At 42.6% G+C, this 72089-nt stretch overlaps 1 protein-coding gene across 1 annotated transcript; it reads right to left on the reverse strand.

The window, feature by feature from the left end:
• Positions 1–14525: 14525 nt before the first annotated feature.
• HPCAL4 (hippocalcin like 4) lies at positions 14526–35320 on the reverse strand. Its single transcript, XM_072136489.1, has 4 exons — positions 35035–35320; positions 19523–19700; positions 19157–19372; positions 14526–16757 (listed from the first exon to the last, which is right to left on the reverse strand). The coding sequence occupies exons 2-4, from the start codon at positions 19682–19684 to the stop codon at positions 16560–16562; spliced, it is 576 nt and encodes a 191-aa protein (XP_071992590.1). The 5' UTR covers positions 19685–19700; positions 35035–35320; the 3' UTR covers positions 14526–16559.
• Positions 35321–72089: the final 36769 nt, after the last annotated feature.

Below are 72089 nucleotides of genomic sequence, written 5' to 3' on the forward strand. Positions count from 1 at the left end.
CACTGGGAGGAAGATGGTGCATTGGAGTCGGGGATCGCACAGGGACAGATAAGTAAATCTGCCCCATTGTAATGAATGGGATAAAAAGAGACAGCCTCGGGTCTTCACCGGCAGCGATAGTTGGGAAAACTATATTACAGCATGCGTCGGTAAGGGGTTAAGGGTTCCCTAAAGGATCTGCACTATTGTGATCATACTTTTTAATATGGTAAAACAGCCATCAAATGTATGAGCTACCAGGGCGACTGCATTGGACTCTGCTTCTGAGCTTGTACAACAATTATGATATAACTACACGTCAAGATCTGCTCACTATGCACTGACAAATAAATAAATAAAGGTATGTGGAGGGTTAAAGAGGACCTTTCATCTCTAACTCTTTGAATCTTTTAACCCCTTAGTGACCATGTTTTTTCATGTTGTATTTCAAGTCAGTGGGACATTCTGGTTGATATACTTAACATTTATTTATGAGAAAAGGAGAATTTGGTAAACATTTTGAAAAAAATTGCTATTTTCAAAATTCAAGATGTATTTTTTTAAACTCTTATTACCCAAATAGTTACTAACTAACATTTATCATATCTCAGCTTTGTGTTGGCATCATTTTATAAGTGTTCTTTTGTTTTATTGTGACGCTAGAAAGATCACAAATCAGAACAGAATTCTCTCAAATTTTCAAGAACATTTTAGTATCAATTATTTTAACGACCATTTTATTTCTATATGGGTTATTGAAGTTCTGATAATAGAACCCCCTACATATTCCCGTTCGATTAACTTAACCCCTCAAACAAAATGAAGATTTGATTTGGAATTCACTAATATTTATCATTAATACATTCATTTTTCCCTCAAATTTAGCCCCATAAACTGCATAAAAGTAGAAAATACCCCTACGTAAATGGTATATTGTGTAGATTATAACAAGTAATAGGACACCCCACATGTGGAAGTAACCCAAATTCTGGGCACATGGCGGGCACAGAAGGGAACGAGCATCATTGTGAAGATTGTGATAGAATAGTTGTCAGGTGCCATGATTGCATGCTTGCAGAGCCCAAGGCCACGTTCCCAAGAGACATTTTGGTTGCGTTTTGTAACGCAATTAGAGATGAGCGAGCAGTAAAATGCTCGGGTACTCGTTATTCGAGACGAACTTTTCCCGATGCTCGAGTGCTCGTCTCGAATAACGAGCCCCATTGAAGTCAATGGGAGACTCGAGCATTTTTCAAGGGGACCAAGGCTCTGCACAGGGAAGCTTGGCCAAACACCTGGGAACCTCAGAAAAGGATGGAAACACCACGGAAATGGACAGGAAACAGCAGGGGCAGCATGCATGGATGCCTCTGAGGCTGCTTAATCGCACCATTATGCCAAAATTATGGGCAACAGCATGGCCATGACAGAGTGACAGAATGAAGCTAGATAGCATCTAAAACATCCAATAATTGACACTATAGGGGACGGCATGCAGAGGCAGCAGCAGCAGCGGCAGGCCAGAGAGTGGCATGGCGACATACCCTAAATGGACTCAGGCTTCAAACCAATGGGTGGCAGAGAGGAACCAAAGGAGGTGAGCAAGAAGCGCTCAAATAATATCGGTACATGATAAAAGTTTGCCAGTATATTTTGTGGATTACACAGCAGGGTGGCGACAAAGTTAACATGGAAGCCATGAAAACAACCCAAAATTCTGCCTGACACAGCTCGTTTGATAAGGGGACCATGTATGGAGGCAGTGAACTAGTAGTAGATTAAAGGTACTGCAGTTAAAACTATGTTAGTTGGATCTTGGCATGGAGCTGGCGCTCCGCTGCCAGGCGAGCTTTCGCCAATCCAAGCCCCTGTCTCTAGGCTACTCCCCAAACAGCACTTCTAAGAACCTTTTGTATAAGATCAAGTGTAATAGCGTTCTTATAAGTTTAGGATATGGCGGGTGAGGGGAATGTAAACAGATGCGCAAGAAGCGCTGAAATAATATTGGTAAATGATAAAAGTTTGCCAGTATATTTTGTGGATTACACAGCAGGGTGGCGACAAAGTTAACAAGTTTGTTGTGGAAGCCATGAAAACAACCCAAAATTCTGCCTGACACAGCTCGTTTGATAAGGGGACCATGTATGCCTACAGTTCATGCCAGTCGCTGCACTGGCTGCCAGTCTCCTTTCGAATACAGTTTGAAATAATAACCCTCATCCATAAAGCTCTGTATAATGCTGCACCCCCCTACCTCTTCTCTCTTATCTCAGTCTATCGCCCAACCCGTGCTCTTAGATCCGCCAGTGATCTTAGATTAACCTCTACCCTAGTGCGGACCTCCCACTCGCGTCTCCAAGACTTCTCTAGAGCTGCACCAATTCTATGGAATGCTCTGCCCCGGACTATCAGACTAATACCTAACCTCCAAAGTTTCAAACGTGCTCTTAAAACCCATTTCTTTAGGCAAGCCTATAACACTCATTAACTGCATGAAGTTTTAACTCTTCTACTAACCCGTCCTGTGTCGTCCTCCCATCTGTTATCCAGCAACCAACAGGCACCAGACTTCTCTGCAGTCCCATTCACCCTGGACCTGGTATATAAGATGACGGCTGAGTGGTTCAAGCGACAGCAATTCCATTTATTATATTTTGTTCTATTCCCTAAGAAGAATGGCTTGACCATTAAATATTCTTTTACCTCGTGTTACCCCATCATCTTCATAAACCGTAAGCTCTGGCGAGCAGGGACCTCACTCCTGTTGTTCCATACAAATGTTGTGCTCTGTTACATTACATTTGCATTTGTTTCCTATGATTTGTAAAGCGCTACGGAATATGATGGCGCTATATAAATAAAGATTATTATTATTATTATTATGGAGGCAGTGAACTAGTAGTAGATTAAAGGTGCTGCAGTTAAAACTATGTTAGTTGGATCTTGGGATGGAGCTGGCGCTCCGCTTCCAGGCGAGCTTTCGCCAATCCAAGCCCCTGTCTCTAGGCTACTCCCCAAACAGCACTTCTAAGAACCTTTTGTATAAGATCAAGTGTAGTAGCGTTCTTATAAGTTTGGGATATGGCGGGTGAGGGGAATGTAAACAGATGCGCAAGAAGCGCTGAAATAATATCGGTAAATGATAAAAGTTTGCCAGTATATTTTGTGGATTACACAGCAGGGTGGCGACAAAGTTAACAAGTTTGATGTGGAATGCCCTGTAATAGCTCTTGGGCGATGTGCCTTTTATCGCCTAGGCTCAGCAGTTTGAGCACCGCCTGCTGTCGCTTAGCGACGGCACTGCTGCTGTGCCTAGAGCTACCGACTGATGGCGCCATGGCCACGGATGGTAATTCGGAGGAGGAGGAGGTGGAGGAGGGGTAGGAGGAGGAGGAGGTATAGTAGGCCTTTGAGACCTGGACCGAGGTAGGCCCCGCAATCCTCTGCGTCGGCAGTATATGACCAGCCCCAGGGTCAGACGCGGTCCCAGCCTGCACCAAGTTAAGTGTAGTAGCGTTCTTATAAGTTTGGGATATGGCGGGTGAGGGGAATGTAAACAGATGCGCAAGAAGCGCTGAAATAATATCCGTAAATGGTAAAAGTTTGCCAGTATATTTTGTGGATAACACAGCAGGGTGGCGACAAAGTTAACAACTTTGATGTGGAATCCATGAAAACAACCCAAATTTCTGCCTGACACACCTCGTTTGATAAGGGGACGATGTATGGAGGCAGCTATATGGACGACTTTTGGAGGTAGCAATGGAGACAACGTGTGGAGGCTGCTATGGAGACAATTTAATTTGGATAGTGCCTGTATGTGGCAGTCCAAAAAAGTTTTCAAACCAGAGGAGCAGGTAGGTGGCCCTCCAGAAAAATGAAATAGATTGAGTGCCTGTATGTGGCAGTCCAAAAAAGTCTTCAAACCAGAGGAGCAGGTAGGTGGCCCTCCAGAAAAATTGAATAGATTGAGTGCCTGTATGTGGCACTCCCAAAAATTGTTTAAAACAGAGGACCGGGTAGGTGGCCCTCCAGAAAAATTAAATGCATAAAGTACTATAGCTAGAGCCAGTGGGCCCTGTCAAAAAATAGCCAGTTTCCTCTGCTTTAGTGTACAAAGAGGAGGAGAAGGAGGAAAATGAGGAGGAGGAGGAGTGCATAAATTATTCAGGTTGAGCTTCCTTCACCTGGTGGAGATTGGAAATTATGAGAAATCCTGGCTTTATTCATCTTAATAAGTGTCAGCCTGTCAGCACTGTCAGTCGACAGGCGTGTACGCTTATCGGTGATGATGCCACCAGCTGCACTGAAAACCCGCTCAGACAACACGCTAGCGGCAGGGCAGACAAGAACCTCCAAGGCGTACAGCGCCAGTTCGTGCCACATGTCCAGCTTTGAAACCCAGTAGTTGTAGGGATCTGTGTGATCATTTAGGACGATGGTATGGTCAGCTACGTACTCCCTCACCATCTTTCTGTAAAGATTAGCCCTACTCTGCCGAGACTGGGGACAGGTGACAGTGTCTTGCTGGGGTGTCATAGAGCTGGTAAAAGCCTTGTAAAGCGTACCCTTGCCAGTGCTGGACAAGCTGCCTGCTCGCCTACTCTCCCTTACTACTTGTCCTGCAGAACTACGCACTCTGCCGCTAGCGCTGTCAGAAGGGAAATAGTGTTTCAGCTTGTGCACCAGGGCCTGCTGGTATTCATGCATTCTCACACTCCTTTCCTCTCCAGGGATGAGAGTGGAAAGATTTTGCTTGTACCGTGGGTCCAGGAGAGTGAATACCCAGTAATCGGTGCTGGAATAAATTCTTTGAACGCGAGGGTCACGGGATAGGCAGCCTAGCATGAAATCTGCCATATGCGCCAGAGTACCAACGCGTAAGAATTCACTCCCCTCACTGGCCTGACTGTCCATTTCCTCCTCCTCCAACTCCTCCAACTCCTCTTCTTCTGCCCATACACGCTGAACAGTGAAGGACTGAACAATGGTCCCCTCTTGTGTCTCGCCAACATTCTCCTCCTCTTCCTCTTCATCCTCCTCCACCTCCACCTCCTCCGATATGCGCTGAGAAACAGACCTAAGGGTGCTTTGGCTATCAACAAGGGAATCTTCTTCCCCCGTCTCTTGTGACGAGCGCAAAGCTTCCGACTTCATGCTGATCAGAGAGTTTTTCAACAGGCCAAGCAGCGGGATGGTGAGGCTGATGATGGCGGCATCGCCACTGACCATCTGTGTTGACTCCTCGAAGTTACTCAGCACCTGACAGATATCAGACATCCACGTCCACTCCTCATTGTAGACTTGAGGAAGCTGACTGACCTGACTACCAGTTCTGGTGGAAGTTGACATCTGGCAGTCTACAATCGCTCGGCGCTGCTGGTAAACTCTGGATAACATGGTTAATGTTGAATTCCACCTCGTGGGCACGTCGCACAACAGTCGGTGAGCGGGCAGTTGGAGGCGGCGCTGCAATGCCCTGAGAGTGGCAGCATCTGTGCTGGACTTCCTGAAATGCGCACAGATGCGGCGCACCTTGGTGAGCAAATCAGACAGATTGGGGTATGTCTTAAGGAAACGCTGAACTATCAGATGTAACACATGGGCCAGGCATGGCACATGTGTCAGTCTGCCGAGTTGCAGAGCCGCCACCAGGTTACGGCCGTTGTCACACACAACCATGCCTGGCTTCAGGTTCAGCGGTGCCAGCCACAGATCAGTCTGTGCCGTGATGCCCTGTAATAGTTCTTGGGCGGTGTGCCTTTTATCGCCTAGGCTCAGCAGTTTGAGCACCGCCTGCTGTAGCTTAGCGACGGCACTGCTGCTGTGCCTAGAGCTAGCGACTGATGGCGCCATGCCCACGGATGGTAGTTTGGAGGAGGAGGTGGAGGAGGGGTGGGAGGAGGAGGAGGCATAGTAGGCCTGAAACACCTGGACCGAGGTAGGCCCCGCAATCCTCGGCGTCGGCAGTATATGACCAGCCGCAGGGTCAGACTCGGTCCCAGCCTCCACCAAGTTAACCCAATGTGCCGTCAGCGATATATAGTGGCCCTGCCCGGCAGCACTCGTCCACGTGTCCGTGGTCAGGTGGACCTTGTCAGAAACGGCGTTGGTCAGGGCACGGATGATGTTGTCTGACACGTGCTGGTGCAGGGCTGGGACGGCACATCAGGAAAAGTAGTGGCGGCTGGGGACCGAATACCGAGTGGCGGCCGCCGCCATGAGGTTGTGAAAGGCCTCGGTCTCTACTAGCCTATAGGGCAGCATCTCCAGGCTAAGCAATCTGGAGATGTGGACATTAAGGGCTTGGGCGTGCGGGTGGGTTGCACTATATATCCGTTTCCGCTCCAGCGTCTGGGGTATGGAGAGCTAAACGCTGGTGGATGCTGTGGAGGATCATGGAGGCGACGATGGGGTTTTTGTGCCAGGGTCCTGGGCAGGGGGCTGACTATCAGCTGACACAGGGGAAGGAGCAGTGGTGTGCACGGCCGGAACGGGCTTGGTGCCACTGAGTGGGGTGTTTAGCATTCATATGCCTGCGCATACTGGTGGTAGTTAAGCTAGTAGTGGTGGAACCCCTGCTGATCCTGGTTTGGCAAAGGTTGCACACCACAGTCCGTCGGTCATCCGGTGTTTCCTTAAAGAACCTCCAGACTTCTGAAAATCTAGCCCTCGCTGCGGGAGCCCTCGCCACGGGAGCTTCACTACGTGACACATTTGGCGCTGATGCACCTGCTCTGGCCCTGCCTCTCCGTCTGGCCCCACCACTGCCTCTTCCAACCTGTTCTGGTCGAGGACTCTCCTCCGTCTCAGAAGCACTGTGTTCACCCGGCCTCTCAACCCAGCTTGGGTCTGTCACCTCATCATCCTCCGATCCCTCAGTCTGCTCCCCCCTCGGACTTCCTGCCCTGACAACAACTTCACCACTGTCTGACAACCGTGTCTCCTCATCGTCGGACACCTCTTTACACACTTTTTCCACTACGTCAAGAAGGTCATCATCACCCACAGACTGCGACTGGTGGAAAACCTGGGCATCGGAAAATTGCTCAGCAGCAACCGGACAAGTGGTTTGTGACTGTGGGAAGGGTCCAAAAAACAGTTCCTCAGAGTATGCCGGTTCAAATGCCAAATTTTCCTGGGAGGGGGCAGACTGGGGGGGAGGAGGCTGAGGTGCAGGAGCTGGAGGAGTGCCGATTTCGGTGACATGGGTGGACTGCGTGGAAGACTGACTGGTGGACAAATTGCTCGAAGCATTGTCGGCAATCCACGACATCACCTGTTCGCACTGTTCTGGCCTCAACAGTGCTCTACCACGAGTCCCAGTAACTTCAGACATGAACCTAGGGAGTGTAGCTCTGCGGCGTTCCCCTGCTCCCTCATCAGCAGGTGGTGTCTCACCCCGCCCAGGACCACGGCCTCTGACCCCTGCAGTAGTTGGACGCCCACGTCCCCGCCCTCATCCTCTACCCCTAGCCCTCGGGTTAAACATTTTGAAAATGAAAGTTATAACTTTAATTTTTTTATAACTTTTTTTTGTGTTTTTTTTTTTTTTGTGTTTTTTAGTTTTTAAAACCAAACGATGCTATCCTATTGCTATGGCTATTTTCTAGCCAAGTATGAAAGCACACTGCTATGCCAGATGAGATGACGCTGAGTTATGAAAAAATAAACGTAAAATAAAAAGTAAATGGCAGACTGTGCCTAATTGAAATCCAACCCCTAATAAATTTTCCCACTTCGGTCTTTGCGATGGATATGTGCGTCACTAAGCGCTAAACACAAAGGTCGCAAGTCTCACTACAAATTCCACAATTTGGTAGTAGATGCACTGCAGCAAGGACAGCCACCAGCAGATCTACCAGAAATAAAATATATATAAGGCTATTGTAGGCGTAAGTAAGCCGTTTGGATTCTCCTATGGCTATTTTCTAGCCAAGTATGAAAGCACACTGCTATGCCAGATGAGATGACGCTGAGTTATGAAAAAAATAAACGTAAAATAAAAAGAAACTGGCAGACTGTGCCTAATTGAAATCAAACCCCTAATAAATTTTCCCACTTCGGTCTTTGCGATGGATATGTGCGTCACTAAGCGCTAAACACAAAGGTCGCAAGTCTCACTACAAATTCCACAATTTGGTAGTAGATGCACTGCAGCAAGGACAGCCACCAGCAGATCAACCAGAAATAAAATATATATAACGCTATTGTAGGCGTAAGTAAGCCGTTTGGATTCTCCTATGGCTATTTTCTAGCCAAGTATGAAAGCACACTGCTATGCCAGATGAGATGACGCTGAGTTATGAAAAAATAAACGTAAAATAAAAAGTAAATGGCAGACTGTGCCTAATTGAAATCAAACCCCTAATAAATTTTGTGTGTCACTAAGAGCTAAACACAACGGTAGCAAGTCCCCCTGCAAATTCCTCACAATATGGTACTAGCTGCAAATAATAAAAAAAAAAAGTATAACGTTATTGTAGCCCTAAGAAGGGCTGTTGGGTTCTTGTAGAATCACTCCTGCCTAACACTATTCTAATTGAACAGCCTAACGCTTTCCCTGACCAGCAGCAGCTCTCTCCCTAGCGGCATCCAGACAGAGAATGATCCGAGCAGCGCGGGCAGCGGCTAGTCTATCCCAGGGTCACCTGATCTGGCCAGCCAACCACTGCTATCTACGTGTAAGGGTACCACGTCATGCTGGGTGGAGTGCAGAGTCTCCTGGCTTGTGATTGGCTCTGTTTCTGGCCGCCAAAAAGCAAAACGGCGGGAGCTGCCATTTTCTCGAGCGGGCGAAGTATTCGTCCGAGCAACGAGCAGTTTCGAGTACGCTAATGCTCGAACGAGCATCAAGCTCGGACGAGTATGTTCGCTCATCTCTAAACGCAATCCAAAGGCTCCACCTGCGATTGCATGTTGAGATAAGATTGCATTTCCTTTGCATTTCCAAAGCACTGACCATGGGATCCAATGGGTTACAGCAGGGTCGCAACTGTCATAATTGAAATTGTTTATCTAGTCCCCACCATTCTCATGCAATCAATGGCCCACATTTATTACAGTGTCTGCGCCAGTTTTGTGTCGCGGCTGCACGGTCCAACAAGACAGATAAAATGTGCACCAAAAAGGGTGTGTTAGTGCTTAGTTGAGTTTGCGCTACAATTCTACAACATGAACAAAGTGCACCAGAAGAAAATGGTGTACACTTTCAGAGCAGTGCAGGGTGCCCCAGATTAATGAAGACCGTGCGCCAGTTTTGATCTGGCTTTGCACTACTTTTGAAAATGTGAGCCAATGCCTTTAATACTCTCAGATGGGCAGTCCTCTGTCTGCTCCAGCCAAAGTCCACCCATCAGTTGCAAATTTAATTAGGTTATCTTGTGACAATGGATTTAAAGGAAATGTACATCTTTGTAAATAGTTTACTGTTCTGGTCCTACCACTTCTTTGTACACCTATGTGTCACCATGCTTAATATTAGTGTAGTGTATATAACCATTGAAACACATAGAGAGCTATATGCACAAAGCCAAAGACGGCTGTTTCAAAATGTTTAGATAATATACTAAATGTAATGAACTTTCCATTTGGAAATTCCATTTATAGGTCTGGTATGAGCCCTAGTTTCCATTATCTTGTATTGTTTACCATTTTATAAAAGTGAAAAAGTGAATAAAGATTGCCCCTCCTTATTTTTAGATTGAAACACTTAGAAGACTGTATTATTACAATAGACTATGAGCACCTTCCCTATAAGTATTTTTCTTTTTTCCTGTTTTAAATATTACAAATCTCCTGAAAAGTCAAACATTTGTAGAATATTTACAGTTTCATGGACTTTACATATGAGTAGACTGTTAAAATGTCTATTTTTTATCCCCAGACTTCCTCATTTTCTCATAGGTCTCATGCTGTTAACTAATGAAGAAGAAATCCTGAGAAATAATAAAGACTATAGAGAGTGTACAACTTTACATGCTCCCTCCTTTTTGAACTAGGGATTAACTATATGTTTAATGTACAAACAAACACAGCTCTGTGCAAACAGACTGTGTAGACTGTAGTTATAGCTTTCCCACAAGCTTTTCCTTCTATAATTTAAGGTCAAAGAACCTTGCCTAATATTCGAGAAAACTTACCATTGGTTAAATATGTCAGACATACTTAAAGGGAAATTGTCACTATGATCAATTTACCCGTATTAACTGCTATATTATGTAAAACTATCTTCACATATTCCACCCATTTTTCTTTTACACTGTTCAGTTGCTCCTTTTGTGCCTAAACTTTACTTTAGAAATGCGCAAATGATGCTGACATTCTCCTTGGTTCTGCTTCCAATGCCCCCAGCTAGACTGCCTCTCTGCCCAGCAACATCTTTCTTCTTTCTTTGCTCAACTTTTCTCTTTCTGCTACTAAACTCTCCAAACCCCCTCTAATCTTTCTAACCAACCTAGCCCTGATCTCTCCATTTCTGTCTGTGATCTCATTATAACCCTGAGGCAGCAAGCCCACTGTCTTAGGGTCGTGCTAGACTCTGACCTCTCCTTTCAATCTCTTGCTCTCTCTTGACGGATGCACCTTAAAAATATTTCTAGAATCCCACCATTTCTTACAATTGAAACCTCTAAAACACTAATTGTCTCTCTGATTCACTCTCGTCTAGACTACTGTAACTCCCTACTAATTGGTCTTCCACTTACTAAACTCTCTCCTCTACAATCTAGTCTTCATGCAGCAGCCAGACTTGTTTTTCAGACCACACCCTACACGGATGCCTCAAGTCTGTGCTAGTCAAATCACTGGTAACCCATCTCCTTCCGGATACAGTTTAACCCCTTAACGCTCTGCGCCGTAGCTCTACGGCGCAGAGGTGTAGGGAATGTATGAAGAGGGCTCACGGGCTGAGTCCTCTTCATACAAGGGTGGGGGTTGTTGCATATTTCAGCAAACCCCCACCGCTAATAACCGGGGTCGGTGCTTGCATCGATCGCGGCTATTAACCCTTTCATTGCCGCCGCCAAAGTCGCCGGCGGCATTCAAAAGACGGTGACGCGCGGGCGACGCCATCTTTATTCCGATCGCCTTCGTTTGACCCGAGGCTATCTAGCTTCTGCAGATTTGTTACAATGAGCCAGTGATAAAACATAAAACATAAATAAACATTAAAAATCACAGACACATTAGGTATCGCCGCGTCCCAAAATGCCTGATCTATCAAAATATAAAAACGGTTACCGCCGGCGGTGACGGGAAATGGCGCTCAAATGTCCAAAATGCGACTTTTACACCTTTTTACATCACATAAAAAATGGAATAAAAAATGATCAAAATGTCGCACAGACCTAAAAATGGTAGCAATGCAAACGTCGGCTCATTTAGCAAAAAATGACACCTCACACAGCTCCGTGCGCCAAAGTATGAAAAAGTTATTAGCTTCAGAAGATGGCAAAAAAAATTTTTTCTTTTTTTGTACACATTTGTTTCATTTTTGAAAATGTATTATCACCCCGATCGCACCGACCCAAAGAATAAAGCTGAGGTGTTATTTGGAGCGCACAGTCAAAGTCGTAAAAACTAAGCCCACAAGACCGTGACGCATGTGCAGGTTTTTTTTCCCCATTTTTCCACATTTGGAATTTTTTTTCAGCTTCGCAGTACACGGCATGTTAACATAAATAACATTACGGGAAAGTAAAATTTGTTACGCACAAAATAAGCCCACACACAGGTCTGTACACGTAAAAATGAAAAAGTTATGGATTTTTGAAGGTGGAGAGCGAGAAATGAGCGAAAAAACCCTGCGTCCTTAAGGGGTTAAATTAATAACCCACATCCACAAAGCTCTTTATAATGCTGCACCTCCCTAGCTCTCCTCTCAGTTAAACCCATGCTCTTTGATCTGCCAGTGATGTTAGATTATTCTCTTCCTTAATTTGAATTTCCCCCGCACGTCTCCAGGACTTCAACGAGCTGCACCAATTCTCTGGAATGCCCTACCCCGGTCTATCAGACTAGTACTCAACCTCCAAAGCTTCAAATGTTCTCCTAAAGCCGATTTATTTAGGCAGACCTTTCACACTTGCGTTGCAGATTACGTAAGATTCTAATCAGAGAGCAATCAGGGTTTGGTCAGTGAAAAACTGACTTTTTTCATCAGAGTTTAATAAGTTTTCAGTCAGAGTTTGGCCAGTGTCTCAGTTTCTCACGCATGTTTTTTTCAATGCATTTTTATTACCTTTTTCATGGACAGATAACGCGTGTGAAAAGGACTCAGAACTGAGCACTCAGCACTAGTATTGTGCGTTTTTCACATGCGTGACTTGCAAAAGTAGAGCATATCGAGATTTAAATGCGCTTTAAAAAAACACATGTGTGCGTGCAAAATAAAACAAGTCTGAAAAAACCCATTGATTACAATGGGTCAGAGTGCAATGCAAGTTCTGTGCATCAAAAGCACACGCAGAACACGCACATGAAAAACCTGAGTGTGAAAGGGGCCTAAGGACTCTTTCACACTTGCGTTGCAGATCACCTCAGAGTCTGATCTGGGTGCGATCAGGGTTTGGACAGTGAAAAACTGACGTATTTCATCAGAGTTCAATCAGTTTTCAGTCAGAGTCTGTTCAGTGTCTCAGTTTTTCACGCACGGTTTTTGGTGTTTCCAATGCATTTTCAATGCGTTTTTCACGGGCAGATAATGCGGGGAAAAATACATGTGTGTCTGCGTGAAAAGAAATGCAAGTCTGAAAAACCCCATTGATAACAATGAGTCAGAGTGCAATGCAAGTTCTGCACGTCAAACGCACGCGCAGAATACACGCATGAAAAAAAAGTGTGAAAGGGGCCTAACTCTTTATTAACCAATTCTGGGTAGTCCCCATGTCTGTTATCTGGAAAATGCTTCTCTGCAGTCCCAAGCAGCAGCATTTTGTATTTATTTCTATTCCATTCCCTTATAAAAATGGCTGGACCATTATACAAGTTCTTACCTCTTTTGTCACCTCTCATCCTCATAGATGAGAGCAGGGCCCTCACTCCTATTGTTTCATATGACTTTGAATTTGATGCCACTATATAAATAAAGATTATTATTATTAAATATATTTTCTATAGGCTCCTCTGAATGAATTATATTCGCCCCCTACCTTTTTACAGAAGAGTGAATTTTAATATATAAAGTTCAGGCCTTCTGTAATGAATTGTATTAAATGTAGTCCACAAGTGAATAAACTCATATATTTCAGGCAAACACAGTATAGTCACAAAGTTACCTACTGATGATCATGAATAAGGCTACATTCACATGACAGTTGGGGGACGTATACATGGCCACCGTATATACGTTTCCAATAGGCCGTCAATGGGTGCACGGAGCAGTATGGTGCAGCACATGTGCGGCACCGTACCCTTTCGTACCTGGGGAAAAGATAGGGCATGTTCTATCTTTCCTCATAATACGGCACCGTGCGCTGTGTATTTATACTCCTCTCCTGCCCTTTTAATCCATTCTATCCACATCTTACAGATGCAGATAGTTTAGCCCAATAGTGCAGTGTACCTGTTTTGGCCTCATTGAATACTATGCAGGTCAGTGGTGAGGGTTGCTTTTGGTTCGCTTTGCTTAAGAGCAAAAGTCAGGGACGTGAGTAGGTTAAAAAATGCACTGATCCATTTCAAAGCTCTTTGGACCAGATGTCCTTCACTCTATATTTTGCCATTGTGTCATTTTGTGACATTCACATGTCGCACACAAAATTGCTGGGAATTTGTGTTTATCCATTTTCTGTTTGTCTAGATGGGGACCAGGAAGTGGAAAGCAGTGGGACCCCAGCAGCATTGTGTGTGTAAATGTATAGTGCATAAATGGAATTCCCTTTGTTCTTGTGTGTTGTTCTTTCCGCATGACTTTCAGTTAACTATAGGTTTTAGGCAAAATGCAATTTATAATTTTAATATATTTTTATTTTCAAATAGAAAAATATACCAAGTCAACCTGTACTTTCAGACTGTTCACTAACACATAGAGCAGGCAAGGGTTTAGGAATCTTCTGCTGGGACAGTCATGGGGACGGTTGGGGCCAACAGGGCCTAGAGGGCGGACAGAGAATCCTTGGGCATGATTGCATCATGTTATCCTGGGCAACACAATCAGGGCAAAATTCTGTTTGCTTATCCTTTTATTTAGCACATAATGGATTTTATTTTTATTTATTATTTATTTTTTGCCAGTGATGTCTTGTTACAAAGTTCTGAGCCTTTCTCCCAAAATTTCTAGCAACTTGATAATGATATTGCAAATATGTGTCTGCCATGCACTTGGATTACGAAATTGTTGTTTTCTATAGACGTCAAAACCACCACTTATGTGGTATCTGCCACAAATTCACTTTTAACACTCAGACACTTCAAGTATGCACTGTACACATAAAACATAATGATGAGAAATAGCATGTTGGTATTCTACATGGGTAACATGCAAATAATCATATGGAAGCAAAACAAAAGCACATTCCATGCAGTAGGCATCTAAAGCAGACCCATTGTGTATATGGCATGAATAACAATAACATTTATGGAAGGGCATATTTGCAAAGCTTGAGATTTTCAGTAGTATGCCCCTCTTATGTATAATTGTAACTTATTTAAATAGGTTTACTGAGTTCATAAAATTTGACCGAATGAGGAATGGCATAAATTTTTACAAACAAAAAATATTATCCCGGATGTTCTAGTACCTCCACGCCTGTGGTCTAAGCTTGTCTTTGTTTACATGGCTACAACTATGATGTGCTTGTTTTCCCACCGGACCACAGAAGCCTATCACTAGCCTCAGAAAATTCTTTGTAGTGGTTACATAAGTATGGGAATGTTATCGTAGTAGCCAAGTAAACAAAACAGCAGAGACCACTGGTGCAGAAGGGGATGTCATAGATGAAGATTTTTTTTTTATTCCATGCTATTCCCATCATTTGGTTCATCCGTGTTAATTGTCTAATACATAGTTTACCTCCTGTTTGGAAGTACGCAATTAAGTGTGAAATACTTGGTGCCCATTAGTATGCCATTCTCCCTCCTCTGACTCCTGTTCCATAGAAGTGTGGTGGGGGACATGATGCTAGGGCACGTATGGAACTCTGGTGACGCCCCCACCCCCTCCCAAAGCACTTCTGCCACATTAACAAAATTTAATTGTAATTTTTTTTAACAGATTGAAAGGTGTAATCTCCATAATAAAGGTGTGTCTGCAGTAATAGATAGATGATAGTGATAGATTTACTTTAAGAGCTACAGCTCCTATGCAGACTGCCCCTATGTCTGCAGACTACAAATAATCCCTGTGTGTAGTCTGCTCCTATAGGTCATGTGGTTGTCCACTTCTTCAGCTCTGTTTTTGCACTAATTACAGAAATTAAGAATAAAGATGTTCGTATCTGGGCACATTCAGGAGCCATCTGGAGATTTTACTTATATCAGTGCATACATTTATCTGTGGGCATCAATTACTTGTGCACACCCCTATCGTCTTTTGTCTCACATTATAAATATATAAATACTATATTTGATTTTACCTGCTGTGCTCTATTCCCTTACTGTGTGCCGGTGGCTTTCTCCGCGGATATGTTTTCATTGTTAGATGGTGGAAACAGGGTAGGTGTTCTGACTATTTCTACACTTGTATTTTAAATTTTTTATGTGAATATATGGTATGTAATAAAGGTTTGGTTGTAGATATATATTTGGATCTTATTACACTTGCCTGTTTCTTTTGTTTCATCAGTGACTGTGATGTTTGTTACTTTAATATATATATGCCCCTTTTTGTTATAATATAGTTTGAATCTATGTGGAAATTGTGCGTCTGAAGTCTGTAACCATAGAGCCGCACAAATCTGAATAGGAACTGTAGACACAAAATTAGGCACAGTAGAATAAGTTTAAAATGATAATGTATTTATATTAAATAAAAATGTGTTGCAAAAGTGCAGATATCTCGTAAGGAATTCTCTTATATAGTCATATAGATTCACCAAATATAAGCCAATAAGGTAGGCTAGTAGTGAAGCATAATACAACTTTTGACAGAAAAATGAATTTTCCTATTCCAATGTTTAACTTCATGCTGCTGACAAATGTATAATGGGAACAGCTTTCATATCAAGCACCACACAAAATAGAATAATTCATCCATGACATATGAAATTAATAAACTTAATTAATAATCTTTTTCACTATAAGGAACCAGTTATTTAGGCAATGGCAGAGACAGGCAGGTTCATATATATATATGTATAATTTTCTTAATATCTATACTTTAAATCCAGCAAGTTTATGAAAGAGCTGGAATCCTGTACACAATGAAATTGTGTAACTTTTTGTGTAACTTCCTGTACATATGTGTCAGTCTCATATTATAATTTCTTGAGAAGTTATCCACCACCTCCATCTTTCATAAGACAGGACTGTGTATGATGTTCTGTTACTGAATAGGAAGAAAGTCCCAGGAGACTGTGGGATGGGAAAGGTAGTGAGGTGCATGCAGGTTGCTCAACAGAGCAGTGACAATGGATAAAAGGCTATTTTTGCATGTCACATTGCAAGAGAAGCACTATGGATGGGTCACTCTTTGCTGCCTCTTTAAACTCTTCGAGGGTGATTTGATCATCTCTGTCCTTATCCATCTTTGTGAAGATTTTATCAACTCTCTGTTGTGGAGTTAGGCCATCCTGATTCATGCGCATCATTATTACAGTGCCAACCATCTTATAAATGGCCTAGGGGTTATATGGGGAGAGAAAAAAAGATAACAATTAAAAGCAAGTCAATTATGTTCTAAAATGTACAGAGATCTAATAACTTCAATTCTGTAGCATGGCTTTTGAATATAGTTGGAAGAAAACCCCCATTCAAAACTGTCCCTTTGGGAATACCCACAACAGAAAAATAATTTATCTTTTCTCAGCTATTTTCTCATCACTCTTTGTTTTACGTTATCAGTCATGTGAAATTGTGCTTTTAGGGGAGACAGAAAATAACTACCGTGTAAATAGGTAAAAACTAGTTGAGATTTACAAATTTCATTTTATACATACACAACACAAAAGCTGCAGGGAAGGGCTTGCCCAATTGCAGATGCGTTTCCACTGAAATGCTTGCTATAGGGAACATATACAGGCAGTCCCCTACTTAAGGACACCAAACTTACAGGTGACCCCTAGTTACAGACGGACCCTTCTGCCTACTGTGACCTCTGGTGAAGCTCTCTGGATGCTCTCTTTTAGTCCCAGACTGCAATAATCATTATTGATTATACCTGGTCCCATTACAGCAAAACTTTTTGAAAATCCAATTGTCACAGGGACAAAAACATTTTTGTCTGGAGCTACAATTATAAAATATACAGTTCTAACTTACATACAAATTTAAGTACAAACCCAAACCCAATCTTGTACGTAACCCAGGGATTGCCTATATTAGCAATGCAAAATGCAAAACACATAGTGAGGCATTTATTATTGACTTTCAGATGGAAAACTGGTATTTTTTTTTTTCCTTGCTGTGCCTGTTGCACCATATTTATTAAGTGCCAGTGCCACCAGGGCCGGGACGAGGCATTTTGGTGCCCTAAGCAGACAAAGAAAATTGTGGCTCCCCCCCAAAGTGGCCGAATTAGGGACGATCCTAACGGGAAAAATGAAATGCCCCCACATTAAAAATAACAAGAACTGGTATGGAAACATCTACAATAAGGCCTCCCAACTGTGAATATAGTGTAAAATAGAAAAATATGGCCCTTCAGTGAAAATACCTGTGATGCTGTACCAAGAAGAATGTAGCAAACACATGACACACATTTCACAAACAAGTGACTGTGACCTGACAAGTGACTGTGGCCTCTGAAGAACATCTCCACACTCCATCCCTACTCATCAATATACTATAATATATACTGGCGTATACTTCCCCCTAGCCCCAGCACACTTCCCTAGTATATAGGTAGCTCATGCCCTCAGTATATAGCCAGCCAATATATATCCAGCTAGGCCAATAGTATATAGCCAGCCAGTCCCCTGTTCCCTCAGTATATAGCCAGCATGCCCCCTGTAGAATATAACCAGCCTGTCCCCATGTAGTATACAGCCAGCCTGTCCCCTGTAGTATATAGCCAGTCTTCCCCCTTTAGTATATAGCCAGTCTGTCCCCCCTCTAGTATATAGCCAGTCTGTCCCCCCTGTAGTATATAGCTATGCCCCAAAAGATAATAGAGATACTACTTACCTACCTGCACTCTCTGGAACCGCATGGTCCATCCTGCGTCGCCAGCGTCCCCTCACTCTATGACCCAGACAGCACCTCGGCAGGTGTGCATCTCGGTCCTAGAGGGTGCCAGCTGCACACAGCAACCAGAGATATGTATATCTTAAAGATACACATATCACTGGTTGCTACGGGGGACTGGGATGGCGCCCCATGATGGGAGTAGAGGGTAGTGCTCTAGGCGATCACCTACCCTTGCCTACTCCTCAAAAATCACAAATTGTTCTTTTTTTTGGGTGCATAATTTGAGTCTGCTTGAGAATCCCAAACTTTCCTGTGCATCTAGTTTCTGGCACATTTTTTGGCACAAACTTAGCGCTGCAAAAAGCTGGTCTACGGAGTTCTGTTTCACCTTTTCGGTCCTGCATCACTTCTTTAACACCTTGCACCACAAACAAACATCCCAGTGAAAATTATAGCATAAATTGTTTGCCTAAAGCAAGGACCTTGCGCCAAAATTGATAAATGTCCCAAATAGTGCTTATTACTGATCGCATTTCAGTAGAAACCCATCTGGGGATCTTTGGATAAAGAATATATAAGATACTATCCCTGACACCCCACTGACACTGATCTGCAGTTAGCTACCAAATGTGCTGGTATTCTATGTGTACCAACAAAGTAGCCAAAATTCTAGCTATCTGTCTTGATACTTGAAAAGCTCTTCTCATTTCTGGTTATGAATCAAATGTAATGGTCTATTAAAGTCTCTATGATTTCCTAAAGAAATATCTTTCTTGGATGTATACAATAGATAATTTGGAAAACTAATTTCAGTTCCATTCATGCATTTTTGCTCAAATCTTCCCCAGCTGTATAATTATGCCATATGCATTCCTTATTTGATGTTTCGTACCTCAATAATCTCCAGCATTTCCAGTCTTGTTATCTTCCCATCCCCATCTAAATCATACATCTCAAATGCCCAGTTAAGCTTCTGCTCAAAACTGCCGCGTGATGTGACACTCAAAGCGCAGATGAATTCTCGGAAATCAATAGTACCATCTCCATTCTTGTCAAATGTACGAAAGGCATGCTGAGCAAATTTGGATGCATCACCATATGGGAAAAACTGTAAAACAATATCAGAAAATACAGGGTAAAATGTATTATATTTAGATTAATTTTACTGTTTTTAATCAGTAGTTTCAAAAAGAAACTGGTGGAGTGATCAATTCTGGGGTAATGAATATAAAATATACAGAGTGGGTGATGCTCATACCTTAATATACAGCTGCTGGAATTCTTGTAGGTTAAGGATACCAGATGGACAGTCCTTCAGAAATCCTTTATACCAATGCTTCAGTTCTTGCTCTGTGAATTCTGTGCTCTGCACTAAGTCCTGTAGCATCTCTGGGGCCAGCTTGCTGTTTGGTTTTCCCATTTTGGCAGTTAAAAGGCTTAAAAACAAAATTCTATGTAAGAATAATCAACGCAAGTCTTTATTTTTATCTCCATGGTTTTTACTTGCTCTATAATGTGCAATGTAGACATCAATCATCCATGTAACCTCACAGCCAATCACTGACCTAAGCAGTCACGTTTCACTCATGCCAACATTGCCACAAAAAAAGGTGCTTGGCTGAGTCATGAGAACCATGATTCAATTTGACAGGGATTGGAAGTTTCCAGGAACCAGATCAACTGCACTAAAATTGAGGGAACATTAAAGCTTTTTCTTTCTTTTGAACTCATATAAGCTCAAATGCAATTTTGTTAAAGTGTTCAAAAAAGGAAGCCTAAAGGACTACCCAACTCTCTTAACTTATAATGATAATAATAATAATAATTCTTTATTTATATAGCGCACACAGATTACGCAGCGCTGCACAGAGTTTGCCAAATCAGTGAGTAAATTATTTTATTCCCAATTAAACAAGGATTAGCATCTTTTCTCATTGGTTTTTGTTTAGCATTTTTTCTATTCTTTCACTACTATGGAGGAGATTTATCAACCTGTCTATGCCAAAAATGCTGTGCACCACATGAAGAAAAGGTTTTTCAAATTGTCTGAAAGGGGTGTGGCATCATTATAAAGATGGATGGTGCCAGGAAATTTCTGTGTACCAGAAAATGTATTTCTGAGTAGCAGAATGTTCTGATGTAAACTAGAACAACTAATAGCCTAAAGTATGACTCCGTAGTAGTAAACTACCCCAGCATTATTTGTTTGTCACAGAATAAAACATTGGGGCACATTTACTAAGCGTCCGCGGACCACATTTCTGGCGGGTTTCCCGACAATTTCCGTTTTGCGCCGCATTTAACTGGCGTTTTTGGTGCATGCAATCAGATTTTGCCGCAATTGAGACAACTTTTAATTAAATTTTTTATTAAATTTTAAATTCAAATTGTGTCGCAAGACAATGCACTCATATACCCCGCGAAGCAACACATGCAGGATATCGGGTGCACGGTCTTGTTGAATCGCGTCGGACATCACACCTCGGGGATCGCGCAGGGACCGGGTAAGTAAATGTGCCCTTGTGTCATCAAACTCTCTTCACCAACACTTATTTAAACCCTGCGCACACCAGAACATAATATTATGTCCTGGTGCTGCAGGGGTTTATGAAAAGAGCTCACAGGCTGACAGGCTGTATAATACAGCTGACACCCGCCTGTTACTGCAGATTATTTCTTGCTGTGAACACAGTAACATAGCGCCCAAATGCCTGAATTGCTATTTTTTCGCCATTTTTCCATCTATGAATATTTGAATAAAAAATGAATAAAACAGCAGTATGCTCTTCAAAAAATGATACCTTATATAGGCCTGTACATCAAAGTGTGAAAAAGTTATTGGCTTCAGAAATTGACAAAATGGTAAATATTTTTTTGCACAAAAGATTAAAAAAATTTTAAATCTACTAAACCTAATAAAAGCTATATAAATTTTGTATCCCTGTGATCATATTTACCCAAAGAATAGAGGAAGTGTCATTTGGAGCGCGGAATGAAAGCCGTAAAAACAGAGCCTATAAGAAAATGCTGCAAATGTGAGTTTTTTTGGTCGATTTAACTGCACTTGGAATTATTTTCCAGCTTTTCAGTAGATTGCATGCAATATTAAATGGCGCCACTAAAAAGAACAATTTGTCCCCCAGATAACAAGCCCTCATACATTACTGTAAATGTAAAAATAAAATAGTTATCACTTCTGGAATGAGGAGAGTAAAAAACCTGTAAGGGTTAAAGGACATCTACCATCAGATTCACTGATGGTAGATGATTGGTACTCCCTTCCCAGTCTCTGTCTCCTGTGCTTTAATCTTTGCTTGTGATGTTTTGGAACGGCCAGCCACGTTTGGAAGAAAAACACTGATGTCACCAGCTCTCTACAAGCTCTGTAGGCGATGCCAGGAAGGATAACTCAGGACTGAGGGCGTTGATAAAATAAATCCATGCGGAGCCAAGAGAGAGCACCTCAGCCTAATATAAATAATTTTTTTAAAAGTGATTTTTGTTACAAATGTGGCCATTCCAAGACATTGTTGAGAGAAGCCCCAGACACTCAGATGTCAATTTATCCATAAATGCCTGTGCAAAATTGTTAAATAACAGAGAAATGGCACAATAGAGAAAAAGCCACAAGTGAGTGTTTGACCTTTGGGCCCTTTCTGGGTGAGAATGTAAAACTGTGTAAGTTGCAAAAACAACTCTGCATCGACTTGTGATATAAATCGTGCGATATAATATATAAATCGTGAGATATAAATCAGACCTTTTCCATTTTACAGTTTCTTGCTCCCCACCAGCTAAAATCCATTCATTTCTTATTTTTCTACAAAGCTATACAGAACTTTATGAGGACTTTTTTGTGTGTTGAGAATTGTAATTTAAAGTGACACTAGCAAGCCCACGTGTAAATATTTTTTAAAAAAATTACCCATATATACTCAGTATAAGCCAACCCGAGCATTATCCGAGACCCCTAATTTTGACACAAAAAAACTGGAAAATCCTATTGACTCGAGTATAAGCCGAGGGTGGGAAATGCATTGATCACAGTCCCCCCAGTATATAGCCTGCCAGCCCCCTGGAGAATATGGGCTGCCTGTCTGCCCCCTCAAGTATATAGCCTGCCTGCCCTCTTGAGTATATAGCCTGCCTGCCCCCTCAAGTATATAGCCTGCCTGCCCCCTCTAGTATATAGACTGCCTGCCCCCTCAAATATATAGCCTGCCTGCCCCCTCGAATATATAGCCTGCCTGCCCCCTCAAATATATAGCCTGCCTGCCTGCCCCCTCGGGTATATACCCTGCCTGCCTGCCCCCTCAAGTATATAGCCTGCCTGCCCCCTCGAGTATATAGCCTGCCTGCCCCCTCGAATATATAGCCTGCCTGCCCCCTTGAATACATAGCCTGCCTGCCCCTCAAATATATAGCCTGCCTGCCTCCTCGAATGTATAGCCCGCCTGCCTGCCCCCTCGAGTATATACCCTGCCTGCCCCCTTGAGTGTATAGCCTGCCTGCCGGCCCCCTCGAGTACATAGCTTGCCTGCCTGGCCCCTCGAGTATATAGCCTGCCAGCCCCTCCCGGCCCGTCGCAGGCACCATGACATCAGTTGCAAGCTGGCATCATAGTGTGTGCCAATGCAGCTGGCGTCATGAAGACTGTGACAGACCAGGACCCGATGTCGGAGTTGCGATGGATGCCGGGGAGCATCAGAAGGTGAGTTCACTTTTTGTTTTTTTCCTTTGACTCGAGTATAAGCCGAGTTAAGGGTTTTCATCTCATCTTTTGTGCTGAAAAACTAGGCTTATACATAGTATATATGGTATATATGGTATTCTCTATGTTAGTATGATTAAAAAGATACAATACGTGCCAAGTATTTTTAACTCTGGTCCCAGGATGCAATGATCTTCTGTAAGGTGAATGTAATCAAGTTTTATTTATTAAGCTTAATCACAGCAGTTAAGGGGTTAATCACGGTAGTTAAGGGTCTAAAGAGATCTCCATGCAGGGCAGATGCAGCAGGGATCAGTTTGTGTATAATAGTTTGTCTTCTACTGCTGATCGGACTTACACTCTCACAGTGCCAACCGCATCACTAGGACGAGTATGTTTGTCCTAACGAGAGAAGGTTGTGCTAATCGTCTAGTTTGGTTTACTTATAGGGAAAGAGAGGTGATTTCCAATTTTTCATAGGGGCTGGTCACTTATACAATATACTGCCTTTAGCAGACTGTTATAGTGGTGCTTGATTGACAGCTATTGGAACCTCAGCTGTCAGGACAACTGATTGGCAGGTGATTAATTGGGCCAAGATGGCAGCACCTATGCTGGGTTCAACGATGGTTGAATCCAACACTACAATGGTTGACATATGTGATCGGTGTCAGCACCAATCATGGATGATATATATATATATATATATATATATATATATATATATATATATAGTTAAAATAAAATTAGATCTCACTGCCATCATGATAACATCATTAATAATATTTTACAGTACATAGAGATGACTCATCTTAATGTACCATCAGCGCTTACTTCCTGATGGTCAGTGATTCATTCTTTCACGGGTAGACTTTATTCCCAAAGATTTCCTTCAGAGATTCAAAAATAGCATGTTCAAAATGTTCAAAAACATTTCAATTGAGACATCACTAGTTTCTTCAAGCCTCAGATAGGGGACGCTCAATGTACAGTAGCTTACATGTAGATCTGTTTTTGGGGCACTGATATGGAGTCACTGAGGCTAGTCACAATATTCTGTCTGGAGAAAAGCGGAACCCGCCTTTGTAACCTTTCCACTGGATCCACATATGTCTTAAAATAACCAGCTGATGTCCTATATGATGTGATGTAAAATATATGATAAATCTCTCCCCATGTGTGTCCTGAGTAGACATTGAAGAAGTTCCTGTCCTCTATATAAAAATTGATTTACAGCTTTCAGCTGCTCTTTCTGAATTTTATATTTAAGGATTTTCTTCTTTTTCTGGTTGAGGGCTCATTCAGCTCATTTTTTTAATTTTTTTGTGGAGAGCATACTGACCCATTGATTTCGATGGGTCTGTTCAGATGTCCATTTTTTTAACTAATGTGCCGACTGTGAGGGAAAAAAACAGACGGCATACGGATTGTATTCATCCATCCCGCAAAATATAGGGCTAAAGGTAGTTTTATGGTCGAGAGAAATGCATCCTATACTGATAGTACCATAGACTTAGGACTTAGGATCAGGACACTGAAAACCTTTCAAGGAAGTATACCATAAAAATCAAGAAAGAATAAACCAGGGACACTTACTCATAGATCCAGGCATTGTGATTGTGGTAATCTTCTTATATTTGTTATTCATGGCCTTCTTTCTTCTAAAATAAACTTTTAAAATTATGTTAATGAGCCTGAGAGGCTATGGTGGGTGTTTCCAGAGCCCCTCAGTACTGCAGATTCTCAGGCTGTTACAATGAGCAGAACACTCAACCACCGGCCTGTGTTATCTGGCAGCAGCAATAAGTGCAGGTGGAATGTAGACCTGCTCTGCTCATTTTAACAGCCTGTGACAAGAATCACAGAGGGGCTCTGGAGAAAAAAAAGAAAAGTTTATGTTAGAAGAGAGGAGGCCATGGATAATACATATAAGAAGATTACCACAGTCCATTGTCTGGATCTATGAGTAAGTGTCTACGGTTTATCATGATGGATCTTGATGGTAGATTTTCTTTAAAGATTAGGCTCATGAAATTAGGTCTTGGTTTAGTGAAGGGTGATATATTGACTTGCTTTTTAGATAGCATACCCAGTAGCGTAACAACAGCAGCTGCTACGGGGCCCAAGGCACAGGGAGGCCCGCAATGGACAGGCAAAGTATAATTTATTAACTTGCTTCCTGCTTCTGGCAGGAATCCAGAGCTCAGATTAAGGCTACATTCACACTACTGTATGGAGGACGTATATACAGCCGACGTATATATGGCCGATATATGTCCTCCATAGACAGCAATGGGCGCACGGCACCCTACGGGAGCGGTACGGTGCAGCACACTGCCGTTGCCCGCTACGGTACGGTACGGGCGGGCAACGGCAGTGTGAATGTAGCCTAAAGGATAGGAGAGGGCAGGCTCAGCCAGGCTGGTCAGTAGCAGTCAAGAGAGGTAAAGGGATGGCCCAGGAAGGACAGCCGAATTATAATTTGTTAATGATGTGCCCCCAGGTCCGTCCCACTACCTCTACCTCTACACCCACCTCATATGCGGCCTCATATGTTTCAGGATTCGGAGGTAGTGGATCCTCTGTATCACCGCGGGTGATGACCTAAGCCGACACCTGGGACCGGAGTCTAAGTGGTACCCGGTTTTCACAAGAGCCCGCCGCCAGGTGGTTCCACAGGCGCCACTTTGTCTGCGGTGGGGACCAAAGCGAATTACAGGATCGTAAGGCAAACTCGTGGTCGGGGACAGGCAGGAGGTTGAGACAAGCAGCACAGGTTCGGAGTCGGGGACGTAGCTGAAGGTCAGGACAGGCAGCACGGGATCAGAGTCAATAATGGAACCGGGGTCACAACAGAGATTTAAAAACACAGCAAATCGCATAGAATAGCTTTCTCAAAGGCTCTAGGCACAAAGATCCTGCGGGGAATACTAGGAGAGGCCGGCTTTTATCCAATTTTCTGGGAACTAATTAGCGGTGCACTGGTCCTTTAAATCTTCGAGCGCTGGCACGCGTGCATCAAAGGATGTGGGGACACACATGCTGGGCTGCTGGATACGGAGCAGGAGCGTGGATAGGTAAGAAAGCAAGGAGGGGAGCTGGGCATCGGAGCAGGGACACCCTTGACAGACTGCAGTGACATCTAGTGATGAAGGTGGGTAAGTATAATTAATATATATGTAAATGAATGTGTTTGTGTGTGTATACTGTATAAACTGTATATAATGGATGCATGTCTATAAATGTTGTATATGTGTTTGTATGTTGTATATACTGGATGTGTATATATATATATGCTATATATCTGTGTGTATGTTGTATATACTGGATGTGTGTGTATGTATGCTGTATGTGTGTGTATGTTGTATATACTGGATGTGTGTGTATATCTGTGTGTAATCTGTATATACTGGATGCTTGTGTATATATGCTGTATGCTGTGGTGGTTGAACCAAAGATCTCAAATTTGGACTAGTCAGACCAAAGCACAGATTTCCACTGATCTAATGTCCATTCCTTGTGTTCCTTAGCCCAAACAAGTCTCTTGTGCTTTATGCCTGTCCTTAGCAGTGGTTTCCTAGCAGCTATTTTACCATGAAGGCTGCTGCACACAGTCTCCTCTCACCAGTTGTTGTAGAGAGCTGCTAGAACTCTGTGTGGCATTGACCCGGTCTCTAATGTGAGCTGCTGTTAACCTGAGATTTTCCTATGCTGGAGATTCAGATGAATTTATTCTCGCAGCAGAGGTGACTCTTGGGGGCTCATTTACTAAGGGTCCGCAGAGCGCATTTTTGTCGGGTTTCCGGACGATTTCCATTTTGGGCTGCATTGTGCAGGGGATTGTGTCGCATGCGATCAGATTTGGAGCATCGGCATCGGCTTGCACACGGCACAAATCGGGGGGCGGGCCGTCAGACAACCCGGACGATTCAGACTACGTGCAGGATTTAACATTTAGGATTGTGTCACAAGACACGCACTTGCAAGCACCGGGAAGAAGGTGAACTCCGGTGGACCTCGGCGGGGAAGCGACGGATGCAGGAACTCGGGCGCACGAGCTTCGTGAATCGTCGGACCTTCTGAATCGGGGATCGCGACAGGCCCAGGTAAGTAAATTTCCACCTTGGTCTTCCTTTACTGGGGCGGTCCTTCATTTCTTAAAGTAATGATGGCCACTTGTTTTTCTTTACTTAGCTACTTTTTTCTAGCCATAATACAAATTCTAACAATCTATTCAGTAGTACTATCAGCTGTGTATCCACCTGACTTCTGCACAATACAACTGATGGTTGGGGCAGCACGCTGGGATCCTGGATTCAATTCCCACGCAGGTCAACATCTGCAAAGAGTTTGTATGTTCTCTCTGTGTTTGCGTGAGTTTCCTCCGGGTCCTCCAGTTTCCTCCCACATTCCAAAACATACTGGTAGGTTGTTTAGATTGTGTGCCACATTGGGACAGGGACCAATTGGGCAAGCGCTGTAGGCACTATATAAAGAATTATTATTATTGTTTATGGTCCCAGCCCCATTTGCAAGGCAAGAAATCACACTTTTTATACCTGTGATGTGAAAACCTTTTCTGGTGCAAACTCTTGAAGCACATCAAGAGAATGCCAAGAGTGTGCAAAGCAGTAATCAAAGAAAAAGGTGCCTACTTTGCAGAACCTAGAATATAAGACATATTTTCAGTTGTTTCACACTTCAGTATATACTTCAGTATATATATGGTATATGAGTATGTTGCTGTGTGTATATGTCTGTGCATCATAAATATGCATTTGCCAATGTAATGCACAGGCTGGGGGGCATCAGCAAGAGTTTGACTTCCCCCAATGGTGTCTTGTTAGGGGGTAGCTAGTTTAGTAGGGTTAAAGTTTGAGCACAAGATAACCAATAAATTATAAGGTACAAATAACAAAGCAAAAAATGCAGTGGTATATGCTCACCCCTGAGTTTGTAGTAAGCTTGTGTATGCCGTGCACAGATGGTTTGGTTGCTGGTCCGATTCCAAGCAGATGAAATGAGAATGAATGAAAAAGTGATGTCCATCGGCAGCAGGCGAAAAAAGTCAGGGGCTAGTAAAAAAAAGGCTTTATTGAAAAAACAATGGTTAAAACAAGGATACCATGGTAGCAGGTTACGCATTTCAGACCCTAGAGAGCGGGTCCTTAGTCATACCATCAGGTAAGACTAAGGACCCGACGGTATGACTAAGGACCCGCTAAGGTTTGAAACGCGTAACCTGCTACCATGGTATCCTTGTTTTAACCATTGTTTTTTCAATAAAGCCTTTTTTTTACCAGCCACTGACTTTTTTGGCTGGTGATGGACATCACTTTTTCATTCAACCAATAAATTAGTTGTTCCCAAAGGTTAAAGGGAACCTGTCAGCAGTTTGGACCATCTGCTGACTGTTAGGAAGCAGCTTTGGGGATCTTTGTAAGAAATAAAATACATTTATATTACTTGATTATAGCAGGACATGGTGCACTCGTGCATTAAATCTCTTCCCTGAACACAGCACAGTCCCTACACTTTGCTATGAGTCACAGCTGTACCAGGCTTCTGTTTGAAGCACTACACCAGAGACTCAGTGGGAGGGAGATATGCTGTGTTCAGTGATCTCATACAGTAGTGCTCAGAGCATTCCAAATCCAGCTATAACCCTGGATTCTAAAGATATCTGTCTCAGTCCTGTTGCTGCTAACAACACACACAGGGAATGTTACATAGCTCTCCATGGCTTCTACCTAACACTGTCTACAGCAGTGATTTTCAACCTTTTTTGAGCCGCGGCACACTTTTTATACTTAGAAAATCCTGGGGCACACCACCAACCAAAATAGCACAAAATGACACTAAAACAGTCATATTATACATATAGTTAATAATATAGATTCTAAATTTATTTTACTAACTCAGTGTGAAACCTGGGCCTGTTTCGATAAACACAAAAGGGATATCCTGGCAGGAATGGTGGAAAGACACACACGAAGCTCTTCCTCAACAGTTCTCAGTTTCTCCCTGTTTTTAGTATATGGTGCTGATTATTATGTGGCTTGTATACTGCAAAATAAAGGGGTACAATGAGAAGTACTATGGCCATGAGGCCAGAGTACAAGTGCCAGCTCATATACTCAGCATATGAGCTGGTACATGTAGTACTCATGTAGTTCTCATTTTACATTTCTCATTGTTATATGCAGTATACTGCTGGAGTACTAAAAGTACCAGCTCATATGCTGAGTATTCTGCCAACAGTTCATATACTCAGGCAAAAGCTCATATAGTCAGCTTTATTGGTGGGCATTACCGTGGCGGTGGGCAAATGCGAGAGTCTCTCTGCTCTCAGGATGATGCACCGGCCTCGGTGACATAATTTTGTCGCGCAAGGTTCAAAGCTTGTGCATGTGTTATTGTACACGTCTCCTACATTGTAAGAAGCCCTGACTGTGCATCGCTGCGCATTGCCGGGAAATAAAAGACAGGGGGCAGCATAGTTTGGGGAACTTTCCCCGCGGCACACCCGACCATGTTGACACTGGTTGAAAAGCACTGGTCTACAGTTATACACGATCGAATCTGGTGACATATTCCCTTTAAGTGATAACCAGGGGTATTAAATTAATTAATGCACAAACACAGTATTTACCGTATATTCCGGCGTATAAGACGACTTTTGAAGACAGAAAAATCTTCTGTCTTCTCTGGGGTCGTCTTATACTCGCGGGCTGAGCCCTCTCCACAGCCGGTAAGTCTTTGCTGAATATTGCAGCAAAGGCTTACCGGTAACACCCGCAATCGGTGCTAGCACCGATCGCGGGTGTTCTCACAGCGTGGGCTGCCGGCAAAGCTGCCGGCAGCCTCAAAGAGATAGCGGCGCATGGGCGCCACCATCTTACCTGGGATCGCCGCTCCCCGTGACGTCATCGGGGGCGGCGATCCGTCTCCATGGTAGCCTCGGGTCTTCCAAAGACCCAAGGCAATTTCGTTTTAACCCCTTCATTACAATGTGCTGATAGCACATTGTAATGAATGAGGAAAATCCCCATATACTGCCATACTACAGTATATATATGGTATATGGTAGGATCGATCAGACAACCTAGGGTTAAAGTACCCTAGGGAGTCTGAAAAATAGTATAAATAAAAATTAAAAAAGTAAAAAAAAATAATAATAATAAAAAAACCTAAAATTTCAAATCACCCCCCTTTCCCTAGAACTGACATAAATATAAATAAACAGTAAAAATCATAAACACATTAGGTATCGACGTGTCCGAAAATGCCTGATCTATCAAAATATGATAACTGTTTTTCAATGTGTTTAACCCCGTAACGGAAAATAGCACCCAAAGTCGAAAATGGCACTTTTTTGCCATTTTGAAAAATATAAAAAAAATCTATAAAAAGTGATCAAAAGGTCGTACAGTCCTAAAAATGATATCATTGAAAATATTATCAAATTTCGCAAAAAATGACACCACCCACAGCTCCGTACACCAAAGTATAAAAAAGTTATTAGCGCCAGAAGTTGGCAAAATCAAAAAAATAATTTTTGTACAGGAGGTTTTCATTTTTGTAAATGTATGAAAACATTATAAAACCTTTATAAATTTGGTATCCACGTAATCGTACCAACCCAAAGAATAAAGTAGACATGTAATTTGGGGCGCTCAGTGAAAGACGTAATATCCAAGCCCACAAGAAAATGGCGCAAATGCGTTTTTTCAACAATTTCATTGCATTTGGAATTTTTTTCCCGCTTCTGAGTTCATGGCATGGAATATTTAATAAAACAAAAATTTAAGGTACAGTATGGTAACATTTACAGTAAAATGGACGATGGTAATGTTGTTGTTGTATGCCTTATGTTTATGAGCGACAGTTTTCCTGCTATATACCTGCATGTCATAAGAATTTAAATTAAAAAAAGGACCATGTTAAATTCAAATCTGTTTTTTTTTTTTTTTTTTACTGGTGTTTTGTATGTGTTGGAAAAGGGGTAGTCTTATACGGCGAATATATCTTAAACTCTATATTTTAAACAGGAAAGTAGGGGGGTCGTCTTATACACCAGGTCGTCTTATACGCCGGAATATACGGTAAATGTCTTTTCTAAATTTTATGGTAGCCACAATAGAACAAAATAATGTTTAAAGGTGTAATCTAATATATATATATATACACACAAATTTCTTAAATTGCATGTTATTGAAAAACCTGTGTGGTAATAATTTCCCATAAATGTTGCCATGTTGCCCTTAGAAACTAAATAGCCATCTTTGGATATGACCATCCCTGCACCCTAGCAGCAGTAGCCACAAATGAGCTATTGATGCCCACCAGACCACCAAAATTCATTACCACGCGACAACTGTGAGACAATAACTCCAGACTATTTAATATGCATGAAAAATGTGTTTCTTTGTGCAGTCACTCCTGCAGAGGTGGTCATATCCAAGGACAAATATATTGCTTCCAAGAGAGTATATGAATATATAGGAAATCGTTATCACGTGTACATAATTATTAATAACATCCGACTGAATAAATATATACAGTGGGTACAGAAAGTATATGAATACCTTTAAATTTGTCACTCTTAGTTTAATTGCACCCAATCGGAAAAATTCAAAAAGTTCTGTTGTTTTTGTCACTGTGCTCTTAGAAGCCTTGAGTGCTGCAAAAATACTTTCATAAACTTGGACAGATCTGTGTCTTTCCACAATTCTGTCTCTGAGCTCCTTGGGCAGTTCCTGAGACCTCATGATTCTCATTCGCTCTAACGTTCAATGTGAGCTGTGATGTCTTAGATATACAGGTGTGTGTCCAATCAGTTTATTTAAACAAAGCTGGAATCCAATCAAGGAGGATCAGAAGGAAATGGACAGCATGTGAGTTAAATAAGTGTCACAGCAAAGGGTCTGAATACTTACAGTTTTTTTGTTTATTAATTTCCACAAATATATACATTTCTGTTTTTTTCTGTCAAGATGGGGTCCAGAGTGTACATTAAAGAGCAAAAAAACTTAACTTTTTTGATCTTACCAATTGGCTGCAAGGAAACAAAGAGTGAGATATTTAAAGGAGTCTGAATACTTCATCTACCCACTGTATATGGCATATGATTTAAATTAAATACCAATGCCCGGATGCAAATACCCATTTAACTATTTATTTTCCAGTTTTCTACAAGTGGTATATAACTCATTGTTACATATGGCTATAAGGTTATTTCTCCAAAGATAAGAGGTGGTTTGTTACACTGTGTTGCTCAAGGTAAAATGTTTCACACCCAAAGCTGTGAAAAATACTAGCACTGAAGTGGATGTCAGAAAGCAGAATCCATTTTGAAAATGCCAAACATTGGACATGATTTCCAAAAAATTGAGGCTCTCACCCCATCCATGACACATATGCTCAGTTTATTTTTATTATGTCTGTTACCTGAGATCTTTTCTGGACCATTGCTTTTATGGCCTGCACCTGTGGTTACTGGCTCCCAGTCTGTGTTTTCTTCCACCTCCCTTTATTCTTCTTTCTTTAAAGCCTATTTGTGAGTTGTCTTATCACTATGTTTACCTTGTGCATAAACTTTATAGTTACGTATTTGTTTCCCATGCATCTTCTATTTTCAGGGCCAGCACAAGCTCTGGGCATACCAGGGCAAGTGCTAGTGTCAAGAGCTGCTCCGGGGCCAACATAAGGCTGTACATAAGGAATCTATGGAGGTGAGGGGGCTGTAACTAATCAATCCATAGGGGGCAAGTTTGGTATTAGGGGACGGTTTGGTAGGATAAACTAGGCAATATTTTAGGTTTTAGTTTCTGAATTTTTAATGCTGCCACGTGATTTCACCGCAAAGGGGCTCCAGTGGCCTACTGAAACCTGGAGCCTGATGCCTTTTATTGTTAATTGTCTTTTTGTTTTATTAAATTTGAAAAATGTGTTTAAAAATATATGTATTTTTATGTGAAATATTAGGTACCATCTAAATCCATCATGATGAACAAGGGACACTTAACCATAGACCCAGGCAGTGTAACAGTTTGTAATACCAGATCACAGAGCGGCTAGGCTAAATGTTAAAAGTTGATTTTAGAAAGATGGAGGCCATGGATAACAAATATTGGAAGATTACCACCGTCACAGTATCAGGATCTATGCATAAGTGGCCCTGGTTTATCATGATGGATTTTGATGGTAGATTTTCTTTAAAGACTTCATGTTTCATATAAAAGCTGCCCATCTATTTTAAGGGTTTTCCAGCTCTTAGATATTGATGCCCTTTGCTTAGTATATGGTCATCAATATAATATTGTAGGGGATTCATTTTCAGAATCGCCCAATTATGCCTGATGGATGGGCTCATGGCGATCTGGGAAGCGCAGTCGCCTCTTCAGTTTATTGCAGGTCATTCCTATTAACTTAAATGGGAATGAGTTGTAGAAGACCCTGTGAGCATCACGTCATAGTCACAAAAAAAACATATTACTCATATTAGTGCTGATCAGCAGAGGTACTAAAAACAAGAACACTCCCAATTTGACATTGATGGTCTTTCCTAAGGATAAGTTATTTGTGTTGAAAGCTGCAGATAAAGCCTTAAAGGGGTTGTCCATAAGATATTAAAAAAACTAGCGATGTGGCCGGCCAGGGGCTGCATACAAAAACAAACATGTACTTACCTCCTTGGTCCCTCCCGGTGTCCTGTGCTGCGGTATCTCCATGGCATTCCCCTGTTTGTTTACAGGGGCACAGAAGCTGTGCTCAGACTGCTTCATACCCTCCTGTCCCCTGTTCCAGGGCTGAATCAGGCGCTGGGGCACGGAAGCTGTCTGAGCGGTCAGCTTGTAAGCAAACAGAGGCACTGAACCCCGGGAAGGACTGAGGAGGTAAGTACATGTTTACTTTTTTATGCAGCTCCCACCTGGCCATGTGACCATTTTTTTTTTAATATTTCTCGCACAACCCCTTTAAGGGTGGATTCTGACGTTAAGGTTTTCAGATGCAGTTTTTGAAGCCAAAAGCAGGTACAGATCCTGTTTTGGCTTTAAAAACCAGAACATGTGGATTCACCCTTAAGAACATTTTCTGATGTTTGTGGACAATGCTATTAATATCTTTGTTTCTATATATACAACTAAATATTGGAAGGTTTAAGGTAAGCTTATAACATACTTGCTCTCATGGTATAACTATAAGCTATGGGTTATGGGCCATATTTCCCATCTAGGCACATTATTGGAATTGTCCCTCTTCCCCTTAGTCTCTCCCACTCCCTCAGAAATGCATCTTCAGCCCCATCTTGTGTCCTGTGTAAATTAGAGCTGGTGCTGAGGCGGTTTCCATGGTAACTAGTGCCTGGTACACACAGAGCTCCCAGAGTGCATTCTGAGGGTGTTTATATGCCTCACTTTCCCTGCAAAGCGGTGTCACCTCCACCCCCCCTGTGATATTCACACTGAAAGCCCACACGGTTCTGTAAAGGGAGGGTCGTGTTTCATGTTTGTTTATATATATGTAGGAAACATTATATAGAAACATCACTATTTGTTTTTACGTTTCTCGAGATGCCTATGTTTATAGGCTGACAAAAATGTAGCTTATTATGTATTTTGTAGCACTGATGTGAAATAAGTCGGTGCCATCCTTCCAAGAATGTTGCTATATTATACACCTGTTGCATACGTGTGCACTCTATTGTCCTTAAAAAAAAACAACAACTGCGTCCTCTCATCATGGAAATACATTCTCTTTCCCCTGGCAGTCTGTGAATATTAACATGATCTGTCCATTGTAAAGGAAACTGATCACCAGTCACACATCCAAAAGCAAGCTGCATTCATATATATATATATATGTATATATATATATATATATATATATATATATATATACATATATATATATATATGAAAGCCACGAAAATCATTGCCTAGAGTTTTGGTGTAAAATGATTTGTGCCAAGCATCTAAGTAGCAGCCATATGGCACAGTGCACACCCTCTTTTCCACAACACTTACATGTATAACATTAACTATGAATGGACTCACCTTACAAATAGGTAGCCTGCTACTTGAATTTCTCCCACAGGCTTGATCTTGATCTTGGTTCTTGTGTCTAAGATGTCTTTAATGGTCACGATGAGCTGTTTTTGGGGGACAATAAACAGAACCTGGATCACGATGTTTCCCAGTCACTCATTTGCATAGTCCCACCTCCTGAACAGATTAGCTTCTGTCATTGGTGGACCCTTCAATCATTCAGGTGTGATGCCTTTATGGCTCAGTATTACACTGTTATAGGGGCAGGTTTGGCTATTGGTAGCTTAGGGGTTTGCAAATGACTGTTTAGTTCAGTGAGGGTATTAAGAGGCTGCACACATTGACTTGTTTCCATGGAAACAGAATCTGTAAGAAAAATGTGCAGCGCTCCGATGGAATGATGCAATTGATATTCACATGTGTACACATATAGAGACACATGCATTTAGAAAATCCATCAAGATATAGCAGTGGAACAGATCCCTGTGTGAGCTACAAGGATGTTTAAAATGAAAGCTTTCTTTTTACATTTAGCTTCAACACGATGCTATAAGGAAATTCAGGAATACAGAATACCACTGTGTATTTAAATGCTAATTATATGGGTCTCAAATATATTTCTTGCATGTAAGGCTCTATTCGCACTGGTATCATGGATTTTTTTTACAGGAACCATCTGTGGCAGGACCACATAGGGCCTGTTGACTTAAAATTGTTACTTTTTACACCATAGCACTGTATAATACATCATATGTGTCAGTGCACATGGACTTATCTGCACCCAATCTGTAAGTAAATCTGACCATAAATCTACAGTGTATCCATTAGTAATATGATATTTATACTTAAAGGATTTCTTTTTCCCCTAGAAAGCAGAGAGATTTTGTGCTAATTCGTAGCAGATTATTGAGGCGCTAGGGATTTAACCCCTTAAGGACGCAGCCATTTTACAGCTTAAGGCTCAGCCCGATTTTTTGGATTCTGACTTGCTTCGCTTTATATGGTTATAACTTTTGAACACTGTTACTTATCAAAACGATTCTGAGATTGTTTTTTCCCCACATGTTGTACTTCATTTTAGTGGTAAATTTTGGCAGATAAGTTTTGCGTTTATTTACAAAAAAAAGAAAATGTGATGAATTTTTTGAAAAATTTGCCATTTTCGAAATTCTAAATCATCACGTTTTCAGGCAGATAGATTTACCAGCTAAATAAGTTGCTGAATAACATTTCCCATTTGTCTACTTTACATTTTCATAATTTCTGAAATATCTGGATAATTTATTTTGACGTCACGCGGCTTGCAAATAGAATATCGCTTTTCCGGATTTTCAGAATTGACTATTTTGGGGATAAATACAGTTTTGAATGAAATTTTACATATTTAGCATCAAAACCCCCTATATAACCAACCCATTTTCAAATCTGCACCCCTCAAGCTATCAGAAACAGCTTTTACGAAGATTGTTAACCCCTTGAGATCTTCATAGTAATTGAATCAAAATGGAGGTGAAATTTAGAATGGTCATATTGTTCCCTTATACGTTCATTTAGCACCAAAATTTACACATTTCCAAAATATAAAAAGAGAAAACCCACCATACAATTTGTTCTGCAATTTCTCCTGAGTACAAAGACCCCCCACATGTGGCCGTTACTTGTTTTATGGGGGCACAGCGAGGCGCAGAAGGGAAGGAGGGCGCTGCAGCTGCCAGGAATTTAGTTTCCTCATTGGCCCCTTTTGAAGGCTATAAAATTTTCGCTTTTTCGTTATTGGGGCCATGTGACGGCATTTTTTTTGCGGGATGAGATGCTTTTTCCACTGTTACCATTTTGGGGTTGGTATCACCTATTGTTGAAAATTTAGGAACTTTTTTTGAGGGCAGGAGTAGAAAAGCATCAATTCTGTACTGGATTTTTGACTTTTTTTTTTTTGGTGTTCACCGTATAGACTAATAGTCATGTTATCTTTATTCTATGGGTTGATACGATTACGGGGATACCAGACATGAATATATTTTCTTACGTTTTACTAAATTTATCAAACAAAACCCTAATGTGGGGAAAAATCTATAATTTTTGTATTGCCATCTTCCAAGTGGCATAACTTTGTTACGTTTTTGGCTACGGAGCTGGTTGATGGCTTGTTTTTTGCGGGACATGTTGTACTTTGCACCAGTATCATGTCTGAGTACATATGGTTTTTTGGTCGCATTTTATATCATTTTTTGTGGGATTGAAAAGGTAAAAATCATAATTTTTGGAGGGTTTATAACAGTTTTTTTTTACGGCGTTTATCGTGGGGGTTCAATAATGATTTACTTTTATTCTACGGGTTGTTACGGACGCGGTGATACTATATATGTGGGGTTTGTGTTATGATTTAGACTTTTTTTTTGAGTTATATGTCTCTTTATATGTTTTGGAGGTTTGGGGCATTTTTAGTGATTTATGACTTTATTTTTTTATTGAATAACTTTTTTTTTTACTTTTTCACTTTTATACCATGGGACATGAAGAAGCAATCATCTGATTGCTTCTTCATGATAATATTCTGCAATACTCATGTATTGCAGAGTATTATCAGTGTCAGCCTATGCACTTGCATAGGCTGGCACTTTGCCAGTAAGATGACGTCACAGACGCCATCTTACTGGCAATTCTTGCTAGTAACTCTGGGGTCCAGATCGGACCCCAGAGTTACTATAGCAACGATCGGCGCCCCCCGAAAACGGTTCGGGGGGGCCGATCGTGGGGGAAAGACCCCCCAGATACTTGTTAGATGCCGCGGTCGCGCTGACCGCGGCATCTAACGGGTTAAGCACCCGCGATCGGAGACAACTCCGATCGCGGGTGTTACACTGGGGTGCCGGCTATTAGTTACAGCCGGCACCCCGTGTTTCCCGATGCCGGTTCGGCTCTGATCCAGAGCCGAGCCGGCATAGGAGCCGTGGCGGATATATCCGCCACTGAGCGCTAAGTCACTGCGCTCCGTGGCGGATATATCCGCCGCGGAGCGCGAAGGGGTTAAAATCTGCAGATCATATCAATTTACATTTTCGTAATGCGTACTAGCGTACAAATCATCTCGATTTCAAAGCTTCTGTAATCCACAGCAAATTTTCTGCTTCCAATTCTGTACAAAAGATCTCCTGCAGATCTTGGCCATATGAATCTACCCTTATATCATCAATGTGATGGGGAAGAATAATGTAAACATTGTTGTCCCCATAGGGAATTTTACCTATTTTAGTCACATTAAACTGAATGGTTTCTAAAAGTTGATACTTGAGATTAAATAAAATAGCTCACACAGGGCTTCAAGATTTTGGGATACAAAAATCCAGCATGGACAATGGGAATTTTAAACTAAAAAATACAAACAACAGATGTTAAATATCATATTCTATGTTGCTTTCGGTATTTCAGTCTGGTGGTGCTCTCCCCTGGATGAGTTGTGCTGCATGCATTACTACGTGTTGTGCCTTAGACTATCCCGGGGCTTGAATCTACAGCTGATGGCTCACAACTCTGTTTGGATGCCAACATGGGATGAGTGTCCATCTATTTCATCTGAAAAAGAGTTTGAGGGTCCAATGTGCCATTCTCAAGGTTGCCACTTAAATATTCTTTTATCTATACGGACAATGAGTTGTGAGGATGAATGATCTCTACTTCAAGTCATATATCTTAAGTCATATGGGACCGTGGCATACTGTGACAGTATACTGCCAGTATTCCAGGTTTGGTGACCCTTTTTTCTCATCACTTGGTACAATGATACAGACTACTGGTTGGAACTTAAATGGTTTGTCCACTTTTTGTCAGCAAAAATTTTATGTGGTTTGTATAAGGAAAAGTTATACAATTTTCCAATGTACTTTCTGTATCAATTCCTCACAGTTTTCTAGATCTCTGCTTGCTGTTCTTCTATATAAGCTTCTATGTTTATTTCCGCTGGATAGAAATTTGTCCATAGTCATTTGATGAATATGAAGATGCACAAGCTGTTCGTATCATAGAGTAATCAGAGCTGTGTGATGACGGCTCGTGTACCTGCGTGTCAATCACATGGCCATGTGCAAATTTCAATCCACTGTGAGTAAACATAGAATCTACAACCAGGGCTAAGCAGACATCCACCTTCGGAAGTCTGGATCATCCTGCTGCTAAAATAGGCAACTATCCATCTCCAGACTAAAGCTACCCATACCAGGCTGTGAGCAATTCCTGTGGAACACCATCCAATCAGCCATCTCCATCCAGTTGATTGTTACTGCTATTTTGGCCGTTCCTGGATTCCTAAATAAACAAACTGTTGAATAATTGACATCCTCTGTCTCTGAGTGATCCCTGGGTAAGGCTGACAACACCAAGGGCACCCCCTCACCACCACAAGGGATCCCTACACCGACATAGGGGTTGCCCCAAGGAGAAGCATCCGATTCCTTCAGCCTCTCCCTCCTATTCTTGTGCTTCCACCTGTTGGAGACCTGCCAGGTTTTGGATGAAGCCTTTGCCACTGGTACCCAGCACCATGACTGCAGAGGAGCACTAGGCAGCACTCTGCCAGCCCCTCAGGTACCTAGGGATCCGGCTGCCCCCAAGCCAGAAAAAGGCTAGGCCCCAGTGGTGGATGTTACATATACCTTACCTCTATTCTTAGTATTTTTGTGAATTTATCTACATTGTCAACACAATCTTGAAAACCCCATGTAAAAACTTAATCATGTTCCATGCATTTATCATGTACATGACATAATACATATATCATATTTTTTAATAAACATTCTATTGTTACACTTATATATGAAGTAGGTTTATAGCTCTTCTGGAAACCTACTTGACCTGCTCTGAGGAACAGAATAAAAATCTACTTGACCTGCTCTGGCATCCTGTTCCCATACCATGTCCTACATTGATTGCTGTGTCTGACTGGCCCAAAAGAGTACCAGAGGATCCTCTGGTGGACCCAAAATCTAACCTAATAATGAGGCCCAGACATCCAGAAGAAGAAGGCCAAATTTCATGGTTGATGAAGAGTGGGTCTTACAGAATAATTTTATTTGGTGGGCCATGTAAAACCAGTCCTGACTGGGCTGGAACTGTTATGAGACTGGAACTTTTATTATTTACTTCCAAGGTCCAATGTTCTGTTCATGTGATTATAGCAGCAACTAGTGCATGGCTGACATCACAGGTGCATGGCTGACATCACAGGTACATGGCTCACTGGTTACGGGTTCCCCTGGAACATGACAGTCAAGTGCTAAGAAGCAAGCAACTAGAGAGAAAGTTGTGTCAGCATTGTTTTATGTGTTTGCAAAAGGATTTTGGGTAATATTTGCATATGGCTGTACAGTTTTGGCCCCCAAGAACATATTTACCTTAAGTAACCTAAGCATCCCAGTCCAAGTCTTCAAAACTTATGACCATGCCATGTGGACACATTTATTCTGCAGATCCAATGACAAATAGAACTTTGAATTCAATAAACCCTGGCTACACTAGAATATGTCTTGAAATAACGCTTGCTAGACTCTAGCAGTATTTGCTTACTGTATCTTACTGGGCTTTTACCAGCTACAGATTAAATAAAGCCAGAGCTCCTCTTTTACGGACTGTGGAATGCTGACCATCTTTTTTCTCATTTTGCATTATTAGCATTGAGCTGAAAGACTCCCTTGATGTCGTGCCCCCAATAGGTGAGGTGATCACACTTACCTGTGCAGCAAAATACAATCTAAAAAATACTTTTATATGAAAACCTGGGATTAGAGTGAGTGATGCACAATGGTGCCGTCTTCCTCCAGAGTAAATAGTAAAGAGACATTACACGATGTAACTTGGTATAACAAAAAGATTTTTGTCCAGTGGGACTCTCACCTGATCGATGATCAGTATTCAGCATATAGAATTAAAGTTACGGGTATCCGGCAGCTCAACGTGTGTGGTTATCCCGTCCTCCGTGTTCCAGGGTCACCCGGGGAAGGTTTTTCAACGTACCGATCCTACTGATGCTCTACATACACGCAACTATGATCGCCCAAGGATGCCCCAGACTCCCGACATGTACAACAAATATCGGACTCGCCTTAGAAAAACGCAACAACGCTGCCTCCTCCGTACAGTTACTCCTCACTCCGAGGGCGCAGCAATTCTAGGACGTAGAATTATTGCGCCCTCGGAGTGCTGAGTAACTGTACGGAGGAGGCAGCGTTGTTGCGTTTTTCTAAGGCGAGTCCGATATTTGTTGTACATGTCGGGAGTCTGGGGCATCCTTGAGCGCTCATAGTTGCGTGTATGTAGAGCATCAGTAGGATCGGTACGTTAAAAAATACTTTTGTAAAGAGCCAATCCTAATCTGATATACAAATCATGGAGGAATGCATTGCCACTACAACGGTAGAAAATAAAAATGACCTAGTGCCCAGTATTCCTATTGTATATTTTCTGGAACCCTATTACTTTCTTCACCAGGTTTTTCCAGGGTATAACTTCAATAGAAAGCCCATTCATCCAGTTTATTGTAAGTATTACTTTTGCTATTTAGGCCAATCTACAAAACATAGTCTGATATTTCTAAAAATAAAAAATTTAAATAAAGTTAAAAAATTTATAAAATGTAAAAGTTAAAATCACTCCCCTTTCCCTAGAACTGGTATAAAATAAACAATAACAATCATAAACAATCACCGCATTGCAAAAGTCCAGTTCTATCAATATATAAAAAAGGTTAGGTGAGCCCCGTAACGGAAAATAGCACTCAAATATCCGAAATGTCCATACCGTCCCCAAAATGGTAGCAATGAAATCATATCCTGCAAAAAATAACACCTTACACAGCCTTGCAGCTACTTGCAGTGGGGGGTGCGCATGAAATAAAAAACTGGGAAGCCGAGAGGCGCTTGGGCGCTGTCTGCCTGAGCGCCTCTGGATGTTTTACAAAGTTATTATTTCATTAATAAAGATGCCAGAAAACATGTTAAAAAATGGTTCCCCCATCCCCTAGTCCAGTGATGGTGAACTTTTAGGGACTGAGTGCCGAAACTACATGCAAAAGCCACATATTTTTCACAAAGTGCCAATTTAAAGTAACTCACAGGTTTCAAACATATTGCGCCCTGAGGACACCAATACAGGAGAAAGACTGAGAAATTTGGATTGTTATTATACACTCACCGGCCAATTTAAAGTAACTCACAGGTTTCAAACATATTGGCGCCCTGAGGACACCAATACAGGAGAAAGACTGAGAAATTTGGATTGTTATTATACACTCACCGGCCACTTTATTAGGTACACCTGTCCAACTGCTCGTTAACACTTAATTTCTAATCAGCCAATCACATGGCGGCAACTCAGTGCATTTAGGCATGTAGACATGGTCAAGACAATCCCCTGCAGTTCAAACCGAGCATCAGTATGGGGAAGAAAGGTGATTTGAGTGCCTTTGAACGTGGCATGGTTGTTGGTGCCAGAAGGGCTGGTCTGAGTATTTCAGAAACTGCTGATCTACTCGGATTTTCACGCACAACCATCTCTAGGGTTTACAGAGAATGGTCCGAAAAAGAAAAAACATCCAGTGAGCGGCAGTTCTGTGGGCGGAAATGCCTTGTTGATGCCAGAGGTCAGAGGAGAATGGGCAGACTGGTTTGAGCTGATAGAAAGGCAACAGTGACTCAAATCGCCACCCGTTACAACCAAGGTAGGCAGAAGAGCATCTCTGAACGCACAGTACGTCGAACTTTGAGGCAGATGAGCTACAGCAGCAGAAGACCACACCGGGTGCCACTCCTTTCAGCTAAGAACAGGAAACTGAGGCTACAATTTGCACAAGCTCATCGAAATTGGACAGTAGAAGATTGGAAAAACGTTGCCTGGTCTGATGAGTCTCGATTTCTGCTGCGACATTCGGATGGTAGGGTCAGAATTTGGCGTCAACAACATGAAAGCATGGATCCATCCTGCCTTGTATCAACGGTTCAGGCTGGTGGTGGTGGTGTCATGGTGTGGGGAATATTTTCTTGGCACTCTTTGGGCCCCTTGGTACCAATTGAGCATCGTTGCAACGCCACAGCCTACCTGAGTATTGTTGCTGACCATGTCCATCCCTTTATGACCACAATGTACCCAACATCTGATGGCTACTTTCAGCAGGATAATGCGCCATGTCATAAAGCTGGAATCATCTCAGACTGGTTTCTTGAACATGACAATGAGTTCACTGTACTCAAATGGTCTCCACAGTCACCAGATCTCAATCCAATAGAGCATCTTTGGGATGTGGTGGAACGGGAGATTCGCATCATGGATGTGCAGCCGACAAATCTGCGGCAACTGTGTGATGCCATCATGTCAATATGGACCAAAATCTCTGAGGAATGCTTCCAGCACCTTGTTGAATCTATGCCACGAAGAATTGAGGCAGTTCTGAAGGCAAAAGGGGGTCCAACCCTTTACTAGCATGGTGTACCTAATAAAGTGGCCGGTGAGTGTAGTTTCCCTCTAAAGGAAACTAACATCCTCTAACAGGATGAATCACGGGTCCAGAGAATGGGGCTACAATGATAATCAAGCTCTGTCCACACCTCCTTGAATTAGGTCTTGAGTCCTGAATGGTGACCTTTGTGCCGGGTGATGGCCTGGGTGCCCAAACAGAGGGCTCCGAGTGCCACATCTGGCACCCGTGCCATAGGTTCGCCACCACTGCCCTAGTCTAATCTATCAGCCTAATTAGGACACTCTACCACCAGTAATCTGGTAGTCCTTTAAACAGTTAAAGGAGATATACAGCAGTGAAGAAGTGAGTTTAAACCAACTGCTTAAAAGATATACATTAAAATCAGAACCCAAAACCCCAACAAAAATGGACAAATATACTGTCTTACCAATCTGCTGTGTTCATAGGAGGTTTATTTGTATTTCCACAGAGAAGGCAGGTCAGAGGTGTCCAGTATGTCCTACAAATAGTCACCCCCAAAATACCCACCTTCTATTGTCAGATTCTTCAGAGGGTTGTAATAGGGTGTAGAAATATGTGTCAGAGGTGCTCCACTCCACCCATGTAAGTTCACCTCTCCATTGGGGTGTTAAGTTAGCACTCTGGAGTGCCATTATCTCATAGAGACCTCTGTAGTCTGGAGAACCTTTGCTATGGGTCCTTCAATGGCAAGAAAGCCAGGTATTCAAAAGAAAGGCTGAGTACGGATAAGCAAGTTAAGATTTGGGGTAACTATGGCATCAATCACCCTGGAGCTGTAGCAAGGTAAGTACACTGTACAGTTTTTTTGCTTACCCCTGTACCAACAACAATTTCTTATGTCAGGAAAACCCATTTATTAGAAATGACCGGTTTCCTTGTTATGGTGTAGTAATGAAAACTAGCAGCAGATGGCAGGCAATAACAATGTTTTTTTCCACTGAGAGTATGATTCAGGAATAATTTATGATGGTAAATCAGGCCACCAGTAATGAATTTCACAACTGTCTTTAATAAGTAGGACAGCATGTATATATGAATGAATAGAGCTGAAGTTGTTAAAATGTAATGACTTTGGGTCCCAGACTACATTTATATGCTTATGTTGGTAATGTCAATGAAACAGCTGCCATACACATATATGTGGTAGTCTGTGAGCATTGTGCATTAAGGTCCCTTGCTCATAATATTTTTGGCCCCGTTGACTTTCATGGGAAATAAATTCATTTGTTTGAATGGCCGTATTTCTCATTGCAGAGTTTGTGGGCCGGTGTAACAGGCCAGAGTTTACCCCCAGTCCAGACTATATCCGATTTATAAATATAGCCTTGGCTAGATTATACCCCAATGTATGCATTTGGCTGTCCCATTTTTGCTGTGTTTTTTCTGCTGAAAAAACATGCATAAACGACCCCTCTCCACAAAAAAAAAACACCTGGACTTGCCCAAATTTAGTCACCTGGCTGGCCCAGACTCCATTTTCTTTTAACAGTGAGCTGGCTTTGATTCCACTGCTATATCTGGCTGTGGAATAATGTAATTGATGTCTCCACATCTCTTATTTTTCACAAAAACTGCTCAAACCTCATACAGGTCAGGCCCTGGTCATGTCCTAATCTCTTGGGCACCGTATGCGGCCCATTTTTGCGGTTCCATAGTCATACCTCCCAACCTCTGGACCAAAGAAAGAGGGACAGAAATTGTGGCACATGTAGCGCACCACAAATTTTCTTTTTGCATAATAAACCACGCCACTTGCCCCACTCCCAAGTATTCCCACACAGTATAATACCTAGATTAATGGCTCTACTGTATATTCTTAACCTGTACAATGCTCCATTCCCTGTCCCTCTTATTGTGGTCTCTTTCTCTGCTCCCTTTCTTTTTATGAATCTTCTCTCTCCTCCCTCTCCCTTTCATTGGCCCCCCCTTATCTGCTCCCCCTATTATTGTGCCCCCCTTTCACTGCCCCCTCCACTTCTTATTATGGCCCCAACTTCTGCTTTCCCATCTTATTGTGCCCCCTTCTCTACCCCCCATTGTGCATCTTTATCTGTGCCACCCGCCTTTATAGTGCACCATTCTCTGCCCCCGCTCCTATTGTGCATCTTTATCTGTGTCCCCCGCCTTTATTGTGCCCCCTTCTCTGCCCCTTCTATTGTGAATCTTTACCTGTGCCCCTTCCCCTTTATTGTGCCCTCTTCTATGCCCCCCTTTTATTGTGCAGCTTTAGCTTTGCCCCCACCTTTATTGTGGCCCCTTCTTTGCTCCACGTCTTTTGTTGCATAAAAATAAGCAAACTATACTCACCTTTCCTTATTCCCACGCACGTCTTTCCTCCTCCTCCACTGCGTCTCTACTACAGCAGCGCACAGCAGGTGCATTGTGATGATGTCAATTTGCCTGCCATCTGCTGTGTACAGACACTGCAGAACCCGGTGGTGATGCAGAGAGCTGATTGCTCTCTGTAACACCATAGCAATTCATCCAACTCCAGATGCGTGAATAGATAGTGCCACAAAATTGTAAAAAAAAAGGACATGTTCTATTTTTCATGTTGTGGTCTTACAGCCAGTTCACAGTGTGGTGAGAAATACAGCTGTTATATGAATAACCATGTTTGTCATTAAAGTCTATGGGGCTCTGTTTCTGATGTTTAAATAAAACAGTCTTGGGCATGAGGCTTTGCATTCCCATGTTGAGGTTTTCTGATGCAGATTTATAAGCAGTTATGAATCCTAATGGGCGATAATTTAATGGAGATGCTACTCCTTCTATTAATTTTACTCCACTCCTGGTTTGGACATCAAAAACTGCATTGGAACCTGAACATGTGAACACAGCCTCAAAAGAATGCACCAGTGGATTGATCGTAAACAGGGGCGGACTGGGAAAAAAAGTAGCCCTGGAAAAATTAATAAACGTGGCCCTATATTGTAGGAGGGGTAAGCCCAGATGGGCATGGCCAACACAGGTGGGAGGGGTCAAAAAGTCATTGGTAGCAGATTAGCACCAATATGTAAAGTACCTCTTAGTTATGGTTTACACTGGATGACGACACAATACAACATAACATAGCATGGCATTTCAAAAAAAGGACTATTGTCGCAAAAAAAGCCCCATTAAAAGTCTCAACATAGACCAGGGTAGGGACTGGCATAAATTTGGGACTTAACGGAATTATGAATTTAGTCGTATGGTGAAAACTAGTTTAATAAAATAATGAAAAATAATGAATAATGAAATTGGGACAAACAGGGTCTATTTTAAAAGTGATTTTGCACTGTCCTTTGTTCATTTTGCGCAATGTAAAGTCGCAAAACAGCAGTTATACCTCAACTGCGCGAAAACAATGCCAATCAATTCTATCCATAAAGTGCCCCACTTCCAATGACTGCTTGTTCATATCCCAAGGTGGAAATGAGTAAAAAAAAATGTTATTCAATAAAATCTAAAGTGATAAGTCAATAAAAAATGCCCAAATCCCCATAACATATAAAGAAAAAAAAAGTCTAAATCATAACACAAACCCCCCATATATAGTTTCACCGCGTCAGTAACAACCCGTAGAATAAAAGTAAATAATTATTGCACCCGCACGATGAACGCCGTTAAAAAAAAACTGTTAAAAACTCCCCAAAAATTATGATTTTTACCTATTTAATCCCGCAAAAACTGCAATAAAAAGTGATAAAAAACATATGTACTCCAGAGTGATACTGGTGTAAAGTACAACACGTCCCGCGCAAAAACAGGGCATCAGCCAGCTCCATAGCCAAAAAAGTAAAGATGTTATGCCACTTCGAAGACGGCAATGAACAAATGATAGATTTTTCCTCACATTAGGATTTTATTTGGCAAATTTAGTAAAACGTAAGAAAAAATATTCAAGTATGGTATCCCCATAATCGTATTGACCCATAAAATAAAGATAATATGATTATTAGGCTATACAATGAACACCCCCCAAAAAAGTAAAAAAAATCCAGTACAGAATTGATGCTTTCCTACTCCTGCCCTCAGAAAAAAGTTCCTAAATTTTCAACAATAGGAGATACCAACCCCAACCCCAAAATGGTAACACTGGAAAAGCATCTTATCCAATGAGGGCCAACGAGGAAACTAAAATCCTAGCAGCTGCAAGGCACTCCTTCCCCCCTGCGCCTCGCTATGCGCCCATAAAACAAATAACGGCCACATGTGGGGGGTCTCTGTACTCGGGAAAAATTGCATAACAAATTTTAAGATGGGTTTTCTCTTATCTTTTGGAAATGTGTACATTTTAGGGCTAAATGAACGTATCACCAAAATTTGACCATTCTAAATTTCACCTCCATTTTGATTTAATTACTATGAAGATCTCAAGGGGTTAACAATCTTCCTAACGGTTGTTTCTGATAGTTTGAGGGGTGCAGATTTGAAAATGGATTGATTATATAGGGGGGGGGGGATTATCCCCAAATAGTCAATTCTGAAAATACTGGAAAACTGATATTCGATTTGTAAGCCGCGTGAGATCAAAATAAATTATCCAGACATTTCAAAAATGATGAAAATGTAAAGTAGACATAAGGGAAATGTTATTCAGCAACTTAATTAGGTGGTAAATCTATCTGCCTGAAAACGCGATGGGGGCCCGATTCGCGTTTTCCCTACGTGTTACCCGAATATTTCCGATTTGCGGCGATTTCCCCTGAATTGCCCCGGGATTTTGGCGCACGCGATCGGATTGTGGCGCATCGGCGCTGGCATGCTCGCGACGGAAATTGGGGGCGTAGCCAAACGAAAATCCGACGGATTCGGAAAAACCGCCGCATTTAAAACAAAAAATGTGTCGCGGAGCTTGCACTTACCTTCACTAGGAATAGGCCGGTGAACTTGAGCGCGTTCCGATGGTTTTCAGCGCAGCAGCGCCACCTGGTGGACGTCGGAGGAACTGCCTTAATAAACCCGGCCGGACCCGAATCCAGCGCAGAGAACGCGCCGCTGGATCACAAATGGACCGGGTAAGTAAATCTGCCCCAATGATTTCCAATTTCAAGAATGGCACATTTTTTTAAAAAATTCATCATTTTTTGTAAATAAACGCAAACTTAGCCAACATTTAGCACTAAAATGCAGTACAGCATGTGAGAAAAAAAATCTCAGAATCGTTTTGATAAGTAACAGTGTTCAAAAGTTATAACCATATAAAGCGACACATGTCAGAATACAAAAAATGGGTCTGCAAGTGCACTCCATGCAACCACGACTGTAACGCCACTGCCACTCCTCACCACCTATTATAGAGACTATAGTACAAACAAGATAGATACCAGAAAGTATGTAAAACATAACATTTACTTATTGTCAATTAAAAAGAGCCCTCATCAGGCTTTGTTCCATAAAAACTTAACAATATTATCACAACACTTATATTAAATATGCAGGAACGGTGGGTTTAGGTATGTATAATCAATAATGTATATCAATATAACACTGTACACTATGTACAAAAATTGGAAGGATTTCACCCATTCAGGACAATATCAGATGTGGTTTAAGGATCAGGAACTCAAGGATTCAGTCCCTAAATTTTGTAGCCCTAGTTTGACAGTCCCAGAAAATACTTTCCCTACTACCTACTACCATGACCCTAGTCTTCTATAATGTCCTCTTCCTGCAGTACAAAAGAAAAAGTGTTTTTGTGATGCACACTATCCCCTATAGGAGCTGCCAAACAGTCACAGATGGATCCCACATCTAGCAATTAGTAAAAATAAAACAGTCTGACCGGAGCTCCTTGTGTGTCCTTTTATATATCCTTTGATAAATCGACGATTTCACTCTTTTCCCAACTATGTTCCAAATTCTTCAGTACACTTCCACACAAACGGTATTTGGATGGGAATAGATCGCTATTCAGACAGTTTTAAGCTGCGTTTTCTTGCATCCTGTAGTCAAATAGTGTACAGCTACTATAGAAGAGATTAACCTCTTCCCGCTCAGCGTCCGATATATCGGACGCTGAGCTCAGTGACTTAGCGCTCAGCGTCCGATATATCGGACGCTGAGCTGATGCCGGTTTGGCTCAAGATCTGAGCCGAACCGGCATCGGGAAAGACGGGGTGCCGGCTGTGACTGATAGCCGGCACCCCAGTGTAACACCCGCGATCGGAGTTGTCTCCGATCGCGGGTGCTTAACCCGTTAAATGCCGCGGTCAGCGCGACCGCGGCATCTAACATGTATCTGGGGGGTCTTTCCCCCACGATCGGCCCCCCCGAACCGTTTTCGGGGTGCGCCGATCGTTGCTATAGTTGCTATAGACCCCAGAGTTACCTGCAAGAATTGCCAGTAAGATGGCGTCTGTGACGTCATCTTACTGGCACAGTGCCAGCCTATGCAAGTGTATAGGCTGACACTGATAATACTCTGCAATACATCAGTATTGCAGAATATTATCATGAAGAAGCAATCAGAAGATTGCTTCTTCATGTCCCATGGTATAAAAGTGAAAAAGTAAAAAAAAATGTTATTCAATAAAAAAATAAAGTAATAAATCACTAAAAATGCCCAAAACCCCCAAAACATATAAAGAGACATATAACTAAAAAAAAAGTCTAAATCATAACACAAACCCCACATATATAGTATCACCGCGTCCGTAACAACCCGTAGAATAAAAGTAAATCATTATTGAACCCCCACGATAAACGCCGTAAAAAAAAACTGCTATAAACCTTCCAAAAATTATGATTTTTAGCTATTCAATCCCACAAAAAATGCTATAAAATGCGATCAAAAAACCATGTGTACTCCGACATGATACTGGTGCAAAGTACAACATGTCCCGCAAAAAACAAGCCATCAACCAGCTCCGTAGCCAAAAATGTAACAATGTTATGCCACTTGGAAGACGGCAATACATAAATGATAGATTTTTCCCCACATTAGGGTTTTGTTTGACAAATTTAGTAAAACGTAAGAAAATATATTCAAGTCTGGTGTCCCCGTAATCGTATCGACCCATAGAATAAAGATAACATGATTATTAGTCTATACGGTGAACACCAAAAAACAAAAGAGTAAAAAATCCAGTACAGAATTGATGCTTTTCTACTCCTGCCCTCAAAAAAAGTTCCTAAATTTTCAACAATAGGTGATACCAACCCCAAAATGGTAACAATGGAAAAAGCATCTCATCCCGCAAAAAAAATGGCATCACATGGCCCCAATAACGCAAAAGCGAAAATTTTATAGCCTTCAAAAGGGGCCAATGAGGAAACTAAAATCCTGGCAGCTGCAGGGCGCTCCTTCCCTTCTGCGTCTCGCTGTGCGCCCATAAAACAAGTAACGGCCACATGTGGGGGGTCTTTGTACTCAGGAGAAATTGCAGAACAAATTGTATGGTGGGTTTTCTCTTTTTATATTTTGGAAATGTGTAAATTTTAGTGCTAAATGAACGTATAAGGGAACAATTTGACCATTCTAAATTTCACCTCCATTTTGATTCAATTACTATGAAGATCTCAAGGGGTTAACAATCTTCGTAAAAGCGGTTTCTGATAGCTTGAGGGGTGCAGATTTGAAAATGGGTAGATTATATAGGGGGGTTTGATGCTAAATATGTAAAATTTCATTCCAAACTGTATTATCCCCAAAATAGTCAATTCTGAAAATCCGGAAAAGCGATATTCTTTTTGTAAGCTGTGTAACATCAAAATAAATTATCCAGACATATCAAAAATTATGAAAATGTAAAGTAGACAAATGGGAAATGTTATTCAGCAACTTATTTAGGTGGTAAATCTATCTGCCTGGAAACGCAATGATTTTGAATTTTCTTTTTTTTTGGAAATAAACGCAAAACTTATCAGCCAAAATTTACCACTAAAATGAAGTACAACATGTGGGGAAAAAACAATCTCAGAATCGTTTTGATAAGTAACAGTTTTCAAAAGTTATAACCATATAAAGCGACGCAAGTCAGAATCCAAAAAATCGGGTTGAGCCTTATCCTGCAAAATGGCTGCGTCCTTAAGGGGTTAAGCAGCAGATCGGGTAGTATGTTCAAATATATGGAATTTATTTTCTTAAAACATTCTCACAAAATAGAATAAAATCATGCGCATATAAAATCCACCATGTGGACGCCAGACTCGCTAGTTCGCCCGACCCAAGGTTTCGCTACCACGGCTTCTTCCGGGGCGTAAGTGAAAGACGTAATATCCAAGCCCACAAGAAAATGACGCAAATGCGTTATTTCACCATTTTCACTGCATTCGGAAAAGTACATGGCATGGAATATTTAATACCATCACTATGAAGTGCAATTTGTTACGCAGAAAACAAGCCGTCACAAAGCTCTTTACATGTAAAAATAAAAAAGTTATAGATTTTTGAAGGTGGGGAGTGAAAAATGGACATGAAAAAACAGGAAAGGGCCCAGTCCTTAACCCGTTAAATCAGTAAATGGGCCCTCACCATTCTGTCGTGGGGTCTCACCCGCTAGTCCAAAGAGTAATCTCCATTGTTGCATATCTAACCCTGTGGTTAATTAGACCCTTTGTTCCAATTTAGTTGGATTAGGTTAGTCGTTGAAACCCCGGTTAGGGGTAAGTTGTAGAGTTTTTTAGTTTTACAGAGTTAAGGAAATGAGATGCAATCCGCAAAAGAAAGCTAAAGCAGTAAATTAAAACTGAAATAGTTAGTTATTACAGCACCCTCTGTGGAATTAGTCAGGAAGATAGAGCTGATACAAAAATTAAAGTGGATGTGTACATTACAAGAAATGTCATGCTGTCAGAAAATAAGAAGTTCTAACTATTGTCTAGAATAAGTGTTATTATAACATACCTGAATTTTCAGATAAATGTACATATATACAACTCAAATGTATCCTTTATACTCTGTATATGTTAAATTATAAATAAAAATTTATATATATAAAAAAAAATCCAGACATACTATGCAATAGACAAATATAGAACAGCACAATTTAGTCTTAGGCTCAATTCACACGGTATGCGGAAACAAAAGCATATGGCAATGACACTTATTCAACAAGTCACTGGAGCCAAAAAACAGACCACTCCTCAACACCTACTATAGAGACTATAGTACAAGCAAAATGGTTACCAGAAAGTATCTAAAATGTAACTTTTACTTATTGTCGATTAAAAAAGGTCCCTCATCATTCTAGGGCCTTGTTCCATTAAAACTTCACAATATTATCACAATTATTATAATCACAATTATAAAAAATCGTTATTCAAAAAGAGGGCCCACACTCTCTGTTTTTAATTTCTAATCATTTATATACTTGAAAACTAATTTGGTATTATTTTTGCTCTCCTTGGGAATATTTCTCTCAGTCTCTATTTTTGAAGCCTTTATCTGCTTTTTACAGTATTTATTTTTCTCTCTATAATCCTGTAACGCCTCATCTCTATCTATAAGTTTTAGCACCTTAAATGGCTTATCTTTCTCACTTATTGCTCTCCTTACAAGACCAGTAAACAAAAATCAATTATATTGTGGTCACCATTACCCAGGTTCCCTCCAACATGTAATTTTGATACCCTGTCCGGTCTGTTGGTTAGGATAAGGTCCAGCAGTGCCCCCCTCTTGTTGGCTCCAGGACTTGTTGCGACAGGTAATTGTCTTTTGTTGTTGACAAAAACCTGCTACCTTTGAAGGACCTGCAGGTTTCTGTCCCCCAGTCAATATCGGGGTAATTGAAATCCCCCATGATAACTACTTTACCATGCTTTGAAGCTGCATCCATTTGGCTTATTAGCATTTTCTCGACTGCCTCCATTATATTTGGAGCCTTATAACAAACCTCTAGTAATATTTTAATATTCTTTTTACCTCCCCTTATTTCCACCTATTTCCACCTTATTTCCACATTTTCATTTGCATCATCAATGTCATCTTGTGGGACAGGCTTGAGGCAAGAATTCACATATAAACAAACCCTTCTCCCTTTTTTATTTACATTTATCCATTTCTCACTGATACCCGCTGGGGCTCAGTTACTAAGGGTCGCAGTTCACACTTTTGTCGGACTGTTCGCTGTTTTCGGGGATTGTGTGGCAGGTGTCTGTGCTGGGATTGTTTCTCATGTGATCGTTTTTTGGTGCAGCTGCACTGGCTTTCATGTTTCACAAATTGGGGGCGTGCTGTCGTGCGATCTGAATGATAGGACTGAGCAGAGGATTTAACCTTCAAATTCGCAAGGTAATGCACTTATATGCACTGATATGCATGGTGAACTCTGTCAGGCCTGAGCGGGGAAACGACACATGTACGATATCGGGCACACGATCTTAGTGATGCAGCATAGATATCGGGCGGTGCACTTTTGGTGAACTCCAGCGGACAGGTTAGTAAATGAGCTCCACTATATAATCCAACATTAAGAGTTCCAGTTCCTCCATTTTGTTTGTGAGGCTTCTGGCATTTGTGTACATGCACTTTATATGGTTTTCTCTATCCTTAATCCTTTGGTACTTATTCCCCAATCTTATCCCAGCCCCCTTCCTCCCCTATGTACCATAACTCTTCCTACTTCCCTATCTACACTGTCTTCTTGCCCTGTAAACGTGTAGTTGCCCTCCCCCCAAGTCTCTAGTTCAAACACTCCTCCAACCTTCTAGCTATTTTTTCACCCAAAACAGCTACACTCTCCCCGTGAGAGGCAGCCCATCCCTACTGTAGAGCCTGTAGCCGACAGCAAAGTCAGCCCCGTTCTCCATGAACCCAAAGCCCTCCTTCCTACACCAACTTTTTAACCACTTATTTACCTCCCTGATCTCCCCCTGCCTTTCTAGTGTGGCACGTGGTACAGGTAGTATTTCAGAGAAAATTACCATTGAGGTCCTTGCCCTGAGCTTATGGCCTAAATTCCTGAAATAATTTTTAAGGACTTTCCATCTACCTCTTACTTTGTCATTGGTGCCAATGCGGACCATGACTGCTGGATCCTTACCAGCCCCCTTCCAGTAGTTCAACCCGATCATTATATTTCAAAGATGTTGATGGCCAATTCAAAGTTGATTTTTGCATTCAATACTTTGGTCTCTAAGGTACTTAACGATTTTTGGATTTCTGTAGGTATGTTGTTTGCCTCATCTGGATCAGGCTGCTTTAGCCAGCACACAGACTACTGCAACGGCAAACTCAGTCTTGATACAGTTAGGATACACTGTTAGGGATTAGTCTTTAATATTGTTGGTATAATATTTAATCTATCGCTGACATCCCCGAGTAACACCCCCAGCATTTGAATGGCTACAGGGATAATCCCCCATGCTAAATCGGCACCCCCTATAGCTTTCTTGGGGGGCGTTCAGCATTGGGGTCTGAGCCAAGACTCTGGGGCTGTCCATAGTACATGTGTCACGGGTGCTCCCGCGATCCCTGTCACGGATCGCGGGCGCATCCGTGCTCCTTCATGTGCCCCCGCTGCTGCCCGGTGTCTCTTACCTCTCCCGGCTCCTGCACTTCCTCGGACTGCCGTGCGTGCGTCCCCGCCTCCTAGGGCGCGCGCGCGGCTCCTGCCGAAAATTTAAAGGGCCAGCGCACCGCTAATTGGTGCACTGGCTGAACACCTCATCCTTTAAGAATCCTGCCTCTTCCTGTGTTCCTTGCCGGATCTTTGTGCCTCATAGCCTTAGAGAAAGCTTCCAAGCGAGTATTCCTGCGTTCCCGTGTATTTCTGCGTTCCCGTGTATTCCTGTGTATTCCTGTGTGTTCCCGCACCTGAGTCCTGTGTTACCTGAGTTCCTCCGTGTTGCTGTGTTCCGTGTGCCTGTGTTCCCGTTCCCACCTGCCTGGACCTCCTGTTGCTGACCCCGGACTTGGACCTGACGTTGCATCTCTGCCGCCTGCCCTGACCCTGTGCCTGGACCTGTCTACGAGATTGTCATCCGCTAAGGTACCTCGACCTCGGCTGCCACCGTGGGATAGTCACACCTGGGAACGACCTAGTGGTATCCTGCCGCAGCAAGTCCAACCCGCTTTGCGGCGGGCTCTGGTGAATACCAGGTGCCGCTAGGCTCCGGTTCCGGGTGTTGGCTAGTTACATCTCCCGCGGTGGTCCAGAGGATCCACTGATCCTAACAACATGCCTGTAAAGTCCTGTTATATGCATATGCATCACCATAGACTGACAATGCATATACCCTGCAATACATCAGTATTGCAGGGTATTATAATAAACAGAAATCAAATGATTGCTTGTTCATGTCCCATAGTTGGACAAGTCAAAAAGTTAAAAAAAAAGTTTTACATAAAAATAAACAAATAAATTAATCTAAAAGCCCCCAAAGCCTGATTACATATTACACTTACATATACAATTTAAAAAATCATTACATCACCATAAAAAACCCACATATGTAGTATTGCCACATCCGTAATGACTTGTACAATAAAACAAAATTATTACTATACCCATACCCACATGATGAACGCCGTAAAAAAATAATAAAAATTATGATTTTTACCTATATTGTTCATCAAAAAACCATATCAATGCACACATGGTACTGTTGTAAAGCACAACATGTCCTGCAAAAAAACAAGCTCTCATTCAGCTATAGAGACCAAAAATGAAAAGAGTTATGCTACTTGGAAAATGGTGATGCAAAAATTAAAGATTTTTGCCCCTAATGAGGTTTTAGCGTACAAAATGACCATATATACTCGAGTATAAACCGACCCGAGTATAAGCCGAGACCCCTAATTTTACCACAGAAAATTTGAAAACCTATTGACTTGAGTATAAGCCGAGGGTGTAGTACACAGCCTGCCAGCCCCCATGTAGTATAAAGCCAGCCTGCCCCCATGTAGTATACAGCCAGCCCCACATAGAATACAGCCTGCCCCATGTAGTATATAGCCTGCCCCATGTAGCATACAGCCTGCCCCCACATAGCATACAGCCTGCCCCCATGTAGTATACAGCCTGCCCCCATGTAGTATACAGCCTGCCCCATGTAATATACAGCCAGCCCCATGTAGTATATAGCTTGCCCCATGTAGCATACAGCCTGCCCCCATGTAGTATACAGCCAGCCCCATGTAGTATACAGCCTGCCCCCATGTAGTATACAGCCTGCCCAATGTAATATACAGCCAGCCCCACGTAGCATACAGCCTGCCCCCACGTAGCATACAGCCTGCCCCCATGTAGCATACAGTCTTCCCTGTATAGCATACAGCTTGCCCCATGTAATATACAGCCAGCCCCATGTAGTATACAGCCTGCCCCATGTAGCATACAGCCTGCCCCCATGTAGTATACAGCCAGCCCTCATGTAGTATACAGCCAGCCCCCATGTGGTATACAGCCTGCCCCATGTAATATACAGCCTGCCCCATGTAGTATACAGCCACCCCCCATGTAGTATACAGCCAGACCCCAGTAGTATTCAGCCCACCCCATGTAGTATACAGCCTGCCCCCATGTAGTATACAGCCTACCCCCATGTAGTATACAGCCTGCCCCAAGTAGTATAAAGCCTGCCTCCCGCAGTTTTGCCAAACTGAAAAAAAATAAACTTAATACTCACCCTCCGGTGTCCCCAATGTTTGGCGCTGCTCCCGATCCCCGTCGCAGCTCCCGGTGGCTTCTTTTCTCTTCTCTAGCCAGCAGAGTCCCGTCCATGCTATCTGCCGCCGCACACTACGATGCGGCGCTGTTGCTGCTGCTGACGTCATCAGTGGCGACCCACCGCATCATAGTGTGCGACGGCCAGCAGATCGCACAGACGCGACTCTGCCGGCTAGAGAAGATAGAAGAGAAGACACGGGGAGCCGCCGGGAGCTGAGACGGGGATTGGGAGTCGCCGGGAAGCCGCAACGAACATCGGGGACACCGGAGGGTGAGTATTAAGTTTTTCTTTTTTTAAAATTGACTGAGGTTTTTCAGCACATTTTTGGCTTATACACGAGAATATATACGGTAGTAAAATGTAAGCAAAAATATAGATATTTGGCATTGCAGCAATTGTACTGACCCATTGATTAAATCTATATTATTACTTTGGGTATATGGTGAACACCAAAAAAACAAAAAACAATTACAGTGTGTTTTCTACAACAAAACATGCACAAAAAAAGTTAATAGGTTTTTAGCAAAACGGCATAACCACCAGAAAATAGCAACACTGAGAAATGCATGAGAAATGCCCTTGCATGGCAACATTAGCGGAAAAACAAATATTTTATAGCAGTGCTAAAAAGTGCAAAAAAACACTAAATTCTATGGCCTATGCATGGCCCTCCTTCCCTTTAGTGCCTCGCTGTGCACCCCTCCAACAAGTAACGTCCACATGTGGGGTGGATGGGTTTTCTCTTTTTATCTTTTGCAACCGTTTAAATTTTAGGGCTAAATGAATGTATTAACAACAAACCATTGGACCATTCTAAATTTCACCTCCATTTTAATTTAATTACTATGAAGATCCCAAGGGGTTAAAATATTCCTAAAAGCTGTTTCTGATAGTTAGAGGGGTGCAGATTTGAAAATGGATTGATATACAGGGGGTTTCTGATATTATATATTTCAAATTTCATTAAAACAGTAATGATCCCCCAAAAAATCAATTCTGAAATCTACTTGAAAATACAGAAAACCAATGTTCAAGTTGGAAGCCGCGTGACCTCAAAGTGTATTATGCAGACATTCCAAAGATTATGAAAATGTAAAGCAGACATTTAGGGAAATGTTATTCAGCAACTTATTTAGGTGTTTAAACTATCTGCCTGAAAATTTTTTCAAAAAATTCATCATTTTATATAAATAAACACAAAAATTATCAGCTAAATTTTACCACTGAATTGAAGTACAAGTGACAAAAAACATGCTAAAAATTGCTTTGATAAGTAAAAGTGTTCAAAGGTTATAACCATATAAAGGGAAGCATGTCAGAATACAAAAATGGTGCTGAGCCTTAAGCTGTAAACTGGCTGCATCCTTAAGGGGTTAACAAACCACCTAGTTTATGATTATATACACACATATACAAAGATGACATCTAGGTATATAGATAGGTCAACCAATATCCTTCAACACCTGCCCTACCTTATTGAAGTAGCTCCAGGGGTCTCCAACACCAATTATCTTGCAACAGAAACAGTCGGAGACAATGGCTAGGCAGAATGCCGTTACTAAGCTAAGTTGGAGGAATTAGTAAAATGGGTCAGGTATTATATGCATGTAAAAGTACTTAACATGTGAACTTTTCTCCAAATCTACAACTGTATTCTAGCAAGTTCCTCCCTTTTAGACCTGAAAACTATCAATGGACACAGAGTATTGGTAAGGTGTGGTATGGCCACACTATTACAGTTGACATACGGTTATGTCATTGATATGGTAAATCAACATTGGAAGTTCTACCATGTATCCAGGGGCAAATTTCCCAATAACGCAACACATGTGTGTTATGCTCCCAGGGCCGATTCTAGCCATTTTGCTGCCTGAGGCGAAAATTGAAAATGCTGCCCCCCGACCCCCATTTTAAAAATGTTGGGTTGTCATAAGAACCAGGAGTAACAATAAAGCTTCATTGTAGACGCCTGTGATAACTGTTATAGCTGATTATTGTAGCCTAAGGCTAAAGTACAGTAAGTTACCAACATCCAGAGGTCCGTTTGTAACTAGGGGTCGTCTGTAAGTCGGGTGTTAAGTAGGGGATCGCCTGTAGTTGATAAGAAGATCTTATGCAGATGAAGTGTACTGCTATACCGATAGAATATACAGTAGACACCAGATTAGTTCAGTCGCTACAAATGGAAAATACTATTCGGAGCTGATAAAGGCTTAGCTTAGTCTATGCAGGCGGAATCTACAGTAGTTGGTAGAGAATTAGTTCACTTTATGCACATGGGGCATAATATAGTTGCTATACAGCTGGAATATACAATAGCGGATACCAGATTAGTTCAGTATATGAAGAATACCATTTGCAGCTGAATTATTTCAGTCTGTGCAGGTGACATAAGCAGTAGCAGATGGAGGACTAGGTGATGCAAGTGAAGTATACACAGGCAGTCCCTGGGTTAGGTACAAGATAGGGTCTGTAGGTTTGTTCTTAAGTTGAGTTTGTATGCAAGTCGGAACTGTATACTTTATTATTGTAACCCCAGTCAAACTTTTTTTGGTCTTTGTGACAGTTTGGTTGTCATAAGAATCAGGATTAACAATAAAGCTTCATTACAGACACCTGTGATAACTGTTATAGCTGATTATTGTAGCCTAGGACTAAAGTACAGTAATTACCAACATCCAGAGGTCCGTTTGTAACTAGGGGTTGTATGTAAGTCAGGTGTTCTTAAGTAGGGGACCGCCTGTAGTAGTTACTAGTATCCTCAGCCTATCTATACAAAGCTTAGCAAAAATCAGTAGGTAAGCAAAGAGTTGAGGTAAAGAGTTTATAAAATCTTTGGGGAAGTTTTGCCTCCATGCACACACCAAGGGTTAACAACCTGATATTGGAGCACATCCAGCCCCACTGCTTCTGGTCAGTACCTGAGCTCTGTTCTTTACTGCTCTCTGGCACAGCAGGGGTTACAGTCAGCATTGTCAGAGGCTCCTGCCTGCAAACCTGTGACACCCGACACCCGGTCTGCACTTGTCTTGCTGTGATCCAGTGACTCTTCTTCCTGAGACTCGGCCATTCCTGGGCTCCTCCACCTGCAGTCTCCTGCTGCTCCTCCTGTCCTCCGGTCTCCCTGCACAAGGTCCAGAGAGCGGGAGCATCAATCATTGCTCCTCACTAATGTTATCTACACATGGAGGCCGGAAGGACAGGAGAACCTGTCAGCAGGCTGGAGATGCTTGCAGTGCACGCTGTTCACAGCCTGCATACACACCATGCCCCCCGGTCCCATCTCAGCTCTGTATAGTAATCGTGTCTGTGTTCTTAAAGAAACAGACGCAATTAATTTCATGGTGGGTGATTCAGGCGGCACTGGGCGCCCGAATCACCCACATTACAGACGCCCAGGGTGCCGCTCTAATCAAGGCTCGGGCATCTGCCGCCTGAAGCGAGATTTTCATCTCGCCTCATGGCAGATGCGGCCCTGTATGCTCCTAAGCTCTGTGTTATAGGAAGTTATCTGTGATGAGAATCAGCAGCATTAAGACATCACTTTAGTTTCAGACTACAAGCGGTCACCACACAAACACCTCATATGGTACCACATGTATGGTATTATTGAACCTGCTCAATGAATGCCATTAGAAGAAACTAAAAAGCACCAAAATTTATTTTTGCTTATACAGTCCCAAATAAAATGCAATAAAAAGTGATCAAAAAACACATCTATAACAAAATGGTACTGTTGTACAACAGTACAACATGCCCCACAAAAAAACAGGCTCTAACTTTGAAAATAGCAATGTAAATAGGATTGATTTTTCCCCACATTAGGTTTTATTCTATAACATATAGACATATGTTACATATAGAAATCTGGTATTTCCGCAGTAATTGGTACTGACCTATAGAATAAAGATAACATTTTACTTAGGATATACAGTGACAACTAAAAAAATGTTGAATATCAATTACAGATTTTTTGTTTTTTCTACTCCCTCCCCACAAAATATTTTTACAATCCAATCCAAACCACTAAAAATGGGGCATCCCCTTGAAAGTCCAGAAAACTTTTATTCTATTTGTAAACTGTCTGATGTCATAATAAAATATGAAGACATTTTAAAAATGATGAAATAATTAGAGATGAGCGAGCACTAAAATGCTCGGGTACTCGTTATTCGAGACGAACTTTTCCCGATGCTCGAGTGCTCGTTTCGAGTAACGAGCCCCATTGAAGTCAATGGGAGACTCGAGCATTTTTCAAGGGGACCAAGGCTCTGCACAGGGAAGCTTGGCCAAACACCTGGGAACCTCAGAAAAGGATGGAAACACCACGGAAATGGACAGGAAACAGCAGGGGCAGCATGCATGGATGCCTCTGAGGCTGCTTAAATGCACCATTATTCCAAAATTATGGGCAACAGCATGGCCATGACAGAGTGACAGAATGAAGCTAGATAGCATCTAAAACATCCAATAATTGACCCTGACACTATAGGGGACGGCATGCAGAGGCAGCGGCAGCAGCGGAAGGCTAGAGAGTGGCATGGCGACATACCCTAAATGGACTCAGGCTTCAAACCAATGGGTAGCAGAGAGGAACCAAAGGAGGTGAGCAAGAAGCGCTCAAATAATATCGGTACATGATAAAAGTTTGCCAGTATATTTTGTGGATTACACAGCAGGGTGGCGACAAAGTTAACATGGAAGCCATGAAAACAATCCAAAATTCTGCCTGACACAGCTCGTTTGATAAGGGGACGATGTATGGAGGCAGTGAACTAGTAGTAGATTAAAGGTGCTGCAGTTAAAACTATGTTAGTTGTTTCTTGGCATGGAGCTGGCGCTCCGCTGCCAGGCGAGCTTTCGCCAATCCAAGCCCCTGTCTCTAGGCTACTCCCCAAACAGCACTTCTAAGAACCTTTCGGATAAGATCAAGTGTAGTAGCGTTCTTATAAGTTTGGGATATGGCGGGTGAGGGGAATGTAAACATCTGCGCAAGAAGCGCTGAAATAATATCCGTAAATGAAAAAAGTTTTCCAGTATATTTTGTGGCTTACACAGCAGGGTGGCGACAAAGTTAACAAGTTTAATGTGGAATGCCCTGCAATAGCTCTTGGGCGGTGTGCCTTTTATCACCTAGGCTCAGCAGTTTGAGCACCGCCTGCTGTCGCTTAGCGACGGCACTGCTGCTGTGCCTAGAGCTACCGACTGATGGCGCAATGCCCGCGGATGGTAATTCGGAGGAGGAGGAGGTGGAGGAGGGGTGGGAGGATTTGGAGGTATAGTAGGCCTTTGAGACCTGGACCGAGGTAGGCCCCGCAATCCTCTGTGTCGGCAGTATATGACCAGCCCCAGGGTCAGACTCGGTCCCAGCCTGCACCAAGTTAAGTGTAGTAGCGTTCTTATAAGTTTGGGATATGGCGGGTGAGGGGGATGTAAACAGATGCGCAAGAAGAGCTGAAATAATATCCGTAAATGGTAAAAGTTTGCCAGTATATTTTGTGGATTGCACAGCAGGGTGGCGACAAAGTTAACAAGTTTGTTGTGGAAGCCATGAAACCAACCCAAAATTCTGCCTGACACAGCACGTTTGATAAGGCGGGCATGTATGGAGGCAGTGAACTAGTAGTAGATTAAAGGTGCTGCAGTTAAAACTATGTTAGTTGGTTCTTGGCATGGAGCTGCCGCTCCGCTGCCAGGCGAGCTTTCGCCAATCCAAGCCCCTGTCTCTAGGCTACTCCCCAAACAGCACTTCTAAGAACCTTTTGTATAAGATCAAGTGTAGTAGCGTTCTTATAAGTTTAGGATATGGCGGGTGAGGGGAATGTAAACAGATGCGCAAGAAGCGCTGAAATAATATCCGTAAATGGTAAAAGTTTTCCAGTATATTTTGTGGATTACACAGCAGGGTGGCGACAAAGTTAACAAGTTTGTTGTGGAAGCCATGAAAACAACCCAAAATTCTGCCTGACACAGCACGTTTGATAAGGCGGGCATGTATGGAGGCAGTGAACTAGTAGTAGATTAAAGGTGCTGCAGTTAAAACTATGTTAGTTGGTTCTTGGCATGGAGCTGCCGCTCCGCTGCCAGGCGAGCTTTCGCCAATCCAAGCCCCTGTCTCTAGGCTACTCCCCAAACAGCACTTCTAAGAACCTTTTGTATAAGATCAAGTGTAGTAGCGTTCTTATAAGTTTGGGATATGGCGGGTGAGGGGAATGTAAACAGATGCGCAAGAAGCGCTGAAATAATATCCGTAAATGGTAAAAGTTTGCCAGTGTATTTTGTGGATAACACAGCAGGGTGGCGACAAAGTTAACAACTTTGATGTGGAATCCATGAAAACAACCCAAATTTCGGCCTGACAAACCTCGTTTGATAAAGGGACGATGTATGGAGGCAGCTATATGGACGACTTTTGGAGGTAGCAATGGAGACAACGTGTGGAGGCTGCTATGGAGACAATTCAATTTGGATAGTGCCTGTATGTGGCAGTCCAAAAAATTTTTCAAACCAGAGGAGCAGGTAGGTGGCCCTCCAGAAAAATGGAATAGATTGAGTGCCTGTATGTGGCAGTCCAAAAAAGTTTTTAAACCAGAGGAGCAGGTAGGTGGCCCTCCAGAAAAATTGAATAGATTGAGTGCCTGTATGTGGCAGTCCAAAAAAGTTTTTAAACCAGAGGAGCAGGTAGGTGGCCCTCCAGAAAAATGGAATAGATTGAGTGCCTGTATGTGGCAGTCCAAAAAAGTTTTTAAACCAGAGGAGCAGGTAGGTGGCCCTCCAGAAAAATTGAATAGATTGAGTGCCTGTATGTGGCAGTCCAAAAAAGTTTTCAAACCAGAGGAGCAGGTAGGTGGCCCTCCAGAAAAATGGAATAGATTGAGTGCCTGTATGTGGCAGTCCAAAAAATTTTTCAAACCAGAGGAGCAGGTAGGTGGAGCTCCAGAAAAATTGAATAGATTGAGTGCCTGTATGTGGCACTCCCAAAAATTGTTTAAAACAGAGGACCGGGTCGGTGGCCCTCCAGAAAAATTAAATGCATAAAGTACTATAGGTAGAGCCAGTGGGCCCTGTCAAAAAATAGCCAGTTTCCTCTGCTTTACTGTACAAAGAGCAGGAGAAGGAGGAAAATGAGGAGGAGGAGGAGGAGGAGTGGATAAATTATTCAGGTTGAGCTTCCTTCACCTGCTGGAGATTGGAAATTAGGAGAAATCCATGCTTTATTCATCTTGATAAGCGTCAGCCTGTCAGCGCTGTCAGTCGACAGGCGTGTACGCTTATCGGTGATGATGCCACCAGCTGCACTGAAAACCCGCTCGGACAAGACGCTAGCGGCAGGGCAGGCAAGAACCTCCAAGGCGTACAGCGCCAGTTCGTGCCACATGTCCAGCTTTGAAACCCAGTAGTTGTAGGGAGCTGTGTGATCATTTAGGACGATGGTATGGTCAGCTACGTACTCCCTCACCATCTTTCTGTAAAGATCAGCCCTACTCTGCCGAGACTGGGGACAGGTGACAGTGTCTTGCTGGGGTGACATAAAGCTGGCAAAAGCCTTGTAAAGCGTACCCTTGCCAGTGCTGGACAAGCTGCCTGCTCGCCTACTCTCCCTCGCTACTTGTCCCGCAGAACTACGCACTCTGCCGCTAGCGCTGTCAGAAGGGAAATACTGTTTCAGCTTGTGCACCAGGGCCTGCTGGTATTCATGCATTCTCACACTCCTTTCCTCTCCAGGGATGAGAGTGGAAAGATTTTGCTTGTACCGTGGGTCCAGGAGAGTGAACACCCAGTAATCGGTGCTGGAATAAATTCTTTGAACGCGAGGGTCACGGGATAGGCAGCCTAGCATGAAATCTGCCATATGCGCCAGAGTACCAACGCGTAAGAATTCGCTCCCCTCACTGGCCTGACTGTCCATTTCCTCCTCCTCCAACTCCTCCAATTCCTCTTCTTCTGCCCATACACGCTCAACAGTGAAGGACTCAACAATGGTCCCCTCTTGTGTCTCGCCAACATTCTCCTCCTCTTCCTCCTCATCCTCCTCCACCTCCACCTCCTCCGATATGCGCTGAGAAACAGACCTAAGGGTGCTTTGGCTATCAACAAGGGAATCTTCTTCCCCCGTCTCTTGTGAGGAGCGCAAAGCTTCCGACTTCATGCTGACCAGAGAGTTTTTCAACAGGCCAAGCAGCGGGATGGTGAGGCTGATGATGGCAGCATCGCCACTGACCATCTGTGTTGACTCCTCAAAGTTACTCAGCACCTGACAGATATCAGACATCCACGTCCACTCCTCATTGTAGACTTGAGGAAGCTGACTGACCTGACTACCAGTTCTGGTGGAAGTTGACATCTGGCAGTCTACAATCGCTCGGCGCTGCTGGTAAACTCTGGATAACATGGTCAGTGTTGAATTCCACCTCGTGGGCACGTCGCACAACAGTTGGTGAGCGGGCAGTTGGAGGCGGCGCTGCGCTGCCCTGAGAGTGGCAGCATCTGTGCTGGACTTCCTGAAATGCGCACAGATGCGGCGCACCTTCGTGAGCAAATCAGACAGATTGGGGTATGTCTTGAGGAAACGCTGAACTATCAGATTTAACACATGGGCCAGGCATGGCACATGTGTCAGTCTGCCGAGTTGCAGAGCCGCCACCAGGTTACGGCCGTTGTCACACACAACCATGCCTGGCTTCAGGTTCAGCAGTGCCAGCCACAGATCAGTCTGCGCCGTGATGCCCTGTAATAGTTCTTGGGTGGTGTGCCTTTTATCGCCTAGGCTCAGCAGTTTGAGCACCGCCTGCTGTCGCTTAGCGACGGCACTGCTGCTGTGCCTAGAGCTACCGACTGATGGCGCCATGCCCACGGATGGTCGTTCGGAGGAGGAGGTGGAGGAGGGGTGGGAGGAGGAGGAGGCATAGTAGGCCTCAAACACCTGGACCGAGGTAGGCCCCGCAATCCTCGGCGTCGGCAGTATATGACCAGCCGCAGGGTCACACTCGGTCCCAGCCTCCCCCAAGTTAACCCAATGTGCCGTCAGAGATATATAGTGGCCCTGCCCGGCAGCACTCGTCCACGTGTCCGTGGTCAGGTGGACCTTGTCAGAAACGGCGTTGGTCAGGGCACGGATTATGTTGTCTGACACGTGCTGGTGCAGGGCTGGGACGGCACATCGGGAAAAGTAGTGGCGGCTGGGGACCGAATACCGAGGGGCGGCCGCCGCCATGAGGCTGCGAAAGGCCTTGGTCTCTACTAGCCTATAGGGCAGCATCTCCAAGCTTAGCAATCTGGAGATGTGCACATTAAGGGCTTGGGCGTGCGGGTGGGTTGCACTATATTTGCGTTTCCGCTCCAGCGTCTGGGGTATGGAGAGCTGAACGCTGGTGGATGCTGTGGAGGATCGTGGAGGCGACGATGGGGTTTTTGTGGCAGGGTCCTGGGCAGGGGGCTGACTATCAGCTGACACAGGGGAAGGAGCAGTGGTGTGCACGGCCGGAGGTGAACGCGCTTGTTGCCACTGAGTGGGGTGTTTAGCATTCATATGCCTGCGCATACTGGTGGTAGTTAAGCTAGTAGTGGTGGAACCCCTGCTGATCCTGGTTTGGCAAATGTGGCACACCACAGTCCGTCGGTCATCCGGTGTTTCCTTAAAGAACCTCCAGACTTCTGAAAATCTAGCCCTCGCCGCAGGAGCCCTTGCCAAGGGAGCTTCACTAGTTGACACATTTGGCGCTGATGCACCAGCTCTGGCCCTGCCTCTCCGTCTGGCCCCACCACTGCCTCTTCCAACCTGTTCTGGTCGAGGACTCTCCTCCGTCTCAGAAGCACTGTGTTCACCCGGCCTCTCAACCCGTCTTGGGTCTGTCACCTCATCATCCTCCGATCCCTCAGTCTGCTCCCCCCTCGGACTTCCTGCCCTGTCAACAACTTCCCCACTGTCTGACAACCGTGTCTCCTCATCGTCGGACACCTCTTTACACACTTCTTCCAGTACGTCAACAAGGTCATCATCACCCACAGACTGCGACTGGTGGAAAACCTGGGCATCGGAAAATTGCTCATCAGCAACCGGACAAGTGGTTTGTGACTGTGGGAATGGTCCAGAAAACAGTTCCTCAGAGTATACCGGTTCAAATGGCAAATTTTGCTGGGAGGGGGCAGACTGGGGGGGAGGAGGCTGAGGTGCAGGAGCTGGAGGAGTGCCGATTTCGGTGACATGGGTGGACTGCGTGGAAGACTGACTGGTGGACAAATTGCTCGAAGCATTGTCGGCAATCCACGACATCACCTGTTCGCACTGTTCTGGCCTCAACAGTGCTCTACCACGATTCCCAGTAACTTCAGACATGAACCTAGGGAGTGTAGCTCTGCGGCGTTCCCCTGCTCCCTCATAAGCAGGTGGTGTATCACCCCGCCCAGGACCACGGCCTCTGACCCCTGCAGTAGTTGGACGCCCACGTCCCCGCCCTCGTCCTCTACCCCTAGCCCTCGGGTTAAACATTTTGAAAATGAGAGTTATAACTTGAATTTTTTTTTTAACTTTTTTTGTTTTTTTTTTGTTTTTTTTTTGTGTTTTTTAGTTTTTAAAACCAAACGATGCTATCCTATTGCTATGGCTATTTTATAGCCAAGTATGAAAGCACACTGCTATGCCAGATGAGATGACGCTGAGTTATGAAAAAAATAAACGTAAAATAAAAAAGGAAATGGCAGACTGTGCCTAATTGAAATACAACCCCGGGCCCTAATAATTTTCCCACTTCGGTCTTTGCGATGGATATGTGCGTCACTAAGCGCAAAACACAGTGGTCGCAAGTCTGACTCCAAATTGCTCACAATTTGCTAGTAGATGCACTGCAACAACTACAGCCACCAGCAGATCAACCAGAAATCAAATATATATAACGCTACTGTAGGCGTAATTAAGCCGTTTGTATTCTCCTATGGCTATTTTGTAGCCAAGTATTACAGCACACTACTATGCCAGATGAGATGACGCTGAGTTATGAAAAAAATAAACGTAAAATAAAAAAGGAAATGGCAGACTGTGCCTAATTGAAATACAACCCCGGGCCCTAATAAATTTTCCCACTTCGGTCTTTGCGATGGATATGTGCGTCACTAAAACACAGTGGTCGCAAGTCTGACTCCAAATTGCTCACAATTTACTAGTAGATGCACTGCAACAACTACAGCCACCAGCAGATCAACCAGAAAACAAATATATATAACGCTACTGTAGGCGTAATTAAGCCGTTTGTATTCTCCTATGGCTATTTTCTAGCCAAGTATTACAGCACACTACTATGCAAGATGAGATGACACTGAGTTATTAAAACAATAAACGTAAAATAAAAAGAAACTGGCAGACTGTGCCTAATTCTACTCAAACCCCTAATAAATTTTCCCACTTTGGTGTTTGAGGTGGATATGTGTGTCACTAAGAGCTAAACACAACGGTAGCAAGTCCCCCTGCTAATTCCTCACAATATGGTACTAGCTGCAAATAAAAAAAAAAAAAAATTATAACGTTATTGTAGCCCTAAGAAGGGCTGTTGGGTTCTTTTAGAATCACTCCTGCCTAACAGTAAGCTAATAGAACACCCTAACGCTTTCCCTGACCAGCAGCAGCTCTCTCCCTAGCGGCATCCAGACAGAGAATGATCCGAGCAGCGCGGGCAGCGGCTAGTCTATCCCAGGGTCACCTGATCTGGCCAGCCAACCACTGCTATCTACGTGTAAGGGTACCACGTCATGCTGGGTGGAGTGCAGAGTCTCCTGGCTTGTGATTGGCTCTGTTTCTGGCCGCCAAAAAGCAAAACGGCGGGAGCTGCCATTTTCTCGAGCGGGCGAAATACTCGTCCGAGCAACGAGCAGTTACGAGTACACTAATGCTCGATCGAGCATCAAGCTCGGACGAGTATGTTCGCTCATCTCTAGAAATAATAAAGAAGGCATATGGAAAATGCAAGTAACTAATTAAGGTGCTAAAATTATCTGACTGAAAAGGAGATAATTTTGAATTTTGAAAAGGGCAGATATTTAAAAATATTTTGCCAAATTTTAAAAAATGTGCTGAAAAGCCCTAACTTGACTTTTATACTCAGGTCTATGCATTTCCCACCCTAGGTTTATACCCAAGTCAATAGTATTTTTTTGTGTTAAAAATAGGTACCTCAGCTTATTCTCGAGTATTTTTGATATACAAAGTTATATATATATTCGTTCATACAGCGTAAGCTGATCACTGTATATGTTAAAGGCATCCCCGGGACTTACTCCCCAGCCATAGGACATAATTTGCTTTGTGGTTGATTTTATTACTAAAGAGCAAATTATACAAAGGTTAGAGCAACAAAGGAACTTGACTTTGCTGGCACCTTTGTGCAATTGTTTCAAGACCTTTCATGGCTCACTCTTCAAAAAAGAAGGCACCTTTCTCAAATTGCTGTTCTCAAATACACATTGGTCGGTAAGCATGACTTGGGCATTACTGTTTATCCCCCTTTTATATAATGGTTAATTGTGTTACCTTGAATGTAAAGGGCCTTAACTCCAATGTGAAGCTGTTTAATGCTCCTGAAAGCTGAGGTAGCTTTTATACAGGAGATCCACTTTGACCAAGCAGGGACTGACAACTTTGCTTGACACTACTTCCCGCATACCAACTCAGCATTCCATGACACAAAAAGAGCGGGAGTAGTGATTCTCCTGTCACATACTTGCCCAATAACTTTCCAACCTCACAGTTAGATCCTCATTATTTTACAGGGTTCCTTGAGAGACCGACCTATTATACTTTGTTTAATTTATCCTCCTAAAACAGCTCACATCCCCTTTTACATGTTAAAAAACATATCAGCATTAATGATAATAAAAATGCAGATGCACTTTGAGGTGCAAATACATTGTGTGAACACAGCCTGTGGCCATGTTCAGAAGATGCGATTGTGTTTTAACAGGTTACGGAACGGGCCTTTTCCTGTTTTTTCATTTCCATTTTTCACTCCCCACCTTCAAAAAGTATAAGTTTTTTATTTTTACACGTAAAGAGCTGTTTGACAGCTTGTTTTCTGCGTAACAAATTGCACTTGATAGTGATGGTATTGAATATTCCATGCCATGTACTGGGAAACGGGAAAAAATTCCAAATGCAATGAAAATGGTGAAAAAAACGCATTTGCGCCATTTTCTTGTGGGCTTGGATATTACGTCTTTCACTGTGCGCCCCAATTCACATGTCTACTTTAGTCATTGGGTCGGTACGATCACGGGGATATCAAATTTGTATAGGTTTTATAATGTTTTCATACATTTACAAAAATTAAGACCTCCTGTACAAAATTTTATACTGAAGTAAACACATTAAGGAAGTATAAATAGAGACTGAAAGAAATGTTGCCAAGAAAAGTAAAATATTCCCAATTTATTTTACAAATATATAAATTAAAAAACTAAAAACTGGAAGTGTGGCCCCCCTGAGGAATAACAAATCAACACAAAGATTCTCTATATATTCTGGTGCAGGTTCAGCACCTTCAGGTCTTTGTTTGGCACTATGGATAACGGCAGACAGATGTTTATCCCAGGAAACTTTCCAGGTTTTTGCCACTTTTAGTGTTAACAACTTTTGACCCAAAAGGAATATTGCACATCAACCATGATGGTGACCTTTACCTATTATACTATATGCTAGGGTATTCCCTAATTTACCCTTTAGTTTCTGAAAAAAGTCTTTAGACTTTGCCACACAATTATATATTATGTACAGTGAGTTTACTTTCTGGGTATATAGGGGACATTGTCTTTTTGATTGATAGGATATCTTCTGAATTCTCCTTTCCAAACTCACCCAATGATTTCTGCCACTTAGCTCTAATTAATTTTTTTACAAACTAAATGTGGGCCTAGTCTCTTGTCTTCTCTGGGTATAAAGTTAGTGATAGAATGCTTGCCTTCGTAGATGGCCTCCCCCTCACAGATTAGGTAAGACAGCGGTAGCCCTAGAATATGTAATGATTTGAATGGCTAAAATAGCTAACATATTTACTGAATTGTGATCCTAAAACCGCACAGGGCTTATTTAATCTTTACAAGAGCGTAGGGAGTGGTCATATAAACAGGTCAAGGGGATCCTTTCCCCCCCTATCACACCAATACAGTTACATGCTGGATATAGGGCTCATAGCATCTCTCAGCAGTGGGCCTGAGGGCAATCCAGGGGTCTCCAACCATCTACCCCATATAGCATCGAACTATTTTAATACCATTCTTTTGTTATAGACAGCCCTTTGCAATCTGATATAGTCATTCAACTGACCCTTCAATTCTGTAATTTTTGGGATAGTGGGTTGTATCCAATGGGAGGCGATTACCTTGCACGCCTGGTATAGAATACACCATACAGTGATCTTGACTGACCCCTCCACATTTGTGTCTCCAAGGTAGCCTAGTATACATGTTAATACAGAAGGTTGAATAGTAATGGAGCATACCTCTCTGATTAATGCCAAAACATCTGACATCAAACATCAAAACAGTAGGACTCTAATTGGATACAGCCCCAAAACATATGTAGTATATCCAAATTCTCCCCTTTGCATTTGGGACACTCTGCAAGGCTCTTGCCCCTATTTTCTCCAATATCACTGGAGACTTATAAGCTCTGTGGATCAATAGTAGCTGTGACTATACGTCACAATCTATACGTTATGTTACCATACTAACTTATCACAGTGTTCTACTGGGAAGCAAGAAATAACTTCCTGTAAATCTTTGAAGCATATTGTATCTCTTCTCTTTTTGCTTCTGCTTTCTGCAGCCAGGGGACATCTCTCCTCACTCAGACCCTCCTTCTACTTATTTTAACACTTCACACAGAAAGTCCTGCTAACCTTATCAAGATTCAGTGTATCCCCTCTTCTCCTCCTCCAGCCGTAACCCCTTTTAAATGTGCCCTATGGAGTCCTTTGATCTCCTGGCCATCACTGAA

Source organism: Engystomops pustulosus, chromosome 2, assembly GCF_040894005.1.
Source record: "Engystomops pustulosus chromosome 2, aEngPut4.maternal, whole genome shotgun sequence".
NCBI classification, from domain to species: Eukaryota; Metazoa; Chordata; class Amphibia; order Anura; family Leptodactylidae; genus Engystomops; species Engystomops pustulosus.

What these genes read in the sequence shown, in the direction of transcription:
- HPCAL4 (XM_072136489.1), bottom strand. Translation starts at nt 19,684, where the DNA reads ATGGGAAAACCAAACAGCAAGCTGGCCCCAGAGATGCTACAGGACTTA. An exon ending in TCCAGCAGCTGTATATTAAG is followed by an intron (nt 19,373 to 19,522) that starts GTATGAGCATCA and finishes ATTGTTTTACAG; the next exon opens with TTTTTCCCATATGGTGATGC. An exon ending in AAATGCTGGAGATTATTGAG is followed by an intron (nt 16,758 to 19,156) that starts GTACGAAACATC and finishes TATAACCCCTAG; the next exon opens with GCCATTTATAAGATGGTTGG.